General features: G+C 48.1%; 1 protein-coding gene across 6 annotated transcripts; it reads left to right on the plus strand.

The window, feature by feature from the left end:
- The first annotated feature begins 8990 nt into the window (after positions 1 to 8990).
- On the plus strand, positions 8991 to 48751 carry BDH1 (3-hydroxybutyrate dehydrogenase 1). 6 transcript variants are annotated; one of them, XM_047875682.1, is made up of 7 exons: positions 8991 to 9325; positions 17795 to 17921; positions 24870 to 24942; positions 25563 to 25673; positions 39635 to 39776; positions 46558 to 46710; positions 47954 to 48751. In XM_047875682.1, the coding sequence occupies exons 2-7, from the start codon at positions 17839 to 17841 to the stop codon at positions 48421 to 48423; spliced, it is 1032 nt and encodes a 343-aa protein (XP_047731638.1). In that variant the 5' UTR covers positions 8991 to 9325; positions 17795 to 17838; the 3' UTR covers positions 48424 to 48751. The 6 variants fall into 6 exon arrangements, with proteins under 6 accessions (XP_047731638.1, XP_047731637.1, XP_047731642.1 ...); XM_047875681.1 differs by having other exon boundaries at positions 8993 to 9244; XM_047875686.1 differs by lacking the exon at positions 8991 to 9325 and adding an exon at positions 9438 to 9456.
- Positions 48752 to 56080: the final 7329 nt, after the last annotated feature.

Consider the following 56080-nt stretch of genomic DNA (forward strand, 5'->3'; position numbering starts at 1 on the left):
GAGGAAAATGGCATATGACAGAGCCGGGAGATAATTGTGAAAGAAAGAGGAATGACACTAAAGGTAATTATGCTCCCTTCCATTTGAGATTTGCTCTTTTTTCCAATTAATAATATGTTGTGTACTGGTGAACGGTTGGTAAGGTCCCATTATTCAAAATATCTCTTCTAGGGGTTGGGACTCCACCCTTTGAGACTCATTTCTTTGGGTCTTGAGGGTTTTTTGGTCCTTGAGGCTCTTTTATGAAAAGCTAATATGCCTCTAGAGGCTATGATTCCCCACTGCCCTCTGAACAAATGCCAGTGAACAAAGACCAAACTTCCCTGGCCATCTTTGTCTCCCATCACTTACCCTTCTCCTGTCCTCTGCCCACATGCCCCAGGCCATCCCAGTGTGACTCCTTGGGACCAAGGCTATTCCCAGACATGCTGGGCTTTCCCACACCTAAGGGACATAAGTCTTGCTTTTCCCTATGTCTGGTGTACCCCTCCCGAATGCAACCTGTCCAAATTCTACCTAAACATCACCTATTTAGTATTCCTACTGAAAGTGTTTAGCCTGGATCCAATCATGAGGAAATGATCAGACAAATTTAGATTTGGGGACATTTTACAAAACAACTAGTCTGGACTCATCAAACTGTCAATATCATGAAAGACCCTGTCCCCTCAGAAGAAAAGGCAGGGTCCTGTTCTAGATTAAGAGAAACTAAAGAGACATGATAACTAAATAGAAATCATTTTCCTCAGTTGGAATCTTAACTGAGAGAAAAAAAAAAAACAAACCTAAAACTACAGAAGGACATAACTGGGACAACTGAAATAATCTGAGTCTGGATTAACAGTATCATACTATTATCATTGATGTTAAATTTCTTTTTTTTTTTTAAGTTTATTTATTTTGAAAGAGACAGTGTAAGCAGGGGAGGGGCAGAGAGAGAGGGAGACAGAGGATCCAAAGTGGTCTCTGTGCTGACAGCAGAGAGCCTGACGTGGGACTTGAACTCACAAACCATGAGATCACGGCCTGAGTTGAAGTCAGCCGCTTAACCGACGGAGCCACCCAGGCGCCCCAGATGTTAAATTTCTTGAATGTGACAATAGTGCCATGATTATGTAGAAGAATTGCCTTATTTCCTTCTTCTTTTGTAAAAGATTCTGAAATATTTGGGAGTGGTCTGTGATGATGTCTGCAACATACTCTCCAATGACTCAGCAAAGTTATAAATGTAACTGCATGTGTACATAGGGAGAGCAAATGTGACCAGCTATTACCAATTGTGACTCTAGATTATGGCCGTATGGGTGTTCATTATACTCTTCATCTTTTCTGTAATTTTAAACTTTTTCAAGATAAAAATTTGGAGGAAAAATCTCCTGCCTTTGAATCTGCGATCCAAGACGGTCACCTCCTTTAGGAAGCCTGCTTCTCGGCCCCGATCTTTAGGAACAGCTCTCTCTACCATGGTCCCAGAGCCCAGGGTTTTGCGTGTTATATCACGGAGCCCAAGCTGCCCTGGAATGGGTAAGCTGCAGTTGTGCCTGCGTCCTTCTTGGGCTGTGAGCACCTGGAGGGCAGGGGCTGAAGGGGCCTCAGGGGATGGAGAGGGTGAAAAGCAAGGCTTGCCACGTCCCAGCTTGTCCTGCGAGCACCCCCCTAAGTAATGGCCCTTCCTGCTCCTTTGGGGTCCTGCCCTCCCAGACACAGACCAATTCCAGAGTAGACGGATCTATTTCAATGTTGTATCAGGGTCCAGTTAGGGAAGAGACCACTCTGAGTGGGTGTATTAGGGTTAGGGTTCTCCTGAGGAACAGAAGGAACAGGATGTATATGAAGGGAGGGGTGGGAAGAGCAAGGGTGGGGGGTGGGGAGAGAGAGAACGGGAGAGAAAGAGAGAGAGAGATTTTAAGGAATTGGCTCACATGTTTGTAGAGGCTTGGCAAGTTCAAAATCAGCAGCATAGTCCAGCAGCATAGGCTCTTCCCAGGGAAGAGCTGCAGAGAAGGGTCCAAAGGTGGTCTACTGGCAGAATTCTCTCTCCTGAGGGGGTCAGTCTTTTTCTAGTAAGGCCTTCAATTAGTTGGATGAGTCCCATCTGCATTAGGAAGGGTAGTGTGCTTTACTCAAAGTCCACTGATTTAAATAGTAATTTCATCCAAATCACCTTCACAAAAACATTCAGAATAATGTTTGACCAAATACGTGGGCACTATGGCCTAGCCAGGTTGACATATAAAATTAAACATCAACACCCATCCCTTGTCAACTTGGCACCCGTATACATCTACTTAAACCATACTTAATCTCCAAATAAAGACAATAATAAGGTCATAATTCTACCTAACATGATATGACCATCCTGTATACGACTGAAAATGCATGAACTTTTTCCCTGGAAGAGGATGCAAAGTTCTTGGGTGATATTTACTCTTCTCCTTGATACCCCATAACTTAAATACTATGATGTAAAGTTAACAATACCGGGGTGCCTGGGTGGCTTCAGTTGGTTAAGCGACCAACTCTTGATTCTGACTCAGGTTATGATCTCACGGTTTTGTGGGTTCGAGCCCTGCCTTGGGCTCTGCACGCTGAGCCGTGTGCAAAACCTGCTTGGGAATTCTCTGTCTCCCTTTCCCTCTGCCCCTCCCCTGCTGGCGCTCTCTTTGTCTCTCTGAAAATAAATAAAAATAAAACTTAAAAAAATAATAAATTAATACTATGTATGATATATACGATATAAAGTCAAAACATCTTACATTACTTAAGGGAGTAATAGAGGAAAGAAAACAAAAATATGAAACACACACACATAACAAAATAAGGAAGAAATACTCATGACAATCACAGTCCTTGTTTTCTGAAACTGGTCACACAGTTGTAGCTGGTATTTGTAATTACCTTTTCCCACTGCCCAGTCCATATTCCCTTTGTCCTTGGCTGGTTGTCCTTCTTTACCCGGTAGGGTGCCCCAAACCTTCATTCATGAAGGATCAAGGTCATTAGCAGTCCTGCCTGAATTTGATTGTTGTAATTTTCCACTGACTTTAATCACAGGGTATGGTAGTACTAAGAAACACCCTTAAGGGATCTCCTATATTGCAGACATACTCTTCCTTACCCCCATTGTGATGTTCAAGGGGTATGTTTTAGCCCCATCTTCTTGTAGCTAATCTGCCCAAAGCTACTTGGCCATCTTGAAATCTTTCTCAAGTCCTGATTTGGGGTCATGCTCAGGACATTCTCCGCATCTTTCTTTCTGTTCAAGCCAGTTCCTGTGTTCATTTACGTCCACATATACCTGGCAGCGAGAGCTCAAGATGGAGGCAGTTGGAGTTGCCCTTTGGCATCATTTTTTTTTCTTATGTGTCCCTAAGCAATGGCATTTACTCCTGATCCTGTGCTTGTAAGAGGGCCAAACTCGCAGACATTTGAAGCCTAAAACAAACATTTACAAAGCTGAACTTTGCCTATTTAATGACAAACACACAAACATCCAGAACTCTAAATACTGTATTTTGTCAGTAGCTGGCTTTATCATACGGCTGTGAGAATTTCCCTTCCCAGCTAAAGGCAGGCATTGAAATAATACACATACATTTTGGGAGACGTTTCCAGGGGTGTGTATTATACCCTATTAACTGAGCATTAAGAGGATTCCAGGTGTATCTGCCTTGTAACTTACCTGGAGAGTACCCTGCATGTGGACAGTGCTGAGGGGGCATTGTTACCCCACCACCGGCTAAGGTGAGTGAACACTGAATGTGAGAACTATCTAGGGGGGTAAAAACTTCAGGTCTTGGGAAGAGACTGGTTGAGGGGAGCGAGTTGCAGAGGAGCTGATACGCCTTGGGAAAGAGGTGCTGGCAACCCAAAACAGAGAGGCAGCAACTTGGCAATTTGATTTTCCTTTTGAAATAGTAGGCTCTGTCTTTGGTAGCAAGAAGCAGAAAGTATATATATAAAAAAATATACATTCATTGGAAAAAAGTTGAAAAGATATCAATAAAAAGAAGCATATGGTTTTGTATCCTGATTTTTAAGAGTTTACTGTAACAAATATTCTTTAAAAAAATAGAATTTGAAGGTCAGAAAATCAGATTTAAGGGTTTAGAATTTTGTCCCATACTCTTGTATTTCAAAGTTCATATAGTCAATTAGAACCTATAATTACTTTTCAGGGGCACCTGGGTGACTCAGTTGGTTAAGCGTCTGACTTCGGCTCAGGTCATGATCTCACAGTTGGTGAGTTCGAGCCCTGCATTGGGCTTTGTGCTGACAGCTCAGAACCTGGAGCCTGCTTCAGATTCTGTGTCTCCCTCTCTCTCTCTGCCCCTCCCTGCTCACACTCTGTCTCTCTCTCAAAAATAATAAACATTAAAAAAATTTTTTTTAAAGAAAGAACCTATAATTACTTTTCCTAGTTGAGGGCATCAGATCTTGGCATCTGTATTGTATTTGTTGACAGAAATTTCCATGTAATAAGGTAATTTGAGCTTCTATTAGATCACAGAAACAATGCCCAACAGGTTACAAAAAATTCTGTACTCCACATAGCCTTATAAACTGGGATTTTCATTCTTTTTTTTTTTTAAGTTTATTTATTTTGAGAGAGACGGAGAGAGAGAATCCCAAGCAGGCTCTGCACTATCAGCATGGAGCCTGACAAGGGTCTCGATCCCACAAACTGTGAAATCATGACCTAAGTGGAAATCAAGAGTTGGACACTTAGCCGACTGAACCACCAGGGCACCCCTCATCCTTTTTTTCCTTTTTTCTCTTTCTTTCTTTCTTTCTTCTTTCTTTTATGAAGCAACAATATTAGAACAATTGGTGGTATGCTTAAAGAAAGTCTTTGGAACAGGGCAGACTTGTGTGGGACCTGACTGCCTCTTGCTAGTTGTGCTGCTGGGACCAATTATTTGACCTCTCTAGGCCTAAACTTCCTTAGATGAGAAATGGGGATAATCTTAGGTCACTTTTAAGATTGTTGCAGAGATTAAGTGAAATAACACACAAAGCACTTGACATAGTATCTGGTACATAGTGATTAGCTGCTAACTTGTGTTGCTGAAGGCAGGGACCCAGCATTTGGTTATCGTTGCATTCCCAGAACAAAGCACAATGCCTGAGATATAAGGGCTAGATGTAAACTGAAAGAAGGAAGGAAGGAGTTTTATAGCGTGAGGTGAATGGGCAGAGGTGGGGACACTTTTATCTTCTCATACTCTCCCTCTTTTTTTTTTTTTATTATTTTATTATTTAAAAAAAATTTTTTTTTTCAACGTTTACTTTTATTTTTGGGACAGAGAGAGACAGAGCATGAACTGGCGAGGGGCAGAGAGAGAGGGAGACACAGAATCGGAAACAGGCTCCAGGCTCTGAGCCATCAGCCCAGAACCTGACGCGGGGCTCGAACTCACGGACCGCGAGATCGTGACCTGGCTGAAGTCGGACGCTTAACCGACTGCGCCACCCAGGCGCCTCACTTTCCCTCTTTTAAGATCCCAATTACCTGAAAGAAACGTTGCTTAAATTTCCAAACTACTGGAGAACCTGGCTGGATCAGTTGGCACAGCATGTGACTCTTGATCTCAGGGTCCTGAGTTCAGGCCCCATGTTGCGTGTGGAGCCTACATTAAAAACAACAACAACAGGGCGCCTGGGTGGCTCAGTCAGTTAAGCAACTGTCTCACTCTCTCTCTGCCCCTCCCCCACTTGTGCTCTGTCTCTCTCAAAAATAAAATGAAAAAATTAAAAAAAAATTAAAAACAACAACAACAACCAAACTACTCCCCACACCAAACTGTGTTTAAAAAAACAAAGATTCAGGGCGCCTGGGTGGCGCAGTCGGTTAAGCGTCCGACTTCAGCCAGGTCACGATCTCGAGGTCCGTGAGTTCGAGCCCCACGTCAGGCTCTGGGCTGATGGCTCAGAGCCTGGAGCCTGTTTCGGATTCTGTGTCTCCCTCTCTCTCTGACCCTCCCCCGTTCATGCTCTGTCTCTCTCTGTCTCAAAAATAAATAAACGTTGAAAAAAAAACACAAAGATTTAATTAAATACATAGGAGTCAAGAGACAGAAAGAAGGTGCGGATGTGGGTGCCTGATACCACCCTTCTTTTTCCAGAAAGGTCCAAGCTCTTGTTTTACTTGCTCATTCATGGCAGGGAAAAAGGCTGGAACTCCAGTTCTCATTCATGGGCACAAATCAGTATTATAGTCACGTCAGGATCAAGGGCTCTTTGCAGCCCATTAGATTCTGAGCACCACAGCTTTTAGAATAATCCATTGGGCTTTTTCTTGGTTTCACTATCAATTATTGAAAAAAAGCTGCTTGATACTTTTAAAATTCTGAATTAAGGGCATATCTAGCACCACCACCGCCCAGCCCCCCCCTTCCACCAATATTTTTTTTTTATTTAAGAAAATTCAATTGTATCGAAACAAATAGAAGACCTTCAGGGTTTGAAATAGTAAACGATGTTATTCTTCTCTCGTCCCCAGCGGAATTCAGCATAGAGGGCTGCACATGTGGGCTTCCGGAGGAGTTCAAGGTGGCTGGCCAAGGGCAGGATTAAACCTGCACCATTTGGCATTCAACACTTACCACTGAGGGCAGAGAAGACCAAGGGCATTCAGAGATGGGACGGGGCCAGATCTACAAAGGGAGGGCTCGGGTCTAGGAAAATGAGGGAATGATTAGCATGATTCAGGAAGGGTGTGAACCAGGAGGCAATTAGGAACTGATATGGACAGGAGCAAACACTGTGGCTTTCTGGGCAGTGGGATCTCTTAGGGGACTTCGTTCCAACCCGAGAGTCTTTTAGGATGCTCTTCTACAAAGCCCACCCTGAAGCCCTACCAGTACTCCCACTATACTTCCATGTCCCTCTTTTAGAAGATCTCCAGGACTTCCAATGATTCATTTAGCTTAGGCACATGTCTCATTTCCCTCCTTGAAGGCAGAGACGAAGGGCTGTTTCCCTCCCAAGGCTAGCTTCGCAATTTGCAACAGCACCGTTGGTGTTGAAATGAGATGATATGTACTAGGTGCCAAACACCCTGGCCTGAGACCTTGTATCTGGGTAGAGGAACTGGTTTTACAAGGGAGTAAGGGGAAGAGGAGGGCAGAAAAGAGACAGAATCTCAGCACACGCTGTGTGGAGAGTGAACTGGGTCTCACATGGTCTCTGCCTCCATGTTCAACTGAGAGTTTCAACAGTTTCAGAGTCCACAGCAAGGACCTTGGAAACAGGGGAAAGGTTCAAGTGGTCTGAGAATAGCTTTGTCAGACTCTCACTTAGCCTCAGCCCTTCAACTGGCCCTACCTCTTGGGAATCCCTGATACTTCCTGCCTGTCTCTGAGAGCTTACTAGTGATGCCTTAGAGGACAGGGCAACTGGGAAATAAAAGGAGCAAAAGCTCAGGCCGAACAAACTGATTCCTTGTTAGCAGACTTGGGAAAGGTCTGTTGAGAAAGGCCGTGAAAGGTGGGCAGAGATGCCTCTTTTGGGTTCATGATTGTCTTAGTCTGGGTTCTCCTGCAAAATAGACTCTGAGCAAGAATTTTGGTACAGGTAGCTTATTTTGGGAACAAATCCCAAGGAACAGGAATGGAGGACTGGAAAATCAGGCAATCAAGAAAGAACAGAGAAAAGCAATCCAAGAGTGCAGTACTGAACTGCAAGTTGGGCACCACCATGGGCCACCAGGGCCCTATCATTTTAGGAGTTACCAAGAATGCACCTCAGAACTGCCCACCCGGAGGACGGAAGAGTGGAGTATTTCTCTACCAGCTCATTTCTGCCTCAAAGGTTGTCCCATGAGGTGTTAGTTCTTTTGCACTTGCAGGTATACGCATATGTCAGAGTGGGCAGTGGTTTCTGCAGGGGTCCCTAGCTGCTGTGACAGAGATCTGAGGCAGGAAAACACCAGGTGCAGCTGTTTGCCATAGCAAAGCTGGATTAAAAAGACAGTCTGGGAAGATGTGAGGTCAGCCACAGGTGCAGTCCGATATAACTTCTGGTCAAATATCCTTTCCCTGTTTTCCATAAATAGAACTACATTTCCATTTAATTCTGAGTCCAAAATCAGGGCCCAGGTGGAAATATTAATTCATCCTTTAGTTAACTGCTTATCTAGCAAGGCATAACTCCCAAAGTGTAACCAGTGGCCCAATATAACAATTTATGTTTTGGCTGTGGCAAGATGTACAGACTGACTATTCTGAAACACAATACTGAAGAAAGTATGCTTGCTTGAGTTGGTCCGAAAATTGGGTGTAGAGAATCAAGTGCGTCCTACCTTTGTGATCCAAAGGTAGGATCTTCAAAATTCTGTGTGTCAGGAGCTGGGGATAAAGAGGGAAGAAACAGCAACTCTCAAGAAGCTCATGGAACTGAGCTGACAAGTTTTTGTTTTTTGTTTTTTTAAGCCCCACCAGGCCAGTACTTCCCCCAGTTTTCATCTGCCTCATCCATTTCCACCCGTGCTTCTCTGTAATTTGACCTAAACATAGTTCTGCCACGGATTTTTCCTGATCGCTTCCTTCTCTCCTCAGCCGGTTTTTCATCCTGGAAACTTGGCGAGGGCATCCTGATCTGTGGCCAATTGGCCCCTGATGTTCGATTGTTGAAACTCTGGGGGCTGTGCTATTCTTAAAGTACTTTTAAAGGTCCGTAGGAGTAATTCTTTAAATGCATTTCATCCGATCAAAAGGCAAACTGAGAAATCATCCAACCAACCCTGATGAGTTCTAAAGACAGAAAACATACACAGAACCTGGAAGGAGCCTCATTCCTCACCAGATTTCCTCAGTTCCCAGTGCGGCACCTTCTCCTGTCAGCCCAAGCCCCACCCCCCCAGCCCCCCAGCCCCCCAGCCGCTCCAGAAGGGGGCTGGCGGTGGAGAGCAGCGCCCGGCAGAGGGTTCATCTCTGGCTGGGAGCTCGGTAGGGGGTACGCAACGCAGGAGGACGGCCAGGCGGGACAAGGGAAGACTAGGGAGGTTGAAGGAGGACGAAAGAGGACGAAGGAGGACGAAGGAGGAAACGCAGGAGCACTCCCCGCCCCGGCTACGCCCGCCATCCGCCCCGCCCCGCGCAGCCCTAACGCGCGCACCCAGTGTCTAGGCTTGTCCGTATCCGGTAGCCCACGTAGGAAGCCGTGGTAGCAGGAGCAGGTAGAGGGGCTTCGAGAAGGAGACGGCGACAGCGCCCCCACTCGGCGGTTCAAGCCAGGAGCGCAGGTACCCGCGAAGCGCAGGTCTCTGGGGAACGCGCCAGCTTGGCCCTTCGCCGCCCGAGCCCCTCCGCCCATTTGGTTTCGGGTAAGAGGAGGGGTCCGCATCTCTGCAGCGCTGGCGGGATGCGCCTGCGCCCTTGCTCACTTTGGTTTGGCCTTGCGAGGCCCCTTAGCCGAGTCGCCAGGATGCGGGTGCGGAAGGTGCCACAGGTTCCTGTAGGTCTGGCCCTGCAGCTGCGGCCAGAGTCTAGGTGGGAGGGTGGACTTGCCCTGCCCAGACCCGTCTCAGTCCCAGCCGCCCTACCGGCTTTCTGTCCGCGCTCTGGGAGCCTGCCTGGCATTTATTATTTGGAATAATGTGCTCAGCAGGAAGAGGCCCGGGTTGAACATGCCACCCCGAGGCTCCCAGGGGAAACCCTTGGCACTCATCCTTCCCCGCCGCTGAATTTTACAGAAGACCACCTTGGCTCCCAAAAGGGAAGGAAGCGGCCCAAGGTCATATCGTAGTCAAGGATGGTGGACAGAGGGTTCATCTCTGGCTGGGAGCTCGGTAGGGGGTACGCAACGCAGGAGGACGGCCTGCGTTAGGCTGCCGGTCCTGCTGCCTTGAGCACGAGCTGAGACTGTGGTTGCTGGAGGACCTGACAGGCAGCAGGACTGGAGGAGGAGAAGGGAGCACGGTGGAGGCGCCATGGGGGGCAGCTTGGGGATGTTGAGGTGGTGGCGGGCCCCGGAGCACGCTGAGCCGCTGGCGTGGACCGCCGGGCTCTGTCTGGGCGGAGCCGTCTTAGCCAATGGGAGCGTGGCTCGAGCCGAGCCCCCATGGCTGCAGCCTCCGGCCGGCGGGTGAGAAGTGTGGCGCTGCCATTGGCTGCGCTGACTCCGCGGTGTGTCGAGCGAGGGGAGGCTGCGCCTGCGCGTCTCAGGCGTCCCGCGCTCTGCTTAAGTGGAGCGAGCGGGAGAAGGCGTGAGGCTGGCGGTTCGCCCTAGGCCATTTCGGGGAGGGTTCGGTGCTGCCCGCGTCGTTGAGCTCCGCGCGTTTTTTTCCAGCCAATCGGCCAAAATTGGCTTAGAGTCAGCTGATGCGGAGTCATCGGCTAACCTTGCGAGGAGTTAGTTGCAGGGGCACGTATATAATTACGGAGGGCCGCCTGCAGTCCTCCTGCTGCCGGGATCCTTTACGATGCAGCATTTGTCCTATTTTCTCCCCGAGCGTTGGGAGCCTGGCCCTGCACGGGTTTATATACACCCCAGGCCGGCGAGGAAGCTGACCTTTGGAGTTTGTGCAACTCTCATACTCTCTCCATACACATTTGTATAGTGTCTGTTTCCTACCGGACACCAGCGTAGGTATTTTGGACGCAGAAGTGAATGATAGAACACGTGGATCCTATCTGAGGGGCGCTCACAGTCCGGGTGGGAATTAGTAGTTAGATAGGGGCTTGAATGCTTCAATACCTCTATTCCTACTCGTTTAGGTAAGTGCTATTCTAAGTGCTATTACAGAGGCACAGAAGGAAGCGACGAAATGCAAATGTAGGCGAGAGATTGATTTTTTAGTTAGGGCACCAGAAAGGCATCCTGGTGGAGTGTTATTTGAATCAGGACTTGGTCATATGAAGAAGGCACACGTGGTATAGGATGAGCAAGATGCAGAAATTGGAGAGTTCAGGGCTTGCCGAATGATGGTATTGCAAATGGTAATGAGTAGATGGAAAAGGATGACTAGAAACATGATTTGGAGCGGCCAGGTGAGGCCCAGTTTGTATACCCTGATTTGAAATGTCTTAAGCACTTATGAATAGAATGGCTCTTTAATCTGTCAGTTGTGGTAATATTATTTTTTTAATATCTGCACCAAAACCTTGGGAATATTTTTTATTTTTCACTCTTGCACATCCTCCATTAAATTTGCCTGTTAAATCATATTGGGCTCTTCAAGATGTAGCCAGACTCTGACCACTTCTAATCACCTTCGTGGTTTCCCTTTTATGTATCTCCAGAGAATACCTTTCCACATTTCACTGGAGCTGTGCAGTGCACGACCTTTGTGGCTGTAAATTGTGGCCCTTGATTACTGCCATAGCATCTACATGGTCTCCCTGCTTCTGCTTTGGTTCATCCTCAGTTTATTGTTAACCCAGTGAGACTTACTGTATTATTGTATTAAGTCTGATCATAGTATTCCTCTGCTGAAAACCCTTTTAAGTAATTTGCATATTATGTGCCTACTGTATACAGGGCACTGTTAGGTGTTAGAGATATGACAGTGACGAAAGCAGACCAAAACTCCTGCCCTCAGAGTTTACATTCTAATGGGACTGAGCGCCAACAAGATAAATAAATGCAATGTGTATAACGTTCTAATGTGGTAAGCCAAGGAGGGGGAAAAAATAGAAGCAGGGAAAGGGATAGAAAATGTCAGGATGGGGTGGGATTGGTGGGGTGGCCAGGGAATGTTTTACTGAGTAAACGTTTGAGTAAAAGACTGAAGTGAGAGAATGAGCTTGTGGATGGTAAGGGGGAAGAATGTTCTAGGTAGAGGGAAAAGGAAGGGCAGAGTTTCCAAAGCAGGAGCTTGCTTGTCATGTTCTAAGTATAGCCAGAAAGCCACTGTGACTAAGGGCAGTGAACGAGAGGGATGAGGCCAGAGAGGTCATGAGAACCCAGATCACGGACAGTCATGGGGGCAATTCGTAGTGATTTTGGCTTTTAGTCCGAGCAAGAGTTTGGTGCAGGAGTGACATGATCAAGTTTGTATTTCACAAGGTCATGTAGGCCTGTGTTGAGCCGTGTCTGAAGAGGGGAAAGGGGGAAAGCAGGAAGCCTGGTTGGGAAGTGGTTGCAATAATCCAGGCAAAAAGTGATGAAGGCTTAGACAAAGATGTTATCCGGGGGTCCTAGATATATTGTGAAGGTGGAGTCAGGATGTGCTGACAGCTTAGCCGTGGAGTGGGCAAAAAAGAGAGGGATCAAGAATGAGGAAGATGTAGAGAGGCAGATATTCAATGCCATAGCACAAGCTCAGTTTTGGACAGGCTCAAGTATAAAATATACCTATTATAATTTATAATAATAAATTAAGTTCATAATATATAATATATACTAATATAAATTAAGTTTGAGTATAGTATATGCCTATTAAAATTTATAATAATAAATTAGATACATGTTAAACATTCCAGTGGGGATGTCGGTTGGGCAGGTAGATACATAAGTCTGGAGTTTGGAAGAGAAGGCTGGGTGGAGATAAACATTTAGGAGTTGATAGCATGTATATCTTATTTATTTATTTTAAATTAAGTGAGAGAGAGAACGGGGGAGGGGCAGAGAGAGAGAGGGAGAGAGAGAACCCCTAGCAGGTTCTGCGCTGACAGTGCAGAGCCCGATGTGGGGCTTGATCTCCCAAATCGTGAGGTCATGACCTGAGCCGCAGTCTAGAGTTGGATGCTTAATCGACTGAGTCACCTAGGCACCCCTGTAAATCAAATTTAAAGCTACGAGAGCTCATCATGGTGGTGCAAAGAGCCCACAAATGGAGCCCTGAGCCTCCTGTCGTTTAGCGGTCTGACTTGAACTTGATAGGCAAGTCCTATTCTCCTAGGGATGGAACACCTGCTTAATCTGGCATTTGTGATTATGGCAATTTTGATAGCCCTGGTAACATTTTCTCTCAGGGAAAGACAGATGAGAAGTAGAGAGGAGGACGCACGTGTTGCTGTTGTCATTGCAAGATCTACAGTGTGGCAGTCTCAGAATATGGGGCAGGCTTAAGAATTAGTAATAATGCTGAGGGGCGTCTGGGTGGTTCAGTTGGTTGGACGTCTGACTTTGGCTCAGGTCTTGATCTCATGGTCCATGGGTTCAAGCCCCGCATGGGGCTCTGTGCTGACAGGTCAGAACCTGGAGGCTGCATCAGATTCTGTGTCACCCCTGTCTCTTTGCCCCTTCCCGGCTCATGCTCCATCTTGCTCTGTCTCTCAAAAATAAATATATGTTAAAAAAATTTTTTTTAAAGAATTAGTAATAATGCTGTGCAGAAAGAACCTGATTTCAGTGTATTTTAGCTAGTATTGTTTCGGCTCCAAGGAACAGGGACTATAACCATATTTAAATAACATGGAGAATAAGCATCTTGTGTGCCTTACAGAGCTGGAGGACTGGAGGGCAAATGAGTCTCAGAAATAGGCCTGTCCTGAGGCGGTTCTGTTGTTGTGTTTCTCTTTTTTCTCCACGTCCATTTCTCCTCCTTCCTGCGTGTGGGCCTGGCTCTTCTCTCTGCAGACTGGCTTTCTCCCTGTCCCTCTCTGGCTTCAGGTCCCGTGTAGCTTGGCTGTCCCCCTCCCCACTGCTGCAGCTAGCTCACTTGTCCCTGCCCCACAGAGGCTGATTTGCATTCTTTCCCAGTACCAGGAGACAGAAGGATGGGTTTTCTCCCGGACCCAGTCCTCTGCGGCCAGAGGTGAGGTCTCACTGTTGGGCTGCAGCTGCAGAGGCCAAATCCTGTGTGGGTCTGAGAGGGCAGGGATCAGGTGAGCAGGACAGATACCCCAAAAGATGACTACTTCAGAGAGTGGTGGTGCTTTATTATCAGAGGAGAGTTGGCATCACCTCAGTTTAATCAGGTGCCTGGAATGTCTCTCAGACTAACTAAAGTGCCTGTATTAGGTTTGCCTTCACTGTACTGGGCTATGAAGTTAAATCCTTGGCTTGTACCGAAGGGCTCTGTCACATATAGCCATATGAGTCACCCCTGCATTTATGATAAAATGGTGAGACCATCGTCTACTATATCATTTAATGTTCCATATAGTGCTTTTAGACTTTGGTTCCAGAATAGTCCTATCTCTAAGGAATAACAGGCATCTTTTTCAAATTAGGGCTTTAAACCTTGTCAGGTTTCCCGGTTGTATGGCCTTAAGGAAGTCCCTGTTAACTATGTAGTTAGCATGTGTAGCTGAGCTGGGCTGGAACTTTTAGGCAAGGCCATATATACTAAGTAATCAGAAGGGAAATAGCCAAAGGATAATATGTCTCTATCTGCATAGGGATTTCAAACTCCAACGCCCATGGAGTCCAGGAAGTTAACAAAGGTGATTGTAGGTAGGCTTAAGATAGACAGTAAGTGTAAACTTTGTATTGAGTTCAAGCATAACTTAGCGGCCTAGTTGCATTGCCCTAGTTGCATTGCTTTTTAAAACACAAGGCTGGCCAAACAAAACAGCCAGGTAGGACACATTGGAGGCAACCTGCCAACTGTCAGAACTGGAATCTCACACAGAAGCTCACTGGTCTTAAAGCTGCTCAGTGTGGGGTCCCCTCCTAGGAAGATTCCTGCCTAAACCCAGCTTGCCCTCCTCAGTAGGACAGGGCCTTCCTTTCCCACTTGGTATTGCCACGGTCCATCCAGACTTCATATCTCGAATTACATATGTTCTTTTTCCTGCCTAAGCCCTGCCTCCTGTGTTCCTGTTTCCTGCTGATTCCTCACCTTTTTCAAGGATGTCAGTATAGGGAATGTCTGTCCCTTACAAGGGAGACCTTGATCCTGACCCACAGGAATGCAACCAGCTGTGTCCTCTGCAAGATAGTCCTGTCAGAATGTGACAAGGGAGCCCAGCATCGGGGCAAGGATGCACACACTGTTTTTTTTGGAGAGGAGGTACATTCCACGGGTTATACATTGAAAATGGAAAGGAGGTGTCCTTGAGAGTAGGCTCAGGTGTTTTCAGCATGAGGAAAGATTCTCCCAGATTACAGATTGACACGTGAGCATCTTGGTTTTGTGACAGTATCTTAGAAATTTGGTCACTGGCGGTCAAGCTGCCTGTGCCAAGTTGCCCTGGGGCAGCTGACTGAGCTCAAGGTTCAGGAGACTGTCCCCACCGCCACAGGTACTCTGCCTTCTTGTAGCACCCGCCTGTCACAGCCACCTCTGCTTCCAAGCCAAAAGACAAGTGACGGCTCTTCAAGGTTGAGAACTCCATATTTACAGAGAAGAAAGACCAGCACAAAGCATTAAGATGGCAAACGTCCCCAAAGACTACGTGGGAATCCCACTGCCTATAGCACTGTGTTTGGGTGAAAAAAGCAACTTGTTTAAGAAACTTAAAAAAGAGGGGCACCTGGATGACTTAGTCGGTGAAGTGTCCGACTTCGGCTCAGGTTACGATCTCACAGCTCGTGAGTTCCAGCCCTGTCTTGGGCTCTGTGCTGACAGCTCGGAGCCTGGAGCCTGCTTCGGATTCTCTGTCTCCCTCTCCCTCAACCCCTCCCCTGCTCACACTTCATCTCTCTTCTTTTGAAAATAAAGATTAAAAAAAAAAAAACTTAAAAAAGAAGAGATCTAAAATTCTACCATTCTGTGTGTAAGAGACTACATTGTGACTGGTGCCTTATTCAAGGGGCTGAGTTTTCACGTTCTTTAAGCTATTTTTGACTCCAATCCTTTTCCATATTGCTAACTCGAGGGAAAATAAAATTGAAAGCAGCCCTCTGTTTGGAGATAATATTGAAGTAGTCTCTACCACAGGCACTGAGCAGAAGGCATGGAAGTGTTTTAATTATAGACAACTGGATTTGGAGTCACCCAGTGGTGGTGACCTCAGACTCTAGTCCTGACGGGAGAGGTGGAGATGTGTGTGCTCAGCCAGCTCAGCCACTTGGGTGGGGGAGGGAGGCACCCAGGTAAAGAATATGAGCCACATGGGCTTGTGCCTTCTATGAAGGGCTAGTTTGGGCTCCATTTTGCTGTTGCCTGCCAAGTACTTGCCGTGGAATCTGCGTTTGGGCTACAGGCTGACCTACACACAGCTCATCCCCACTCAGCAGAGACTCACCGAGTGCCTCCTTTGTGCCAGGCTTCTTTGAGGCATGAGGGAGTCAGTGGGGAACAAAACGGACAAGGCCCCTGGTCCCACTGAAGAGGATAAAGTAAAGAAACAAGGTGATTTCGGATTAAAGAGTGATCTTACAGAGAGCAACCTCTGTGTACTGCATAGGGGATCACAGACAGCCTCTCTGATGTCCCAAGGGTCAGAAGGACTCAGCCATCTAGAGTGAGGGAGGAGCAAAGGCCAGGGTCCTGAGGCAGGAAGGAGCTTGGCACACATGAGAAACTTTCAGAAGGCCAGTGTGGCTACAGAGCAGTGAGCAGAGGGGAGGGTGGTACCAGACAAGGTTGGGAAGGGAGGCAGAGGTCTACTCCAGCAGGCATGGAGAGGCTTTTAGGCAAAGGAGTCACATAACTTGACTGTGTTATAAAGATCTTTCTGGCTGCAGTGCTGAGAATAGAGTGCGGAGAGCAGGGGCCAGAGTGGGAGCAAGAGTCTGCTGCAGTGTCCGGGAAAGATCACGCAAGCCAAGGGATCCCTACGTGTTTTCTATTCTCGAGGGTTAAGCAGATTAGATACCTCTACCTGCTGCGGCAGTGAACAGCGCAGTGGCTGGCCAGGTAGTGAATTTATTACAGACCTAGTGACCCAGGTGGCTGGTAATCAGTTAGGTTTGGGTGGCAGCAAAAGGGCAGGGAGGAGCTGCCTCCTAGGCAGAACCTCATTCCTGATAAGAATGGTCTAACCCCAGGCAGGTGTGCAAAGGAGGGGCTAGAGAGGTTCACCAGGAAAAGACCCACAGCTCCTCCAGCTGTCGTTGCCTTGCTCAGCTCCCTCCTAGCCTCCGTTCCTTCCTTTGGGCCAGGAGGGCTCACTGTTAGCCAGAACGGGAGGGCTACTAATGCACACACCAGTCAACTGTTAATAATGCACAACTGTTCATGATGTGCATGACATGCGTATGATGTTTTGTCGATGAGTAGTCGCCACGTGGTACATGGGCTTGTTGCAATAAGGTTGATTTGACTTCAGAAGAAGGTGGTGGGAGAGACTGGGTGTGTATGTGTTTTAATTTAGGTCGATGGAAGTGTGTCTCATTTTCTAGCTCCAGTCTCCATGCACTGAGAGCTACTGACGAATTGAGGCTCAGAGCCAGACCCTGTTTTTGGTGGGGTGGGGGAGAGAGGTGGAGAGTTGAGTCCAGTGATACGTGCCATGGGCTGGAAGAGCTGCCTGTGGAAGCACGGGACCAAACAGAGTGCAGGCTGGTATCCTGGGTCACCACAGATTGGTGATCGGCAGGTTGTGGGGAACACAGACAGGAGAATGGGACTCATGGAGTTGGAATCCCCAAGGGCATAGGTCCCCAGGTCCTTCCTGCGGTTGCTACTTAGCTTGGTTTTAGGATCACTGGCCTGGTCCATCTTTCTCATGTTACAAATGGGTGATGGCTTGCCCAGGGTTGCCCAAGGAGTTGGTGGCACAGCCAGAACCAGAACCAGAACCCAGCCTCCTGACTCTTTCTATCCTATGAAGCTGCAGCTTGATGTAGGCGGTGCAGGAGGACACTGTCTGGTGCCCTGAGCAGACCTGGGCCAGACAGACAGGCCCAGTTGGGACTCTCACAACCTGGAGTGAAAATGGCCACTCCCGTCTAAGCCCCTGAAAGGTAAATGCGGGAAGGCAACAAGGCAATGCTAAGTATACATTTTGCGTTTCAGAACCCCCCGGGAGGAGGCTGACCATTCTACCTCTTGTGGCCATAATGCTGACTGCCCGCCTCTTCAGACCCCTGTCACAGCTCCCAGGGAAAACCCTGAGTTTGTGTGATAGAGAAAAGGGAACAAGGTAAGAAATTAAAAGATGGAGGTGCCCTCGAGGGTCACACCTTCTAGGCGAAACAGAGCTCTTCACACACGGATGATGCAGGAGGTGTTAAGGCCTGACCCTCAAAGATGTCTGCCAGCCGCTGCTGTCTACCAGCAAAGGAAACCCAAAGGTGTCTGCAACAGACAAAGACTTTCACAGGGCACAGAAGAGTATCTTTCAACACTGCTTTATTCTCTTCAACTTTTTTATTTTGAAATAACTACCCTTATACAAAGCTTGCAAAATTAGTACAAAGGGTTCCTGTGTCTTTCACCTAACTTCCCTTGCATTGTGCAATCAGCAAAACCAGGAAATTACCACTGATGTGATATGATGGACTGATCTAGAGACCTGATTCAAATTTTACCAAATAGCCTACAAACGGACCTTTTCCTGGTTCCAGGTACAAACCAGGGTCCCACAGTGCATTTAGTTGTCATGTCTCCTCAGTCTCTTCCTACTGGGGATAGTTCCTCAGTTTTTGTTGTTCATGACCTTGACACTTTGGAAGAATGCCTGTCAGTTTGCGTTTGTGTGATGTTTTGTCATATTTACACTCAGATGTGTATGTCTGGAAGAGTCCTACCTAAGTGAGGTGATGCCCCTCTTGGAACATAAAATGTTTTATGTCTATGGAGACATAGAACGTTGATGTGTCCCAATACTTTGATCTCCTGGATAATTGCTCTTTTTAAATCTTACACATGGAACCAGTTAACTAAAATGTCCTGAGACTTCACTGAACTGTTTGTGTTATTTAGAGAAAGCATTAAGTACAAATTAAACAAGCAGCTCTTCTTCGAGAACTTCTGGAATTGCCTTTTCCAAGGGGGTTCAGAGTGCTCTGTTACCTCATTTTTGTCTTTTGCAGCACAGAGGCAAGGAAAAAATAATACGTTCTGTTCCTTTATATTTGAAAGGAGAGAAATTAGGTGTCAGGTTCAATTCAAAGTCTCAGCAGCTAGAAAATTGATGGATATTTTCAATACTGATTAATATGTCTGTCTAGAAGAACATGCATTTAGGCTTTTAGCACCATTTTCTTAAAGGCATTTCCTCGGGCTACAGAAGCTTGGTTGGAGATGGGCTTCAACTAGCAGAAGACCTCATATAAGAAGAGTATAGGGGCATCTGGGTGGCACAGTTGGCTGAGCATCTGCCTCTTGATTTCGGCCCAGGTCATGATCCAAGGGTCGTAGGATTGAGCCCCACGTTGCACTTCATGCCGAGTGTGGAGCCTGGTTAAGAGTCTCTCTTGCTCCCTCTGCCCCTTCCCCTGCTCATGCACACGTGCTGTCTCTGAAAGAAGGAGGAGGAGGAGGAGGAAGAAGGAGGGGAGGATGGGGGGGAGGAGAAGGAGGAGGAGGAGTATAAAATGGCCCTTCCCACAAAGGCAGCATCCCATTGAAGAGAGAATGGAGCCTGGCTCTTTTGAAGGACAATGACCTGATGACCTGCCCTGCCCCAGGAGAGGTGACTTACTGGTGTGTTCCCCACCTCCTGGACACCACCTCCTGGATCCTGGTTATACATACCGGTTGGCTTAACTCCAGTGCTTAGCACTGCCTGCCTGGGCATGACGTGTAATACTCCAGGATAGCCTGACCCAGACAGAGTGGAGAAGGGCTTCGTTATCCTTTCCAGCCTTGGCTCACGTTAGATTCTTTTGGCAGTCACATCACTTGTGATTCATGGTTGAGCGGACTACTATGTTTTCACATATGCTGCTGTGTGAGGCCATATTTCTCCCAAGCTGCATTGTATCCCTGACATTTGTCCCTCCTAGACTCCATCTTGTTAGCCTATCAAATCACTTAGTCATGACTCCTCTCAGCAGAAAGCTGGGTTACCGGTCATTATGGCTGATTCATGATGGAGGAACAAAAGGGATAGAGACACAGACTGGTAAGATGGAAAAGAAGCCAGGATTAATGCCCTGGCCAGCATGGGGTGGCATCTCAAATGTGGCCTGGCAAGTTCCCAGATGACAGTGCTCTGGGGACCAGGGGCTTCTCCCACAGGCCCTCGGGGAAGTGCCTGCCCCATCTAATGGCACTGGTAGGTTAGGACAGCAGCCAGCCAGCTCTTCTCCTCTGAATCTGGCTGCTACCTCTTTGGGATTCTACCCCTCAGAAAGTTTACTGACTGTCCCGAGTTGAACTCGAACCGCCTGTGAGACTGGCATAGCTGATGGAGTAAGGGGTTTGGGTGACCCTCAGTTTGCTGCCGCCCCTTCCTGCTGAATCAGAAGGTCAATGGGAGGGGCCTGGGAGTCTGCATTGTAACAAGCTCCCCAGGTGCTTGTCAACTAAAGTTAGAGAATTGAGGTGTTAAGGCCTTTCCAGGCCCAAGAACCCTCAAATTGAGCAGTAGCCCCAAGCTAGGGACCCACAGCAGCTACAGGAGCCTCCCAGTGAGAGAATGGGAGCAGATGAGGCGATCCCAGCAATGGCCAAGGGGGAAAGGCTGAGAAGCCACGCAGTCCCCAGGAGGGTACCCTCATGTTGCTGGAGCTTCCACATGCTAATCTTGGCCCCCCTCCCCCACCTTGTCAAGGTTGTGCCTCTTGGGAGGTGAGTGTGGAGGGATGGAGCCTTGTACTGCGTAGAGAGGAAGAAATACACCACTGACAGCTGGGTCTGGGCGGTACAGCCTGCTACAGTACACCCAGAGAGAGTCAAGTCTGGGTCCGAATATATTTGAGAATGCAGAAGTAGAGGAGAAAAAATCTGGCGGCAAGTCCATTTGAAATAAGTTCTTTCTCTTGCTGTGACCTTTCTGTTACTTCTCAAAGTATCAAGTAGTACAAAGGAACTTGCAGGAGGGGGACACATATGATCTGGTCCAGACGGACACCTTGTTCTTTTCTTGCAGATTAACCTCTGGGGTCTTGGAAAAAACAGTGATTCTCTTTGGATAAAATCATTTAACTACCTTTGAGCATTCTAACTGTACCATTCTGCTCATGAGACCAGCATGTACTAGGATTTAAAATCCAAAGAGACTCTTCTATGACAGTTCAAAAGGACAGGAGTTTACTCTGGCAGATTTTCTACTGGACCCTTGTTTCTGGCTAGTGAACCCATTGTTCTTGAAGAATGTTGGATAACACATTTTTATGAATATCTAAAAAACTTTGTTTTGAGTAGATAATATATTAACAGAGTACAAAATTCAAATGGTAGAAAACAGTACAAGTCTATCTCCTACCTTCTCTCCCCTGTTACCAGCTGCTCACTTGCCTCCACCACCTCCATTTATCATTTCTGGTTTAATATTCGTTTAAAAACTAACTACACTTCTCCTTCTGCAAAGATGGAGTAGATGTACTTTTCTCTATTGGCTTCCAAAAGGTACGACTAAACCCCCCGGGTATTATGTAAAGCAAGCATAGCAAGTTTCTAGAAGATGGAGAGAAGAAGGCAGATCAGCTAGGGACCTCGGGGACTAAGAAACAACACAGTGATGAGCTCTCTAGGTTTTCTTTCCCCTTCATCTATCCCACACTTGGAGCTGAAGAGGCTGGTGACCCAAAAATGCTAGTGAGCCTAGGCACAAAAAACCCCAGCAAAAGCTTGCTCTCTTTAGCCAAAAGACCAGCCTAGCAAGACAGAAAACTGTGGACAATAATCACTGCACTCTAGGCAGCCACCACAGAAAAAAGCTGTGGCCTCCCCCGCCGATGGTGAGGTGTTGAGCCTGCACCTCCACCTTCACCAGGCTGTAGTGAGGTACCACACTCCCTCCATCAGGGGTAGTGTCAGAGAAAGCCAACGAGGGGCCAGGACTTTTGTTCTCACCCAGCAGTAATCAGGCACCCTGCCTGTGTGGGTGGGAGTCAGGGAGAGTCAGGACTTTGCCAACCTCTCAGCAGTAGTGAGACCACACTCCCGTGCATGTGGGGAGCAGTAGTGAGACATCCCGACCCCTCCCAGGCAGGGAGTATGAGTGGAGACCTCGTAGGGAGCCTGATTCCAAACTTGACAAATACTGTACAGAAGAAGAGGGGCTGCCTGGGTGGCTCAGTTCGTTGAGCATCTGACTCTCGATTTTGGCCGAGGTCATGATCTCAGAGTGTGTGAGATCGAGCCCTGTGTCAGGCTCCACACTGACAGTGTGGAGCCTGCTTGGGATTCTCTCTCTCTCTGCTCTCTCTGCCCCTCCCCTGTCCCTGTGTCTCTCAAAATAAATAAACATTAAAAAAAAAAAAAAAAAAAGAACCACAGACCAATATCCCTCATGCATACAGATGCAAAAATTCTTAAAATATTAGCAAATAGAATTCAGTAATACACAAAAATATAAACCATGAAAAAATAGGTTTCTTTCAGGAATCATGATAGCACACAAAATAAAAGAATATAAATAAAGTGTATTTTTATATCCTAGCAATGAACTGTGGATATCAAAATTTAAAACAATACCATTTAAAAAACTCAAAAAAATGAGCTACTGAAGCATAAATACAGTAACCATGTACAGGATTTATGCAGGAAACTATACAGTGCTGATGAAAGAAATCAACAATCTAAATAAACCCATACTATGTTCAGGGGTCGAAGAACTCAAAAAAAGTAAAAATGTCAATTTCCCTCAAATTGATATACAAGCTTAGCACAATTTGTATAAAAATCCTGGCCAGATTTTTGTAGATAAGGATAAGATTGTTCTAAAAGTTGTATGAATAGGCAAGGAAAATAGGATAGCAAAAACAGTTTTGAAAAAGAAAAACAAGATGGGAGCACATAGCTCAATGAAACAGAAAAGAGAATCCAGAAATAGACCCACCCAAATATGCCAAACTGATACTTGACAAAGGTGCAAAAGCAATCCAATGCAGAAAAGACAACATTTTCAAAAAATGGTTCTGGAGCAATTGGACATGCTTAGGCAAAAAAAAAAAAAAAAAAAAAAAAAAAAAAGCACTTTGACCTAAGTCTCACATTGTATACAAAAGTTAACTGAAAATGGATCATGGACTTAAAATGTAAAACACAAAACTATCACACTCTTAGAAAAAAAACAGGAGAAAATCTTTGGGTTCTGGGGTAGACAGAGTTCCAAAACTTGACACCAAAAGCATTACCCATAAAAGGAAAAACTGATGTCAGACCTCATCAAAATGAAACACGTTCCCTCTGCGAAAGAGCCGTGAAGAGGATGAAGAGACAACTTCCAGGATAGGAGAAAATATTTGCATACTACATATTTGACAGAGAACTAGCGTCTAAAACATGTAACAAACTCTCAAAACTCAATAGTGAGGGGCAGTTGGCTGGCTGAATCAGAGGAGCGTGCGATTCTTGATCTCGGTGTTGTGAATTCAAACCCCATGTTGGGTGTGGAGGTAACTTAAAAATAAAATCTTGGGGTGCCTGGGTGGCTCAGTCAGTCAAGCACTGACTTCAGCTCAGGTCATGATCTCACGGTTTTTGAGTTCAAGCCCTGCATCGGGCTCTGTGCTGACAGCTCTGTGTCTGTGCTTCAGATTCTGTGTCTCCCTCTCTCTCTGCTCCCCCAACCCCAGCTTGTACTCTCTCTCTGTCTCTCAAAAATAAATGTTAAAAAATTTTTAATAAAAAAAATAAATAAAATAAAATCTTAAAAAAAGAATATAGACAAAAGACATGAAGAGACATCTTACCAAAACACATATACAGATGGCAAATAAGTACATGAAAAGATGTTCAACATCATTAGCCATTTGAGAAATGCAAATTAGAAACAGTGAGATTATCTTTTTTAGTCATCAGCATAGCTAAAATAAAAGTGGTGAGACCACCAAATGCTGGCGAGGATATGGAGAAACTGGATCACTCATCCGTTGCTGCTGTAACGTAGAAGGCTTCAGCCACTTTGCAAAACAGTTTGAAGGTTTCTTTAAACATGCAACTACCATATGACCCAGCAATTGCTCTCCTGGGCATTTACCCAAGATAAAAATAGATTTGCACAAAAACTTGTACAGGAATGTTCATAGCAGCTTTATTTGTAATAACTCCAAATTGGAAACATTCTGGATGCCCTTTAATAGTTGAATGGTCAGGAGCACTTGGCTGGTTCAGTCAGTAGAGCATACAACTCTTGATCTCAGGGTGGTGATTTCCAGCCCCATGTTGGATGTGGAGCCTACTTAAAAACAAAAACAAACAAAAATAGTTGAATGGTTAAACTGTGGTATACCCATGCCATGAAATACAATGTAGCAATAAAAAAAGAATATTGATACATGCAACAATCTGGATGACTCTCCAGAGAATTATGTTCAGTGAAAAAGCAATCCTAAAAGGTTATATATACTGTGTGACTCCATTTATATAACATTCTTGAAATGACAAAATTGTAGCAATGGAGAACAGATGAGTGGTTAAAGAGGCTATGAGGTGGGAGAGAAGTGGGTGTGGCTATAAAAGGGTAACATGAGGGATCCTTGTGGTGATGGAAATCTTCTGTATTTTCACTGTATGTCAATATCCTGATTGTGATATTGTGCTATATAGTTTTGCAAAATGTTGCCATTGGGGGAAATTGGGTAAAGGGTTACAGGACATCTCTCTGTGGTATTTTTTAACTGCATATGAATCTACAATTATTTCAAAAACAAAAGTTTAATTGAAAAATAGCTATCAGGAAGCAGCGTAACACCTAAGGGTTAAGTCATTGAATTGGCAAAAGGCTTTGTTAACAAAGCTGCATTACTGGAGGACGATTCCATTCCTTACACAGTGGCAAAAATGGCCACCGCAAACTGCTGGCTTACTTTGTCCCAGCCTAGCAACCCCGGAAGAAGAAGGTCCTCTTCCTCACTAGTACCAGCAGATTGTCCTCAGGGGCTTGGGGCAGGGAGCAGTGGGGTGCTCGCTGGTACCCAGGAACAGGGCCAGGTGTTACCACAGACTTTACTCATGGTTTCCTTCTCTCTTGCAGACGCATGCTGCTGCTTTACTCCGCCTCCCCTGTCCCTGTCAGCCTGCGCACTTACTCTGATGAGGTGAACCCGGTGAGTGGCAGCCCAGCTGAAAACCAGCCAGGTGATCAGAGCCCTTCCCTTCCGACCCCCGGCCCGGGCCACCTTCAGAGCAGGGCCTCAGTACTTCTGAGACAGCTGGAACCACTTTCCACTCTCTTAACTGCCCCCCTTTACCCCCATCAAATGAAGTTAAGGGTTGAGTTTAGACTCTGGAATCTCTCATTCCTGGTTTCAGTTCCAGCTCTACCACTAACTAACTACCTTGGGCATTTAGAAAATATCTATTTCCTCACTTGCAACGTAGTATAATAATCATACAGTATGGAGTTACTATGGGGATTAAATAAGAAAAATGCGTGCACAGTGCCTTGCATATGGTAGGAAACGATCAATATACCATAATGATGGGGATGGTGGTGTTGGGGATTATAGATTAGGGAACTGATGCCAGAAAGGTTAGAACCTGGTCTGATTCTGAGTCCAAGCATTTCCCACTATACCATGGTGCTTCTCTAGAAAGCTAGAGGCGGGTGGGCAGGGCCAGGACTGGCTCACTCAGGAAGCACTAATCGTTACTGCCCAGAAGAGGCTTGATCACTATGCTTAGAGGATCTTGGGTTCCTAATGTGGGGTATGACCTTCTAAAACAGGTTGGCAGCAAAGCTGTCCTGGTCACAGGCTGTGACTCGGGATTTGGGTTCTCGTTGGCCAAACATCTGCATTCAAGAGGCTTCCTTGTGTTTGCTGGCTGCTTGATGAAGGTAAGAGATGGGTCATCTTTGTCACCATTGTCCTTTACACATACTTATTGTTTTGTAGCGTTTTTAAAATTGTAGTAAAATATGCATAAAATTTACTGTCTTAACCATTTTTAAGTGTACTCTTCTTCAGTGGTATTAAATATATTCACATTGTTGTACAGAAATTACCCCCATCCATCCCCATAACACTTTTCATCTTGTAAAACTGAAACTCTATACCCAATAACAATAACTGTCCATCCCCGTTTCCCCACTCCAGCCCCTGGCGATCATCATTACAATTTCTGTCTTTATGAATTTGGCTATTCTAAGTACCTCATTTAAGTGGATTTTACAGTATTTGTCTTTTGGCGACTGGCTTATTTCACCTGGCATAATGTCCTCAAAGTTTGTCCGTATTGTAGCATATTACAGAATATCTTTCCTTTTTAAGCCTGAATAATATGCCATTGTATGTATATGTCACATTTCGCTTATCCACTCGTCTGCTGTTGAACACTTACTTGTGTTGCTTCCAAGTTTGAGCTATTGTGAACATGGGTGTACAGATGTCTCTTTGAGACCCTGCTTTCAATTCTTGTCCGTGTATACCAGAAGTAGAATTGCTAGACCATATGGTAGTTCTATTTATTTTTAAGTGTTTATTTACTTATGAGGGAGAGAAAAAGAGAGAGAGCAGGGGAGGGGCAGAGAGAGAGGGAGACAGAGGATCCGAACCAGGCTCTGTGCTGAAAGCAGACAGCCTGGTGTGGGGCTCAACCTCAGGAACCGTGAGCTCATGACCTGAGCCCCAGTTGGATGCTTAACTGACGGAGCTACCCAGGCGCCCCATATGGTAGTTCTATTGTTAAGTGAGGTAGCTCTATTTTAAATGACCTGCTTTCCACAGTGGCTACACTATTTTACATTCTCACCAATGGTGTCAACAGTTCCAATTTTTCCACAGCCTCACCGATATTTGTTTTCTATTGCTGATGTTTTATAGCAGCCACCTTAATGCCTGTGAGGTGATATCTCATCATAGTTTCGATTTGCATTTCCCTGATGATTGGTGACGTTGCGCATCTTTTCATGTGTTTATCGGCCATTCATTATCTTCTGTGGAGAAATGTCTATTCAAGTCCTTCACCCGGTTTTAAACTGGGTCATTTGTTTTTTGTTATTGTTGTTGAATTTTAGGACTTATATATTCTAGATATTGAATCCTTATCATATAAATGATTTGCAAATATTGTCTCCTATTCTGTGAGTTGTTTTTTTACTCCATGGGTAGTGTCTCTTAATATACAAGATTAAAAAAATTTTATGCCAATTTTTTCTTCTGTTACCTGTGCCTTTGATGTCATATCCAAGAAATCATAGCCAAACCCAAAGTTAGGGTGGTTTTGTCTTATTTTTCTCTAAGCCTTTTACTTTGTGTGTGTGTGGGGGTGTTACATTTAGATCTTTGGTCTATTTTGAATTAATTTTTGTATATGGTATTAGATAAGGATCCAACTTATTTCTTTTGCATGTGCATTTCCAGTTTTCCAGCACCATTTGTTGAAAATACCATCTTTTTTTTCATTGAATGGTCTTGGCACCCTTGCAAAAGTCATTTGACCGTACACGTGAAGATTTATTTCTGGGCTCTTTCTTCTATTCTGTTGTTTCATATGTCTGTCTTTATGCCAGTACGAGACTGTTTTGACTAAAGTAGCTTTGTAGTAAGTTTTGACATCAGTAAGTCTGTATCATCCAGGTTTGTTCTTCTTTTTCAAGATTGTTTTAGCTTTCTGGGGTCCCTTGAGACTTCATGTGAATTTTAAGTTGTGTTTTTCTGCAAAAAACATCACTAAGATTTTTCCAGGTATTGGATTAAATCTGGAGATTGCTTTCGGTAGTATCTACAGTTTAACAATATTAAGTCTTCTGATCCATGAATGTGGGATGTGTTTCCATTTATTTATACCTTCTTTAGTTTCTTTCAGAAATGTTTCACAGTTTTCGTTGTCCAAATCTCTCACCTCCTTGGTTAAGTTAATTCCTAAATATGTTATTCTTTTTGATGCTGTTGTAAATGGAATTGTTTCTGTGATTTCCTTTTCAGATCGTTCATTGTGTACAGAAATGCAACTGATTTTTGTGTGTTGACTTTGTATCCTGCTACTTTGCTAAATTTGTTTTTTAGGGGTGCCTGGGTGGCTCAGTCGGTTAAGCGGCCGACTTCGGCTCAGGTCATGATCTCACAGTCCGTGAGTTCGAGCCCCGCGTCTGGCTCTGTGCTGACAGCTCAGAGCCCGGAGCCTGTTTCAGATTCTGTGTCTCCCTCTCTCTGACCCTCCCCCATTCATGCTCTGTCTCTCTCTGTCTCAAAAATAAACGTTAAAAAAAAAATTCGTTTTTTAGTTCCAGTAAGTTCTTCAGGGAATCTATAGGGTTTTCTATGTATAAGATCATGTTATCTGAAAACAATTTTACTTCTTCCTTTCCAACTTGGATGCCTTTCATTTCTTTGACAGACTCCAGAGTTCCAAAATAGTTACTTCAGACAGATTCTGCCAGTACACTTGTCTGGGGCAGGGAGGCGGGGAGAGATTCCTGGTGCTTCCTACTCTACCATCTTCCCAGAATCCTCCTTCAAGCTGAATATTTCATACCAGTACTATGGGCCAAGATTTGTAGTTGTTTTTTAATTGCTTTCCTAACAACTGGTTCATCTGTTGCTTAAAACAGACCATACCTTTTCTGTTCACTTCATTCTCACTTGTTCTTCATGGCTTTGTTCATTCATTCATTTATTCATTCATTTGCCAAATGCCAGTGATGTGCCTGACGCCTTGATAGGTTCTCTAGAGGAATAAGACCTGGTCCCTGCATCTGAGGAGCTCACTGTCCAGTGGTAAGGGGACAGCCATGCACAGACACAGCTGGAAGAGTTAGAGCAAAGAGGGCTCTCAGGGTTGTACAAAGAGTGTTTCATGAGATTGAATGGAAGGAAGGGATTGATTCTGGCATCACGGCAGAGGTGACATTTGTTCTGGGCTATGGAGAATGAATAATGCTGTCCCAGGTGAAGACTGAATGATGCTGTTCTGGATAGAAACTGAGGATCCTTTGAAATTCCTCAAGTGGAATTTGGGGGCGTATGAAGGGAAGCATTAGGACATGAGGCTGCAAAAGTAATCAGGGACAGTTCTCCTGATTTGTAGAGTTGTACAATCTCATCACAATCCACTTTTAGAACATTTCCATCACTTAGACATTTCCCTCCTGTCCATTTTCACTTAATTCCCACACCTTTCTCTAGTCCTAGACAGCACTTATTTCTGTCTCTTTAGATTTGCCCTTTCTGGACTGCTCATGTATGGAATCATACAGTGCATGGGCTTTTATGCCACGCTTCTTTCACTCAGCATAATGTTTTTGAGGTTCTCCTTGTTGTAGAATGTATCAGCAGTTTACTTCTTCTTATTGCTGGATAGTATTCTATTGTGTGGATGTACCACATTTAAAAAAATTAATTCACTAGTTGATGGATATTTGGGTGGTATGTTTGGATTTTTTGGCCATTATGAATTATGCAGCTATGAACATTCATATACATCTCTCTGTGTAGAAATGTTTTTACCAGATTCCTTTTAACAGAATTTAGAAACCAACAGCTGTGCTCTTTGTCTCTCTCAGTGGACAGAACTAGAAGATGTATAAATAATCACACACACATATACATACATATGCACACACTGTATATATTTATAACTATCCCCTATCTACATTTCCTACAAATATCACACACACACACACACACACACACACACACACGCATGCACACACGCACACACACACATTCACGCACGTATAATTCATGAGGTTATACTGACCTTCTATTCCAGTTCAACACTACAGCATTCTTCTTTGCTTCCCTCATTCCGTATTTCTTTTTTTTTTAATTTTTAAAAATGTTTATTTTTGAGAGAGAGAGAGCACGAGCAGGGAAGGGGCAGAGAGAGAGGGAGACACAGAATCTGAAGCAGGCTCCAGGCTCTGGGCTGTCAGCACAGAGCCCAGCTCAGGGCTCAAACCCATGAACCGTGAGATCATGACCTGAACCAAAGTCGGATGCTTAACTGATTGAGCCACCCAGGTGCCCCCCATATTTCTGTCTTCCTTTTCCTGCAGTTTGAACCTTGATCCCCAACTATATCAATATATTTACTCATTTGGTTAATACTATAATACACACACAATTGCTTCAGAATACTACATTCATACCATTACAAACAAAAACCTACTAAGTTGTGTCAGCTCAGTTCCTCCAAGAAGCAGATGCCACCATAGGATAAGATGTGCAAGAGATTGATTTGGGAAGTGCCTGTAATGGCTAAAGGGGAATAGGGCAGGAAAAGGCAGGAAAATCCTTCAGATTGTGGTGCCATTCTGTGAAAAACAGTGGGAAGGAAGGAGGGTTAGGTAGGCAGAATTTCGGACTGCGGTCCAGTCCGAGAGTCTCATTTGGGACGATTAGGCGTCTCCAAGTAAAGTATACCAGGAATGGCCCAGTATTCCTGCCATGCTGGGCCACTGGCTGAGAGCAGCTCAGGCCAGCATGGCCATGGCCATGGCATTCATGCTACAGTGGATCTGAAGATGAGGCAGCCAGAGACCTTCAGTCAACTGCTCCTGCAGCAGACTGTCCTGAAGGGAGGTCTACTGCAGTAGAGCTTAAGATTTCTTTGAAGTGTTTTTATGTATTAACTGTGTTTAGAAGTTACGTGGACCAGGAAAAAAAAAGTTACTTGGACAACATCCAAGAAAACAGTCATAAAGAAATGATAAGAAATATAGCCAAAGATTTATCTATGAAGACCGTAATCGAAGTACTATTTGTAATAATAAAAACTTGGGAATAACCTAAATGACCAACAACAGAGAAATCGGAAACTAAATGACAGTAGCCCTAATGGGAACTATTAGGATCTTCATTATAAATGAGTGAATGAGGGGCTCCTGGGTGGCTCAGCCGGTTAAGCATCCGACTTGGGCTCAGGTCATGATCTCGTGGTTCATGGGTTCAAGCCCCATGCCAGGCTCTGTGCTGACAGCTCAGACCCTGGAACCTGCTTCAGATTCTGTGTCTCCCTCTCTCTGCCCCTCCCCTGGTCATTCTCTCACTCTCTCTCAAAGAATGAATAAACATTAAAAAAAATAAATGAGGGGCGCCTGGGTGGCTCAGTGGGCTGGACGTCTGACTTCGGCTCAGGTCACGATCTCACAGTTCGTGGGTTCAAGCCCCGCGTCGGGCTCTGTGCTGACAGCTCAGAGCCTGGAGCCTGTTTCAGATTCTGTGTCTCCCTCTCTCTCTGAACCTCCCCCGTTCATGCTCTGTCTCTCTCTGTCTCAAAAATAAATAAACGTTAAAAAAAAAATTTTTTTTTAAAATGAATGAATGTTACTTGGATTAATTTTTTATTTTCTTTGTTGTTATTTTATTTTAAATGCAGTTTGATTCATTTATTTGTATTTTGTTCCTTTCATTCTTGTTAATTTAATTTTGGAATATGTAAAACATTAAGGTTCTAACATCAAATTATATTAAAAATACATTCAAAGTAGTGTTAGTCTTCTACCTCCTATCTTTCCCACCCCATTCTTTCATTTTCCCCTTCCCACACAAATGTTTGTATCCTGCGTGGACCTTTTTGAGTTTTTTTTTAGAAAAAAAAACTTTATAATATATCAGAAATCACTCCATGTGAGTTCATAGAGATCTTCCTAACTTTTTTTTTTAACAACATTGTAGTACTCCATTGTGTGGTTGGACCATAGTTTACCCCACCAATCTCCTATATATGAACATTTAGAATATTTTTCAATATCTTGCAATTGTAAATAATGCCACAATGAATAACTTCGTGCATGTGTATTTTTGTATTTGTTGGGGGTTTATCTTAGGGTAAATTCTTAGGAATGAGATTACCCTTATGTCAAGAGTTAATAAAATATGTCATCATTTTTTAAAGATATCTCCACATTTGTCATCATAGGGGCTGTGTAACTTTACATTCCCACCAGTAATGTATGAGAAGGTCTGTTTCCACACAATTTCACCAACAGTGTACTTGAAGTTTCTTTTATTTATTTTGAGAGAGAGAGAGAGTGCAAGCAAGGGAGGGGCAGAGAGAGAGGGATCCCGAACAGGCTCCTCACTGTCGGTGCAGAGCCCGACACGGGGCTCAAATCAGATCATGACCCCAGCCGAAATCAAGAATTGGACTCTCAACCAACTGAGCCACCCAGGCACCCCATGTACTTTAAGCTGTTGATTTTTGCCAATCTGATAGGTGAGAAATATATCCCAGTACAGTTTTAATTTGCATTTCTTCTGTTGTGAGTTCTGCCCTGGTATTTAAAGGCATGTGTGACCCAGAAGTTGCCATTTAGCAACCTTCACGCTCACTATTGACCAGAACTTAGTCACATGACCTTACCTAGCTGCTAGGGAGGCTGGGAAATGTAGTCCATATTCTGAGATAGTATGTACCCTGCTTAAATTTAGGGGTTCTACTGCTATAGAAGAAGGGAAGAATGGGTATTTAGAATAATTTGCTGCCTCTTCTCAGTAGATGAGATATTTTTCTTTATTTTGAAGGCAGTAAGAATCCAGAGAAGGAATTTTTTTATAGTAGGTTTAATATCTGTGAAAACAATACCTGTCCAATGTAAATGTTCAATAAGATAAACAAACACAAATAATACAGTAATTTGCATGGCCACTGTTTGAACATATTTCAAAATCAGAGAGGGTTTCCAGACTTAAAGCTGTATTACAAAGCTGTAATCGTCAAGACAGTATGGTGCTGGCACAAATCAGAGAGGGTTTATTTGTCTTTTTAATTTTTCCTTCTTTTGAATTATGAAAGTAATACGTATTTATAATAGATTCAAACCAGACAGAAGTGGATGATATAAAAAAGGGAAGTGTTTTTACTGCAGTCTCTTGCCCCAGAATAACTAAAACGTATGTGTGCACATTATTTGTGACTTTTGCTATTAAAATCAAAGCCACAGTGAATCGTCTTACACATATCTTTGCATGCTTTTCATTAGTCATTCTTAGGAAAAATTTCTAGATGTGAAAATATTGGGTAGAAAAAGGTGTACAGATTTTAGGTTTCATTCAAATCTGCCAAACTGCTGCCTCCAAAAGCCACACCAATGCCTACTCCCTGTGATAGTGCATGCAAAATCCTGTTTCAGGATGGATTTGGGGATGATGGGTGGGGCATCTTTGGAGCTGGGTTCTCTGAATAACGTGGACCTGCTTCAACAGGTCCTGGCAGGATCTGTGATGCCACAGAATGTTTTGTGCCTTTGAAGTTCCTTCTCCATGTCTTAAACACCTGTGCCATTATGGTGGCTTACCCAGTGACCCAGGGGCTGCACCCTGACTCCACATTGCAGGACAGAAGCTGCTGAGTGCTGAAGAGGAGCTTTTGAGAGAGAGTCATGACCTTGGATTCTAGTGCCGTATCAGCCACTAGCCCGGGACTAGGCACTTCCCCTCCCTGAGCCCCTTACTTGTAATAAGGGGGTTGGACTGGGTGCTCTTATTCCGTCCACCCCCACGGCAGTGACTCTGATATAGTGACTGGTATTTTCTTCAAAATACCGGACAAGGTCATTGCCAGATTATGTCTGTTGGAGCTACTTCTTGACTATTTTGATGTCATGGTCTGTCTTTTCTGGTCAAAGGCTAGAGGAGACAGAAGTCACTAGAGGTTTGAATTAATTATGCACAGCAGAGAGCAGTCAGAGCCACCAGAGACCAGGGATGAAGTGCTATAGGAATTGAAAACAGGAGATCAGTCTTCCAGCCTGCTTCTGCAATGCTAAGCCACATGGTAGATTCTGACTACATCTGTGCCCAAACACTCCACATGCTCTTATCTCAGTCCCTGGGCCAACTCAAGGACTTGGCTCCAGAGATGTTTCTCCTCTCCTACATCATTAACTCCTCGCTCTCTACTGAATCATTTGGTTGCATGTGCATGCACACACATACATACACACACCCACTCTCTCTCTCTGACACAACCCCATATCCTGTGTCTGCTACTACCTTATTTCTCTGCATCCCCAGAGGGTTGTTTGTAATAGATATTTTCGCCTATTTACTTCCCATTTTATTTCCAACCCATCTAGATTAGACTTTGGGCCCCACCACTCTGTTTATTTGTTCTTTCACCCAACAAATAGTTATTGAGTACCTACTATGAGCTAACAATGTTCTCCTTTTGAGATACAGCATATACCCATTCAGGGAGGGTAAGCTCCCTTGTGGAGCTTATGTGGAGGAGGGGAGATGCACAGGGAGATAGAGAAGACAAAAATGTAAATTGCTTTTCTATGGGATATTGAAGCTGTGGAGAAAAATAAAACAGGAAAGAAGATGGATGGTGTATTTGGTAGAGCGGGTGTTGAGTTTAAAGAGGGAAGAAAGTGCTTACCGAGAAAGTGACATTGGAAGGAGGTAAGGGAGCAAGGCTTGCAGGTTTGAGGGGGAAGAAGGGATGGCCAAGCCAAAGCCCAAGCAGGGTGTGTGCCTGGGTGTATTAGACAACAGCAGGAGGCCTCTGTGGCTGCAGTGAGGGAGGGAGGGGGAGTCGTGTGAGGTGAAAATGGAATTGGGGGTGGATCTTGTATCAGAGAAGGGACAGATTGCCTCTCTCTGGGAGTGGGAGAAGGCTTGATAGGCCAAGGTGGCATCTCATTGCCATCTGGAAGGACAAACAGGAGTTCCTGTGATGGAGTTTGCATACTTAGACACTGTCAGTAGTTTGAGGTAGGTGAAGCCCAGAACCCTCCTGGAGGGAGAGGAGACCAGCTGGGAAAAGAAGGCAGGGAACCAGGAAGGCCCCTGCATGCCTCTGAACAGCTTTTATCGAGGATGCCGGCAGCCCTCATTTTGCTGGATCCATTGGCCACTTCTCGGATCGTATCATACTCAACCCATCAGCAGCTTTGACCTAACAAACCACTCTTGTTTGTTACACATTGTTTCTTGCCTTTTGGACACCTGCTCTCTTGGTTTTTCTTCCATTTCCCTTGCGAGCTGCTCTTGCTACCCATCCTGTGATTCTTACAATGCCCCAGGCTTGTTCCTCTTCAGTGTTTCTAATATGTGCATTAACTGCTCCCATTTAACATGCTGAGTGTCCTCACTCATGCCTTGAGGTGCTAGAGCACCTACCAGGACATGCTGAGAGTCTGTAAAACCTTCCTGCCACGATTAGTCTTAGTCGATTAGTCCGTCACCTGCCTCAAGATGGTAATAAGTGGAGGTGGAAGAGGTGGAGAGGTTGGACAGAGTTGTTAATGTGCTGTGATATTTTCCTTCTGGTCTCCAGTAAAATGAGGTGGACTTCAAGAAAAGTACTAGGAAAAACAGACTCTTAACCATGGAGAGCAAACTGATGGTTACCAGGGTGGGGGGTGGGGCAGGGGTGGGGGTGGGGGGACAAGTGATGCGGATTCAGGAGTGCCCTTGTGATGACCAGCAGGTGATGTATGGAAGTGTTGAATCACTGTAATATACACCTGAAACTAGTAGAACATTGTATGTTAACTAATTGGAATTAAAATAAAAAAAAGCGGGGAGCCTGGGTGGCTCAGTCAGTTGAGTGTCCAACTTTGGCTCAGGTATGATCTCATAGTTTGTGAGTTCAAGACCCACATTGGGCACAGAGCCCGCTTTGGATCCTCCGCTTTTGGATCTCTCTGCTCCTCCCCGCTCACGGTCTCTCAAAAATAAACATTAAAAAAACAAAAACAAAAACAAACTTAAAAGCTACCTGGAGAGCTTACCATTTATGCTCTGGAGTCTGAGGCCACAGAATGATATCTTATTATTTACCAACCGAAGTCTAGAGCCCCAATAATGAGGCCAGAATGGCTCATCTGGAGGCAGAGCAAAGAAAGCTGTACCGGGAAAGGGCTGTCCTGCCCGGAAGGACACGCTTGCCTGGACCTGATGTGGACAAGGGGGAGGGCTCCCCCGAGTCATCATAAGGGTGCCCATCCAGTGAGACTCCTAGGAGCACCCATGTGGCCCCAGCCAAAGGGCTGCCTCACTGAAGCCGAGGCTGAGGGAGAAGAGGCACAGGAGATGTCCAGGGGAGGGATCCCTGCAGAACCCACAAAAGCACCCCAAGAAGGGAGGGCCAGCTCTTGTGCACCTGCTGTCCCAGGGCATGGACAGCAAGACAGCAGGAGTACCAGCCTCTGAAGACTACAGTCTTGCCCCCTAATTTGCCAGCCCCTGGATCCCACCCCAGAAAGGGTCAGAGATTAAGGCACAGGTGAGGAGGAGCTAGAAAATTCACCCCTACCTGCATCCTGTGGGTTTTCTGCACTCCCTCAGGCCTGGGTCAGGGCAGGTTTTAAATTGGATACAAGTTTGAGGGTTTGGGTCTTCAAACCAGGCTGGGCACCCTAAGTCAAACAAAGAGGCTCTACTATCTGAGGGTGTGTGGAATCGCTACAAGAATTGCCTGAGATTTCATCCAGGGGTAGAAAGAGAGCTGACAGATGAAATTTAAAGGGATAGTGAAAGGGGCACCTGGGTGGCTCAGTCGGTTAAGTGTCCGACTGTGGCTCAGGTCATGATCCCACGGTTGGTGAGTTCAAGCCCTGCGTTGGGCTCTATGCTGACAGTTCAGAGCCGGGAGCCTGCTTCAGATTCTGTGTCTCTGTCTCTGCTCCTGCTCTGCTCGTGCTCTGTCTCTCTCGGTCTCTCAAAAATAAATACACGTTAAAAAAATAATAAAGGGATAGTGAAAGAAGTGGGTTTATTAGTAAACCAGTTACATAGGCACCAGCACAGCAGGACTGAAAGCTTGTCCCTGAGCAGCAGGACAGATGAAGACAAAGACACAAAAACCCTGGAGCCAGGGAGGCAGTGCAGCCCAGGCAGTGTGGCCTTGGACTAAGGACAGGTGGATCTGGAAGGGGACCAGCTGGTGGATCTGGAAGGGGACGGTCGTGGTGTCCCTGCTGACGTGGCTGTCAGGAGCAGGATGTAAAGGCTGCTCAGAGTGATGAGAACTCTTGGGGACATCTGTCAGGTGGAGGTAGGAGGTGGGTTTCTCTCCTGGGGTCCTGAATGCTGAGCCCAAAGCTGTGAGCAGTGAGGTTAACCCCCAGTTTCTCTGGGGGAAGGCTCTTAGCTGCTCTGTTACCAAACCAAGTTCGTATGGGCCCCCTGACACGGATGAGGAGTCTCCCCTGGGGATTTCAGGGACATTGGCTCAATGCTGGCTAGAGGCTCAAGGAGAGGTCTGGTGTGGGGTCTGAGAGTTGCTGAAAGGTGGTAGCAGGGTTAACAAAGCCCAGGAAGAAGACAGGACTCATGGGTGCCTCTCCTGGCGGAACTGGCGTCAGCACCCCTTGGACACTCAGACCACTTGGGCTCTGCTCTGAGGGGCATTCGAGGAAGCATGACATGAAGACTGCATGAACACAAGATATGTGTTTTTGTGGTGCCTGTGTGCTGTCTGGGGAAGAGAGAGGTGTCTGTGGGCACCAGCCCCTCCCACCTCCAGGCCTGAAGATGGCGTCGTCCCAGGGAGTTCTTTGCTGGTGGAGCCGTCTGTGGGAACGGCAGCAGAAGCTCTACCTGTAGATGGAACACCTGTCGTGTTGTCTAGGAAGGGCTACGCATGTTGCTTCTTTCAGGGGAGGCTCCCTGTAGAGGGTGACTGTTTTGGGGTGTAGGAGATCTTAGTGGGGAGTGGGGGGGGGATCAGCCTGGCCTTCTGTCTCCTGCCTGGGTTTTCTCTGCACCACGTTCTGCCCCATGACCTCCACCCTCACTGTCTGAGCTCCTGGGCAGTCTACACCATCCGTGGACTGTGAAAGTCACTTCTTGTTTTGGGCTGAGTTTCTTCCTGGCCCTGCTTCTGTTTTGTGGGCTGCGTAGGACAAGTCTGCTCCCTCACTGTCCTGTTCTCCCCAAGTCTCTCTCCAGAGTGATTATCTCCAGCACCTTTGGCCACATTTGACATAGTCCCTTCGCCATTCTCTCCTTTGTCCCTCTGACATGCATGTGCAGAGTGTCCAGCCTTGGGGTTAGGGTCCTCGTGGTTCAGACCACTTAATGAGGCTCAGCCTAATTTGTAGAGAAGTTTTCACCGCTGACATATGCTGACATCCTTGTGCTTCCTACTCTTGCCCTTGCTGAGGATGCTCAGTACTGCTTGTAGCTGAGGCAAGCCCTTGGCTGGGAGTAAGGATAGCTCCCTCACGTCAGCATCTGGCAGCTATGTAGTCCTCTTATAAGATGCGTTACCGTTTCATGCACCACTAAGAAAGTCACTGTCAATCAAATTGTAACGGACAGTGTTTGACTTTCATATCCATTGTAGCTGATCCCTATGGTGGAAAAAATGTGGATTATAGAATAGATGAAATATGGTAATACAACCGGCCTCATGATGTGAGGGCTAATGAGAAATGCACGGCAAGTGCTTAGCACAGTGGGAAGCACGGTAAACACTCAGTAAATGATGCCTGCTTTTATCCACACCCTCCAGCAGCTCACCACTGCCCCCAAGAAGACCGCCGCCCACCTCCCCAGCCGCATGTGCAACCATTTCCTTATGCCTCTGCTCTGCCTGAAAAGGACTTTCCGATGCCTGAGATGTCCCATCCCCAGGGCCCCTCTGGCTCATGGCCTCAGCTGTCACTGCTCTTGAAAGGCCTTCCCTGTCTGTCCCACCTTCTGTGCAGTCTCTCACCTCTTGCAAGGTTTCAATGCAGCAAATACTGCCTGTGTTGTTCGCTGACGCATCTGCTCCCTTCCTTACAAGGTGCCTCTTTGACAACAGGGGCTGAGTTATTTATTTTTGTGTCTCCAGTTCTTAGCACAGGGCTAAGAACATGATGGAGGCCCAAGAAATGTTTGCTTTCTCGTGTTTAAGAATACCTGGATTTGCATAGCGCTTTATAGTTTAGCAGGCTTTAAATAAAGATGATTTCCTCATTCTGTTAACCTGAGCAGATCAGGACAGGTGGCAATGTCCTTATTTCTAAGCTGGAAAAACTGGGCACCTGGTAAAGGATGCACCAGAGTACCTGAGCCTGAGTAGTGACTGAGCTGGAATTAGAGCCTGCTTTGGCCTCGGACCATCTTGGTGGTGACAGGCCCTTGTCTTAGAACAGAGGTGACAAACTGGCAGCCCACTGGTCACATATGGCCTGTGGATGTGCTTTGGCCTATGTTGTTGTTTTTTTTTTTTAATGTAAGTTGCCAACACTTAAAAAATTAGGAAATCCTGGGCACCTGGGTGGCTCAGTCAGTTAAGCATCTGACTCTTGGTGTCAGCTTAGGTCATGATCTCATGGTTCGTGGGATCATGGGATTGAGCTCTGTGTCAGGCTGTGCACTGACAGTGAGGAGCCTGCTTGGGATTCTCTCATCCCTCTCTTTCTGCCCCTCCCTCATGTGCACACATGCCCTCTCTTGCACACTCTCTCTCTCAAAATAAACTTAAAAAATTAGGAAATCCTAATCTGAGCATCTGGCAACTCTATGTTACATACATACCCACATGGGCAGCAGCTGGCAGGGGTTGAGAGGAAGGCACATGCTTCATTCCCAAGTCCCCACCCTCCCCATTATCTGATACCCACATGCCTGGCCGGGGCAGGTACTGAGTCTGCAACATTTGCTTAGAGAAAGACTCCTGCCGGTGAGTCTTTCTCCTGGGGGCTTGAGCTAGGGCATTTGGTTTGGCCTGATTTGTCATCAGTACTAGGGTTGAATAGAACCGCCTGCTGGTTGAACAGCCCCAGTGGGTCTCCAGAGACCGTTTCCTGCAGTTGTTAGTAAGCCCAGGCTTTGGCAGGGCCTTGGCCCTGGTCCTCATCCTGGAGGCAGGGTAGGAAGGAAGTTGTTGAAGCAGCTCCTCTCTCCTCCTCAGGACAAAGGAAATGATGGGGTCAAGGAGCTGGACAGCTTGAAGAGCGATCGACTAAGAACTGTTCAGCTCAATGTCTGCAAAAGTGAGGAAGTGGACAAAGTGGTGGAGATTGTCCGCTCGAGCCTGGAGGACCCTGAGAAAGGTAAGGGGCACCTTGGGGCAGCAGGGGTAGCGCACTAGCCGTCCCAAGGGCACCTTTCCTAAACACTACGCCCCATTTACTTGTGTCCTGCCAAAAGCCTACTTTCCCTGTTGTTTAAGCTCTTCCTCTTGCCCAGTGGGAGGCAGTGGGTTAAATTAAACACACACACGCAATAAGGCAATGCGAAATAAAGCCAGAGGTGGTTTAAAAATCTCTAGAAATGGGGCTCCTGGGTGGCTCAGTTGGTTAAGTGTCCGACTTTGCCTCAGGTCATGATCTCGTGGTTCGTGGGTTCGAGCCCTGTGTCGGGCTCTGTGCTGGCAGCTCAGAGCCTAGAGCTCTGAGTCTGAGTCAGATCCTGTGTCTCCCTCTATCTCTGCTCCTCCCCTGCTTGCGTTCTGTCTCTCTCTCTCTCTCTCTTCCTCAAAGATAAATAGACGTTAAAAATTTTTTTTTTTTTTAAATCTCTAGAAGAGATGAATGGATGAGTGCTGGTTCAGGTCTGTTCAGACAGTGCTCATTGGATGCCCACTCTGGGCCTGGTGCCAGACCAAGTGCTGGGGACACAGAGATGACCAAGGCACAGTTCCTGTCCCCAAGGACCTCACAGTTTATTGGGGGGCTAGCCCAGATGATTTCCAAATCCCCTCTCAGGGAGCAACACACAACAGAAGGACACAGCCCAGTCTTCAGAGGGGTGGGGAGCTGGTTGTTGAAAGCAGATTGTGGTAGAGAGCAGGAGGGCGTTCCAGGAGGAGGGGAGAGCGTGAACGATGGTGAGAAGCACACGGCATGTGCCAGGGGACGAGCCAGGGGACAAGTCTGGTGGAGGCGGGAGCAGGAAATGGGGCTGAGGAGGGAGGTCGTCCAGGGCCTGGGGTCCAGGCAAGGGACCATGGTCACTCTCTTGAGGCCTGTGGGAGCCACTGAAGGGGATTTTCTGAGGGGAATGACCTGGTCAGTCTGGGGACTGTGACGGCAGTGTGGAGGGTGGATTTAAAGGGAGTGCAGGAGTGCTGAACAAGGGCAGTGGGTGTTACGGATGAAGAGGGATCAGATTCGGGAAGGCACAGCTGTCTGGACTTGGTGATGGATGCATGTGGGGATGAGGGAGGGGCATGAGGCCTCTCCTGTCACCTGGTGCCCCCCACTGGAGGAGCAGGTTGAGGGATGGGGAGTGCCCATGGGACACCCTGGGGGAATGTCCGGGTGGAGACCAGATGTCCAGGCCGGGAGGTGAGGCTGGGGTGGGTGCGGATACAGAGGGACTCCTGGGAACATAAGCAGTCAGGGGACGAGAGGGGGAGAGGCAGCTGGCAGAGAAGGTGGGTACTGGGCACTGGAAGCTGAAGGAACAAAAAGTTTGAGGGCCAGTAGCTAATAAGGTCAGATGGTACAGAAAGTTCCTGTAACATAAGGACTTAGCTGTCCTCCCAGTTCGGCTCATGGAGGACCTAAGTGGGAGGAGACACCATTCATGAAGTACACAGCCGTGATGGTGCTGCATTCTGGGCTACTTGCTTCATCTAAGACATTTACCTTTTTTTTTTTTTATGTTTATTTATTTTTGAGAGAGAGAGAGAGAGAGACAGAGCATGAGTTGGGGAGGAGCAGAGAGAGAGGGAGGTACAGAATTGGAAGCAGGCTCCAGGCTCTGAGCTGTCAGCACAGAGCCTGATGCGGGGCTCGAACTCTTGAACTATGAGATCATGACCTGAGCCGAAGCCGGACGTTCAGCCGACTGAGCCACCCAGGCGCCCCTAAGACATTTACCTTTGAGTTTCCTGGTAGACCATGCAGAAAGAGAACCTCATTCAGTTCTCTGCTTTTCCACAGAATGGGGTGGGGGCAGCTCTCCTGAATGGTGACTTCAAGCACTAGTAGGGAGGAGGGGAGGGCACCAGGGCCTGTGCTGGGCCCTGTTGAGCATTTATCAGGCAGGTGGAGATGCTGAGGCCAGCAGCTGCCTCAGAAACTCCTGTGCTGTGTGGCTATCAGAGAAGCTGTTGCTAGGCCTGCCAGCCTGTCCCTGATGTGTCACCTTGTCAGCTCAGTGCTGCCCCCACCCCAAGGCAGGCCATGGCCAGGTCTCTCTGCTTTCTGAGGAGAGGCCTGTGAGTTCCCTCACTCACTGAACATCTGTTTAATAATTAGCAGGCAAAGCCAGGGCTCCTGTCCCATTGAGAAAAGGCAGGATATGAGTCCCACTGGGATGATTATCAGCTTGAGAGGAACAGCCTGCCTCACCCCTCCCCAGTGGTAAATCCTCCTCATGCCCACCTTCCCGGACTGCCAGGATGTTGCCTTCATAAGCGATTAGGCAGGAAAACAGCTGCATTCAGCACCATAAAGCCACTTCATTGCAGCCTGAGGGTTTGTGGTGATTTAAAATGCCCACAGAAAGAAATCATCACTGTAGACCTGAGCACAGAGTGGGGCTGCACCAGAGCTGGGGGCTGCCCAGGATCCTGATCTTTGTCCCCTGCCACCGGGGCAGGACAGTTTCGGTTCCCTGTATTAGTCTGGCCCTTTAGCTTAACAGGCAAGGCAGGGTAGACCCGGAGCCACATTGAGCTCAAAGCCTAGTACCGCCTCGATGCGTAAACTTTTCCCTACTGCATTTTCCCTCATGATGCATTTCAGTGAGGGCTGATAAACCACACCATTACCTTACTTAACCAATACTGCCTTTTCTGGAAAAAGATTTGAAGATTTTTCGGTCTGAAAAAGGTAATAAATCTGTCAGACATGTGGTTGTCCAGGTCTCTCTCTCTCTCTCTCTCTCTCCCTACTTCCCCCTCCACCTCTCTTCCTTCCCTGTGGCCCCCACCCCCACCCCAAGGGCCGGTTTTTTCCTGGTAAAGCCGCTGCAGTTCTCCCCTTCTCCAGGCAATGTTGTCCTTGAGCTCCAGGTGGCGCCCTCTGGGGCTTTCAGATCAGCCTGCGGTTCCTAAGTGGGTGGCTGCTTCCAACTCACCACCCAGACAGGATCCTAACCGGGACAAGTGGAGCGTACATTTTGATGAGGAGTTTGGTGCCCTTCACGTTGGCTCCGTGGAACAGTATCTGTCAAAGCCACGGGAGCCAGGCTCAGGGGGGTGAGATGAAGGGGATTGTGTGATCAGGGCAGGTGAGCCATCTGCCAGCAGAACTCTTGAGTGACTGGATGGACACCTGGAGCCTGTAACCAGCACTGCCCACCTGCACCCCAGGGAAAGGCTAAGTCAGTGAGCCAACCGGCAGGCCTGATCTTGCAACCATCACTTAACCTCACAGTCCATAGATACTTATTGAGTACCTGCCGTATGCTTGGTAGTGTGCTGAGCACCAGTAAGGGTTTGACCTGGCAGGAGGAGTTTGTGGTGCGACACCAGCCAAGCGTAAGTTGGTGGCTTCACGGCAGGACCTATTTGGAACAGTTACAGCACCGGGGACATTATGCCGCAGATAGGGAAGACCCTGTCCTCCATCTGGGACTCCCTCAGTCTGGGAGTGAGAAGACTGGAGTTATTGTGGGCTTCATCTCTTATTTGGAAGTGTGACCTTAGGCTTGTATGTTCCTCTGTGTGGGCCTCAGCTTGCCCATCTGTGAAGTGGGAGAAGTGCCTGTGAGTGATCCAGTGCTCACACCTAGATCTGACTGCCGCAGCACCATGGGCAGAAAGTCAGCAAAAGCTGCTCTCATCTCCGGCTGAGGGACGGGGCCCTGAGCAGAGCCAGGGAGCAGCAGGGCGGGGTGGAGCATGAGGCAGGAGCATAGGTGGCTCAGGCTTCCAGAGGGCAGAACAAGAAGCCTGGCAAAGGAGGCCTCACATACCCCCTCTGGAAGGGAATTATCAGAGGGGGAAGTGACTGATAGAGGACAGTCTGGCTGACTGGCCTATCAGGATGGAGGTGGAGGACAAAGGCTGTGACAAGGAGACCTGGGAGAGTCTTCTCCAATGATACTGGAGGGAGGCCACCAGGACCCAGAGTAACGCTGTGGAAAGAGGAAAGAAGACACCGATTCTGTGACAGCAGAGGAAGCCAACAGCAGCGTAGAGTTGAGCATGAGGGCTGTGTTTTCTATCCTGTCTACCTGTTAGCTGGGTGACATTGAGCAGGGCACTTAACCTCCCTGAGCCTCAATTGCCTCATCCAGACCTGGGACAACTTAGTATCTGAATGAATGCATGCAAAGTGCTTATTCAGGGGCTGGCAGCTGTCCTTTTGATCTTGATCAATAGTATCAACTGATCAGTAATATCAACTGATACTCTTGATCAGTACTCATAGATGGGGGAAGAAGTGAGGAACCAGATGAAAGTGAGGCTGTTAGCAAAGAGGAGGTGCGGGCTGGAGCAGCTGGAGAGTGACGTGTTGCTGTGGGTCGGGGGTGCTGGGGCCGTGGGGAGCATTGAGGTGAAAGTGCCCATCAGGAGGAGGAGACCGGGGTTAGGAGAGAGCCATGAGTGCAAGGGGTACATGGGAACCCTTGACGCAGAGGTGGTGATGTGACGGGGCTGTCGCAGGAAAACAGCAGGAATGTTCACTGTGAGTGGGTTTGGAATGTTGGCTGAGGACTCCAGAGAGCTCCTAGGTCCACAAACTGTTACTGCTTATCAAGTCAGCAGAGCTGTAATCCAGGAGAAATGTGCTTCCACAGGTCAAGTTCAATTACACTTTTTTGGATATCAGTGTCAGATGTAATTAGTTTTTAGTTGGGAAAAAAAAAATCCTTGTATGCATTTTAAGTGTGATACTGTCCTGTGTGAATCAAACACAAAGCAGCTGGAAATTTCCATGAACATAAAGAAGACGAGGCTGCCTGAGCACCAGGTGTAATTTGAGAGAAGGTGGTGTAGGACAGGACATTGGTGGACACCTGTATTTAGGGGGCAGGTAGAAGAAGGGTGTCAGGGAGGATGGAGGAGTGCTTGGGTATCATTAATGCCAAGGGAGGAGTGAATGTCAGGCACCGTGAGTCGTGCTCATACTGTGGGAGGTTGAGGGGAGTGAAGATGGGAGGGAGGGATGAGGGGGGACGGTGACATCCTCAGCAGGTAGCACCGCAGACACCATGGAGCAGCAGCAGGGCTGGGGCCCAGGGGAGCAGAGAAATGGGCCGTGGAGGGAAGGAGAGCAGACAGCGGTGTGAGGAGGTAGCATGGTTAAGAGAAGGTTCTTTAGAGTGTTGAGACATGGTATTTGTAGACATGCACTCATCTGACAAACATTTATTGAGCATCTAATGGGTATAAAGCTGAAGGGAGGGGGTCAGGGGCAAGGGAAGGGTTGAGGTTGCATAAAAAAGGGACAAGGAGTGATGGCTTATGGTTTGGAAGGTGGAGGGTGAAGTGTCAGCCTTGTCAGGTGGCGGGAGGCCTCCTGCCCTTCCTGGGAAGAAGAGAGGGGTGAAGACTTCCCGGGGAGGTCTGCAGGATGGGGGTTGTAGTGGCTGCGTCACTGCGAGGTCACTGGTGAGACCTGAGAGCCTGAGGCGTCAGCTCAGCCACTGTGGGGAGTGGGAGTGAGAGCTTCATGAGCACTTTGTTAACCAGCAATTTCCTCTCTTAATAAATGTCCTTAATTCTCTGTAATTGAAGGAGAAGGCACCAGAGGTCAGCTGAAGCTTTAATTTGGGTAACACGGAAGAAAAGCAGCGAGAGACCAATCACTCTGTCATTTACAGAAACTCATTTCCATGATTAACTTGGAAAGTGAAGCAGGGCCAGGGTTCCCACAGGCAGCAGGAGGACAGGCCCTGGAGGACAGCTCTGCCCTGAGGCTCCAGCCCATCCAGCCCTGGCCCCCCAAAAACAGAACTCAGAGGGCCCTGCAAATCAAGGCCGCCTCCTCGGTGCCACTTTCCCCAGTTCAGCTCTGCCTCTGACTTCTGGGGCACCCTGAAGCCAGTCCCTTCTCCTCGGGGCCTCTGCTTCCCTGGCTGTAAAAGTAGTCGTCAGAGCTCCAAGGATCCTTCCAGCACCAGTGTTCACTGAGTCTACAGAAACCAGCTCTCCCCTCGCTGGTCTTGCAGGAACAGTCAACCCAAGTGTACTCAGAGTGTACGTTTGCCCCAATTCCGTACTCCATCTGGGACCACACAAGGCTGAGGGGGGTTCTCTACCCGCAAAGGCCAGGTGTATGTATACACTGGGGCTTACCAGTGGTAACCGGCAAATAGTGCGTGGTTCACAGAAGGGAGATCAGAGAATGCAGTAATGATCAGAAGGGTCTCAGGGTGGAGTAGGACTGGGGCTCAGCCTGAGGTCAAGCCTTAGCTGAGCCTCTCACTGTTATGTGACCTTGGAGGCTGGGTCCCTCCCTTGACCTCCAGAGAAGGCTTGACCTGGAAGACTCCTGTGGTTCTCCTGGCTTCCAGCAGGAGGGTGAATTCAGGTGAAGTTGCAGAGGCAGGGATGAATACTCAGTGCGGGGTGCAGGGTGCGAGGACGTGACTGCACAGAGCAGAGTGGAAACGAGTTAGCCGATGTGGGACTCAGGACTGAGGGCACCTGGCAGCGCTGGGTCATGGTGGGGCCCAGAGAGTCAATGCAGGTAGAAGCAAGATGGTGATTGGACCTTTTAGACTTAAGGGAGCGTCACAGCCAGCACTTTCATCCTCTTGGTCTCCTGTTATTCTTGGTGAGTCTAGAAAGTGTCCCAAGAGCCTTGGATAGGAAGTGGCAAGTCTGGGGGGAAAGGGACAAGAGCAGGGAGGGGGATGGGCTGCAGGCTGATGGGTGAGGTCTGAGGCCAAGGCTAGGTGGTGACTGCAGTTCTGTCCCATCCTGTCTAGGCATGTGGGGCCTGGTCAACAACGCGGGCATCTCGACTTTCGGAGAGGTGGAGTTCACCAGCATGGAGACCTACAAGGAGGTGGCAGAAGTGAACCTCTGGGGCACGGTGCGGATGACAAAATCCTTTCTGCCCCTCATCCGAAGGGCCAAAGGTGAGTTGGAAAGGGATCTTCCTCTTGCCCCACCTTTTCTTCTTTGCTTAGTATGGAACTTGGTCTCAGCAGATCCAGCATCCGTTCCCCGGTGAGGCTGAGCACCTGACTCTCAGGGGCTGTGCAGGTCTTGTGGATGGTGGTAAGTGGAGGTGCCATGGCCAGGCAGATGGAAAGGGATATGTGATTCTCAGGAAGAAGGGCCGCTAAGAGGTCAGCAGTCTCAAAGGCTGAAAAATTAACAGCAATAATCCCACTCTCGGGACCTATCTAGAGAAATAACCACCCTTGTGCACAGAGCTGTGTGTGCACAGCAACTATCAACAGAGGTGTGGTTAAGTAAATTTTGGTATATCCGTTCTATGAGTTACTGTGCCACAGTTAAAAAATAAGATGATTGTGGTTGTAAGTAAAATACAGTAATAGTAACAGTGAGGATTAGAAATCTGGAACCAGACAAAACACTCAAACCGTGTCAGTTGGTTAGGAAGTGACTGATTCAGATTTTCTCCCTAGATAGCAAACAATAATGGAAAAAAGGGCACAATCCATACGGTCTATCCCAAAGTTTCGGCAGTGATAGGATGAACCCAGAGAGCAGCTGTAGGATTTTAGAAGAAAACCCCAACCCTCCAGTGACTTCCAGCTTAGAAGTTTCTGAAAGTTGCCCTCCCCACAGTGTCCAGGATGAGGCTGTGCCTTAACTTGCTGAGTGCACACCCAGGGCAAGCAGGTCCCAGGTCTGCTTGGGCTTACTTGGATCAGCTCCACCTGTATCCCACTACCCAAGGCTGGGTCTGTGGGAAAGCCTCTTGAGGTCGCCACTCTCTTCCGGTGCCGGAGACCCTGTCCACATGGCCTAGCCCTGAAATCAGGTGCAGAACCCTGGCCCTGCCTGCTTGCAGCTGGAGCCCTGGCAGGTGGTAGAAATTTGCCTATTCTGTGTGCCCTGCTCGTATGCAGCCTGCTCTTTGCTCTTCCCGTGTCCTGCCCGGCACCATCAGCTGCCTGGGAAATATCAGGGAGGTTCATCCTGACATGTGGGTCTGAGCTGACTATAAACGAGAAGGTCCCTTGACCCTGGGTGGTTCAGAAGTCCAGGCCCCAGCCTGACAGGCAGCAAAACAGGTGTAAGGGCCAGGAAGCCAGTTGCAGCCAGGCCTCTGGAAACATGCAGGGCCCCTGGCCCTCTGCCCCACCAGGCAGTGCCTCCTGAGCAGGTGTTTGCCGTCTCCCTCTGTAGGTCGCATTGTCAACATCAGCAGCATGCTGGGCCGCATGGCCAACCCAGCCCGCTCCCCATATTGCATCACCAAGTTCGGGGTGGAGGCTTTCTCTGACTGCCTGCGCTACGAGATGTACCCGCTGGGCGTGAAGGTCAGTGTGGTGGAGCCTGGCAACTTCATTGCTGCCACCAGCCTCTATAGCCCTGAGCGGATCCAGGCCATTGCCAATAAGATGTGGGAAGAACTGCCTGAGGTGGTGCGCAAGGACTATGGCAGGAAGTACTTTGATGAGAAGATCGCCAAGATGGAGACCTACTGTAACAGTGGCTCCACAGACACATCCCCTGTCATCAAGGCCGTCACCCACGCTCTGACCTCTGCCACGCCCTACACTCGCTACCACCCCATGGACTACTACTGGTGGCTTCGAATGCAGATCATGACCCACTTGCCCGGAGCGGTCTCCGACAGGATCTACATACACTGAAGAGTTTCCCACTGGCCTCTGTTGGGGAGCCCTGGTGGGAGGGAAGGAGGGAGGGGGGGAAGGGAGGGAGGATCTTGACTACCTACTTGTGCATTATCTACACACAGTCTCAGGAGGACCTACCACCCGTTTTAGCATTAGCCAGAGGGGACAGCCCAGACCTACTTGTGCGCACAACGAGTGGTCTGGGCCTTTGCAGTCATGGTATGGAGTGGTGTGCAGGGCCCCCAAACCTCAGGGCAAACACGGTACATCCAACTCTCTGGAGCTGATTTCATACAAAGCGTTTGGGAAGACATGTGTATATTAAAAACAGATTTATTATCAATTCTTCACATCTTAAAGCCAAAACATCAGTTCAAAAATGTATCTCATTTGATTCTTAAACCAGCCTGATGGGTAGAAAGGACAGATATTCTTTCCTTTGGTACATGAATTTGCGGCCCAAAGAGGATACATGAGCAACCTATTTATTGCCTATAAATGGTCCGGGTCGTGTGCTCCTGCCACTGCTGTAGAATCGCCTCATGTTTTGTGTTCCAGGGCTGCTCTGAATCCAGCTACCTGAGAATCCTGTGATGAGCTCTGTATCCTCACCTGAGCACCCCTTTGCATGTCCATGGTGCCTCTGTGTGTGACCCAAAGCCAGCAATTCGAAGGGGTGGGGACATTCTGGAAATTTCCATTTGTGATTTCTCCAACCTCTCTTAGGACTTGTGTAGAGGTGCTTGTTGGCTAAGAGGTTGGTTTGTTTCTGGTTTGAGTCTGCTTAGTTTTGCCTGGGGTGCGACCATGGTGATGGGGCATCCTTGGCAGGAACCGTGCGTGGTACATAAGCTTGCACCAGGGGTAGGTCCAGGCTCCCTGCCTGTCTCATGTAGTACGTGTATACACACATACACACAGAGTAGCCTTCACACACACAGACACACACAAACTCAGGGTGGCCTTTACTGATGGCTTGCTTTCCTGCTATGGCCTTATTTCTAATCAAAAGCCAGGTCACTGATAGGCAGAGTGTATTATCACTTCTTGGGTTTAGGTTTGCAAGTCGCTATCCCTGCAATTGTCCAGAGCCTGGATGTTTGGATCAAAACCAGGCCCCACAGGCCCCACTCTCTCCTCCAGGTGGCTGCCCCCCCCCCCCATCCCCCCATGGTAGAGTCCTGAGCGCCAGCCCTTCAAATCAAACCGGCACTTCCGCCTCTCCCTGGAATGGCTAGGACGGCCGCTAGAGGGCGTTCTGCCTCTTCTCCAGCCCCTGTGGCCTCTTCTCTGGACTTGGGTGCTTCCACCCATGCCTGAGGTCTCAGAGGGTTCCAGATCCCCACCTCCCAGACAATCTGGACACAAAAACGCAAGACCCTTTTAGAAACAGCACTCCTGCTCAATAGCTGTCTGGCTTAAAGGCGGAGCCTAGCACCAGGAGAAGGCAGAACAGCTGTGCAGCTGGGCCTGGCCTCTGGCGGGGCTCAGGCAGTGCCAAGGAATAGGGGGTTGGACAAGGAGGAAATTCAGCCTGCCTTTTGGGCCTTGGTCCCCTCTGTCTTTAATCAGAGATGCCCTACCCAGCCACCTGTCAGCAGGGGGAGGCCTGAAAGGGCCTGTGGGGATGATGGGGTGGGCAGGCAGGGCTGAAGCCTTTTAGAGACCAGAGGTGGACTTTTGATGGCCATCACATCCTTTTAAATCACAGAGCTTACCTTTCAGGATCGCATTTCTACATCTTGGGAGATTTTGTTTTTGTGCTCAAATTTATGAAAGAGAGATGGACATGACACTTGGAGTTACATGTGTACATGGGCACCCAGGAACCAGAGGGAAGGGGAAGCGGTCGGGATCAGCAGTCACCTGAGCACTGGACAAGCCATATCTTCATCAGCTGGGGTCTCCAGGAGTAATACAGGACTGCTAGACTGGCCTCCAGGCTTCCCAGAGTTTTTATTTTTACCCCAGTGATTGAAAAGCGCAGACACCTTCTTTCCAGATGATCTCAATGGTAATGAAAACCTCACAATTACCTTTCACCCTGGCAGCCTTGAGCCTCCTTGGGTGCGCGTCTCGTCCTCATCCTTACAAGAGACAGCTGAGTGGGCAGAACAGAGGTGGTTGTTCCCATTTTACAGATGATATAACTCAGACCCAAAGAGGGAAAGTGACTCACCCAGTGTCACAGTGGATCTGAATGTCTCCTGAGTGGTGCTGTTCACCATCACCTCGCCCCAACAGCCCTGGGAACTAAGCAGATCAGGGTCCCCTGGCACCTAGACCCTCACTGCTTGTCTGTCAGCAGAGAGCTGCCCCTTCTTGGGAGTGGTGACGGGAGGGAGGAGGCTCCAGTTCTGCTGGGTACAAATGGCATCCACTCTCTAGGGTACTCTCCTTGATGGCCGGAGCTGGGTGAGAGCTTTTTGCAAGATGCTTCTGACAAGGTGCACTTAACATTCTACTTGGGACCAAGAAGCTTATGAGCAGGTGATGGGCCAGCCTGGCCCTGCCTGCTGCCAGCTGCTGGGATGGTGTCCCTGTTGTCCTTGGGGGGGGGGGGGCGGTCTGCCCCCGCCACAGGGGGGGACTCCCCACCTGTGAGGCCTGTTCACTTCCTGCATTTCAAATAGAGCCTGGCTCTGCAAAGCTATGTGAAGCCCGTCTGGTGCAGGTGCAGACATGAGCAAGCAGAGGCTCCCTTGCTTGGGTGGCACCAGGCTCAGGCTGCCAGATAACCACCGGGCAGAGCTGTGCAGTGCTGGGTGCTTTCCACAGCCAGTTCACTGCCGCTCCCCTGAGTCTCACAGTGGCCCTGGGAGGTGGCAGGGTGGGGTTACTATCTCATTTTACACATAAGGAAGCAGATTACCCCAAGTCTTTTGCCAAGTGAGGGATAGAACTAGGTGGCCAAGCCAGATCTAACCTCCAGCCCAGAGCTAGTGATGCATGAAAAGCAGGGCAGATGGCACCAGGATCTAAAATAAGGAGGGGAAAAAAATACCTCAATTACGTAACAGTGAGAAAAATCTGTAAGCATATACACAGTAACAGCCACAGAGCACTGCCACATGAGCCATCCCCTCCTTCCCTTCCCCCTTTGGGCTCCGGGTGCCACTCCCTAGGAGAGCATATGCCAGAGGAGCCCATTAGTGTCCCTCCGGTAGGAAATGTGCCCTGACTGGGCCAACACTGCCCCCCCATCAGTGGCATTTCTGAGGGCATGCTCTAGGAATGCCGAAACCCAACCTTGGGCAGAGACAGACTCTGTAGCTGCTCCCAGTGTGCTCGAGGGTTGTATGAGCACGGGGCTTGAGAATCCACAGATAAGGATGTAGAACAAGGAGAGCTATGGGGCCCTGGTGCTCTGCTGGAGACCAAACAGACAAGGCCTTCCTGATGTGTGCGGGCACTACGGAAGGTGGTTTGTGAGTAGCAGCTTCAGAAGTGTAGGGTGAGATTTGCTGCCCCAGGGACCAGGGCCTTGGGCTAGGGCTGGGACAGGCTGCTAGGAGCCCCCAGAACCTCAGAGGGGAAAAGGGGATTCAACCACCATCAAGCCTGACTCTCAGCCTCCAGAGAGCTGGCCAAGCCTTGAAGTCCTCCAGTGACAAGAGGCTCATTACTTCCTGAGACAACGTTTCCTTGGTTGGGGAGAATTTACCCAAAGACTGAGCCAAAACCCACCACCCCTAACATAACTCCTTTGGCAAGTGGCGATGACCCAGAACTGCACAGGACACCGGGTGTTTGGAAGTGGCCGGGTCACGTTCAAGAGCCCAGGTCCCTCGTTTGGCAAGGTTTCCATACTCCTCACGCTGAGTGGCCACCTGCGTCTCCTCAAGCAGCTAGAACTTGGAGACAGGTTTCAGTACCTTTGGTGAGATGCTGACAACTTCTTACGCTCGTGTGTCCGCTTGTGAGTCATCTTTTATCCGATCCTCACCAACCGCTTATGACTTAGGCGGGACCACTATTGCCATTTTACAGATAAGGAAACTGAGCCTCAGGGAGGTGACGTGATTTGCCTGAGATCACAGGGCCAGGAAGTGGGAGAGCCAAGACAAACCAGGCTTGGATTCCATCCTTGGGGCCCCTTCCTTTACTCCCAGGTTGCCTCAGTCTCCCCATCAGGGCCCTTGAGTTAGGCTGGACCCCACTCAGAGGCTGGCCACGTAGCCCGTGAGGGAGTGATGGGGGGAGCACTGAATTCAGCTCTCTCCTAGCCCACAGTTTCGCAGAGAGCAGTGTGGAAGGGAGGCTAAGGCTTGTGTCTCACTGCGGGTGTGGCCTGTGGGATCCGCCAGTGGCCTGGGCACGGGTGAGGGCCTGAGGGTTGGAAAGAGCAGGCCAGGGCCGTGCCTGAGGACCATTCTGGCTCAGCATCGATGGGCACATGTTAGAGGAGAGAGAGTGAATGGGGACCAACCTCAGGGGATGTTGGGGCCCAGAAACACCTTGTGCTGCTCTCAGTGAGACTTAATTACTCTGTAAAATTGGAGGCTGCTCCCACTTATCAAATTATAGATGAGCTTAATTACAGCGCGTTGAGTAACCACACGGGGTTCCTTCAGAAATAGCAGTGGGGCTGGCTGCTCTCCTCAGCTTCAGCCGCAGCCACCTCGGTTTCTGGAGGAGCTGCCCGTTATTCTCAGGGTCAGGGTCTCAGTGTTGCTAAACTCTGCTCTCCGACAACGAGAGTGGGCTTGGCAGACTGTTCTGGGCACCCTTCTCTGTGGGCCATCCAGCCACGTGTTCCATTACTGGGCTGTTTACTCTGCGGGGGCCTCTCTCTCTCCCCTACTTAACACTGCGTTCTGGCCAAAGGTTTTGATTCATCACGTCTCACCGAAGGTCTACAAAGTAGTGCGGGACTCACTGTGAGAAGCGAAGAAAGAGCACTGCTCTGGATGAGAAAGCATGCGCTCTGTGAGACTCTGGGGGCACCTTCAAGGAAACAGGGTAAAGAGTGGCAGGCCACGGGGGACTAGTGATGTAATGAAGGGCATCATAAACTTCCCTGCAGGCTGGCAGGATCAACAGACTGGTTCCAGTGGACGTGTTGGGAAAATAAGTAAAGTTCTGCACCATAAGATGGCCAAAGGGACTGCAACAAACTCGAGTTTCTAGCTCAGAGACCCCTCTTTCCGGGTTATTCTTCCTGCCCTGCTTGCGGCGTGCGCCAAATTACTACTAATGTGGAATGTGGAAGTAACAGACTATAAATTGTCTCCCATGCTTGTGCTCAGGGCTCAGATCTTTGGAGAAACGGTCTCCTCTGAGCCCGCCGGTGTTAAATAAATCTCCGATCCACCAAGATCTCTGAGTGCCGCTTGGTTTTTCTGCCAGCATTCCAGCCTGGTTCTATAACAGAAGAAACTGGTGGAAGGCACGCTGTGATTTCACGGGGCTTTCATGGGAATGGAGCAGCCATTGCAAATGCCCCTTGTGTTCCCATATTCAGAGGATCAGGCCCGTGCTCAGTAGCGTCTGCTCCCTCTCCCTCTGGCTCCTGTATCATTTGAGTGTCTTCTTTGTGCCAAGCCCTGTACTAGGCACACAGTGTCCAAAGGCAGGCAGCCCACTGCCCTCCCGGAACTCACAGGCTAGCCCAGGGAGCCAGGAATCTTACCCCAGGGTGACAGGTGCCATGATTTGGAGGAGGAAGTGAAATGCTTTATTCCACCAGAGATGAATAAAAGTATGGCCATTTTTAATCCCCGCGCAACCTAATTTGGCTTCTTCCTAGCAGAGCCTCAGGGCCCCAGGCAATAGCAGATGCGGGTGGGGCATGAAGGGCCAGGGGTCCTTCCCTGCTTGGGGAGTTCCTCAACTTTCTCAAAGGAAGCGTAAAAGTGAATGTCCCTGAAAAAGCACAGCTGGGCCTTGTCCAGACACCAAAAACATAAGGTAGCCGAGCCAACAGTGCTGGAACCATGTGAAGAATGACCAGGCAGGGGGCTCTGACACACAGGCTGGGCACATGATCTGGAGGCTGAAGGTAGAACCAGACCAGAGGCTCAGGCTGAGCACAGATACAGAAAGGTGGATACCACCTGGAGGAATGTGACAAATTGGAGTTTTCAGCGTTGGGTGTTCATTTTCTGAGAGGTTTAAGTGTACAAGAGAATACGATAGAACACTAAAGAGATGCTCTTGGGGAAGCAGAGAAATAAGGAGCAAATCTGGGGGTCCCTGAGTGGCAACCCCTGGGGAGGGGAGCCTACTGGTGATGTCCTGTTGGAGGTGGAAGGACCTCAGAGACCGTGCAGTTAGAGGATGGGAAAGAAAAGGCCTTTCCAGAAATTTCATTCTGGGCAAGGTTGGGTAGAGAGAACACAAGTTTTAGGGCCAGCTAGACCTGACATTGAATCCTGTTCGGTCACCTTCCATTTGTATAATGCAGTCAAGTAATCTAGCCTCTCCCAGCCTCAGTGTCTTTATGTCTAAAATGGGGATAACAGTGGGTATCTTGCAGGGCTACATAGATTAGGTGACTGTGTAAGCTCCCCAGCACAGTGCCCGGCACAGGGGGAGAGACTCCGGAGGCACGCCAGCCAGCATAGCCAGGGCCTAAAAAATCCTCTCCCATCCCTACCCACTCCACCGTGGCCTTTCTGAGAAAGGCACACAGGCTTTAGTCCTAGGGTGTGTCAATGCCAGAGACAGAAGTTGGGAAACACTCAAGGCTGAGCCACAGCAGCCTGAGCCCTCCTTCCTGCTCACCTCCTCCTTCTGGGGGCCTGGGGCAGAGGAGGTAATTTCCTCCTCCCAATGCCCCTCTCCTATGGCTAAACAGAATGAACTCTGCAGCCCTGCATCACCTCCTTGCCAGAAATCCCTGAAGGGGATGTTGGTGGATAAAGGAATTAGGGGCCACAGAGGCTTCAGTCTGGAAGTACAGGCCACAGGTGCATCCCCGGCAGAAAAGGAGGTGTTTTCTGAGGCACAAACCCTTGCAGCTGTCCAGGGGGGTCACCCAAATAGTTCAGCTCAGGGGAGGACGGACCAGTTCCTCCTGCCCACAGCTGTCTGTGTTTGGGCTCTTCCTGTTGCCTCTCCGTTATGTCTTAGCCAGGCCTGGCTTCCTCTCTGTCTTGTCTTTTTCGGCATTCAAGTTTGGATGGTGAAGTGCCATCCAGAATCAGCTGCAGGGGGTCGGTGGTAAGATTGCACTCCTAGCCTTGAGGCGCTCCGGTTTTGTGGGGCAGGTGAGCTGTGCACCAGCCTAGGGGAGCTATCATCACCCAGGACAGCCTGTGCTACACTGGAGGTACAACCATGTGTGGGAACCCAGGAAAGGGAGAGGGGGATTCTGACTGAGCCGGTTACAGATGCTTCCTAAAAGAGGTCGTGTTTCTGCAGAGCCTTGATAAGGGAAGAGGATTTTGACGGGTAAAACCGGGAGGCAGGGCACTTGGCAGAGCATTTCCACTGAAGGGAGCAACATGGGACAGGCCCACCTGCTTGCTGTGCCTCTCTGCCCCCTCAGAACCTCTGCTTTGCTCAGTGTCCTCTGTTTAGCCAGGAGGGAGCAGTCAGCTGCCTTTCCCGGAGCCTTCCTGCCTTTAGAGTTGAAGCCCAGGAGGGCCTGGGAGGTGATTAAATAGAATACAACTTTCTTTGACCTCTGGCTGGAGGCATGAGTTCCGGTTCCAGTTCCAGGTTCTCA

This window comes from Prionailurus viverrinus, chromosome C2 (genome assembly GCF_022837055.1).
Source record: "Prionailurus viverrinus isolate Anna chromosome C2, UM_Priviv_1.0, whole genome shotgun sequence".
Taxonomy (NCBI): domain Eukaryota; kingdom Metazoa; phylum Chordata; class Mammalia; order Carnivora; family Felidae; genus Prionailurus; species Prionailurus viverrinus.

Excerpts from the sequence above, each read along its gene's own strand:
- BDH1 (XM_047875680.1), top strand. The coding sequence starts at position 16,114 with ATGAGGGAGTCAGTGGGGAACAAAACGGACAAGGCCCCTGGTCCCACT. Across the intron at positions 25,674-39,634 it reads TTGCTGGCTGCTTGATGAAG|GACAAAGGAAATGATGGGGT; the intron begins GTAAGAGATGGG and ends TCTCCTCCTCAG. Across the intron at positions 46,711-47,953 it reads CCTCATCCGAAGGGCCAAAG|GTCGCATTGTCAACATCAGC; the intron begins GTGAGTTGGAAA and ends CTCCCTCTGTAG.